The sequence below is a fragment of the Eublepharis macularius genome, chromosome 12 (genome assembly GCF_028583425.1).
Source record: "Eublepharis macularius isolate TG4126 chromosome 12, MPM_Emac_v1.0, whole genome shotgun sequence".
Lineage (NCBI taxonomy): Eukaryota > Metazoa > Chordata > Lepidosauria > Squamata > Eublepharidae > Eublepharis > Eublepharis macularius.
The window spans coordinates 45,592,039-45,648,840 of NC_072801.1; the positions used below are offsets into that span (position 1 = coordinate 45,592,039).

The 56,802-nt window shown below is 44.2% G+C and overlaps 2 protein-coding genes across 3 annotated transcripts; both read left to right on the plus strand.

The window, feature by feature from the left end:
* The first annotated feature begins 28,557 nt into the window (after positions 1 to 28,557).
* SGCA (sarcoglycan alpha) lies at positions 28,558 to 50,380 on the plus strand. 2 transcript variants are annotated; one of them, XM_054993124.1, is made up of 10 exons: positions 28,558 to 28,619; positions 32,880 to 33,005; positions 33,974 to 34,128; positions 35,628 to 35,700; positions 37,297 to 37,495; positions 39,758 to 39,920; positions 40,037 to 40,245; positions 43,601 to 43,627; positions 48,904 to 49,108; positions 49,858 to 50,380. In XM_054993124.1, exons 1-9 carry the CDS (start codon positions 28,580 to 28,582, stop codon positions 49,094 to 49,096), a joined length of 1,185 nt encoding a protein of 394 aa, XP_054849099.1. In that variant the 5' UTR covers positions 28,558 to 28,579; the 3' UTR covers positions 49,097 to 49,108; positions 49,858 to 50,380. The 2 variants fall into 2 exon arrangements, with proteins under 2 accessions (XP_054849099.1, XP_054849100.1); XM_054993125.1 differs by lacking the exon at positions 48,904 to 49,108.
* Positions 46,473 to 47,320, plus strand: LOC129338700 (spermatid-specific linker histone H1-like protein). Its single transcript, XM_054993126.1, has one exon. It carries the CDS (start codon positions 46,541 to 46,543, stop codon positions 47,165 to 47,167), a length of 627 nt encoding a protein of 208 aa, XP_054849101.1. The 5' UTR covers positions 46,473 to 46,540; the 3' UTR covers positions 47,168 to 47,320.
* Positions 50,381 to 56,802: the final 6,422 nt, after the last annotated feature.

A 56,802-nucleotide genomic window follows, 5' to 3' on the forward strand; every position in this document is an offset into this window, starting at 1 on the left:
GGTGTGCGTAAAGCGGTTCTGTCTCATCTCCCCCATTTCCTCCTCCGTCTTGTCAGCTTAGCAGCTGCTGCAGCTTCTCTGGCAGGAAGAACGGATGATTTTGATATCCAAAGGGGCTTGAGTAGGAGATCGACGTCCAGGCCTATTATGGAGGGTGGAGGATCAGCGTACCTTTCCTTCAGATGCAAAGAGCTGGCTGGGAACAATCTGCGACAAAGGCTCTCTGCACATGTGCAGAGGCACTCGCTGTATCCATAAATTCTAGGACTGAATCCTAAAATTCAGAGCAGGTACCCAATCCTTATTTATATGATAACTGGGAAGACAGTGCCTGCAGTTTTGGTAATTTCTTTCTCTGCTACGTGCAGTGTAAATCTAGTTGGTCTTTAAGGTGCTATTGGACCCGCATCTTGCCTTTCGACTGCAGACCAACTCGGCTAATCACCTGTCATTATGCAAAGTTAATCCTATTCTTTGTAGGATTGCATTGCTATACTCAGGTTACTTTTCACCTACAGATGCGCCCCCCGCCCCTTCCCCTCCTGAGAGTCCCCCCACAACTCTTGCTGTTACATTTCAATTCTTACACAAACTCTGTGTACAAAAATCATCACACAACTCTTCGCCGCCCCCGCCCCCCCCCCCCACACACACAACGGGTGAGTGAAGCTGATGCATTTTTTTCCACTAGTCCTTGCGTTGCACATTACTCAGGAAGCGCGGGGGGGGGGGACGGTGGGGACGGGAAGGAAATGCAAATCATCCGTATATTCTCTGGCACCACTTGTTTGAACGCCCGAAATTACAGGAGGTACACTAGAGAAATTTTGTTGTGATGAAGAAATAAATTCGACTACATTTGAGGTTGTGGGGGGAGGGATGCAAGGTTGGGGTGCGTATGCTGCCTGGCCTTTGATTGCTCCTGAGCCAAGGAGGTTTGATCTTAGAACAGCTAGTCTTCATTTGAGGACCATTTTTAATGATATGTGTTTGTTATAGCTGAACAATTATATGTGTGTGAGTATCATGACAGTTCCACATACGTACTGGATCTAACCCTTGCTTAACTTCTGAACATACCCACCCCCAAAAAACAAGAGTGGCAGAGGGCGGTAGAGAAAGCCTGACTTACTGGCAGGATCCCCATTTTGAATGGATTTTTTAAAAAAAAGTTCTGGATTCTGCAGTCAGTTACCAGCCATCTAAATAAAAAATACATGTGTATTGTATAAAAATGTGTAATTGTATACATGTGTAATGTATAAAAACACCTTCCTCCCTTTCAAAGTGCCATCTAAATCTGTGGTCTTCAGCTGTGGGCTGGGATATTTGAGTGGGTCACAGAACTCCTGCGTTGCAAGCCCCTGTAGAGCCACCATTTTTGTTTTGGGTTTTTTTGCTGTTTTTGAGAAGAATGTGCTGCTTGCTGAGGAGCAGATGCTCCTCAGTGAGTTCTATGCTGCCACCTGTGACATGAAGGTTTTCTGTCCAGAGTACACATCTCTGTCATGGGTCAGAGTGAATACCCACCTTAGTGGGTATTTTGACTACCTATCATATGCTTTCCCTGCCTGCTAGAATGGAGAATCTTACTTGGTTTGTTTTCATAGGACACTGAAATGATTCAGCCTAGTGACGGGGGTAATAGTGTTAGACTTCTGGCATAGTAGGTGGGGTGTCACGTGTCAGACCAGTATCTGGAAGACCCAGCTTTGAATCCCCACCACTATCATGGCAGCTTTCTAGGTGACCTTGAGCCAGACATTCTCTTACCCAAAATGCCTCACATGCTACCTGTTGTGAAGATAAAATGGAAGAATAGAGAATAATGTACTAAGTTGTTTTGGATCAGTGCTGGGGAGAAAAGCAGCATATAAATATCAAAACAAATGAATATATAAACTTGGTTCCAAAGAAAGTGGCCAGAGCTGCCATCTTTCTGTATAAAGATGATAATGCAGACATTTTCCTTCGTTCTGGTATGATGGGCAGACTGCTTTTCAGCCACACTTTCCCTTTGGCACATTTGGAGACATCATGCCATTCACATTTGCCTAGAGACCTGGTGGGGCCCCTGCTTTACTTGATAAATGGGGGGGGGGGTTGTCATCTGTTGAAATTAATTGTGGACCCTTCTGGAGACTCAGTTTACCCGCCCTTGACTGTATGTTTGAAAGAGAAAGAAATTTCCAGGCACACAAACCTTGTAACATGACTTCGGTACGGGCTTTAAAACGTTGCTTTGAAAATCCCATACCAATAAGAAGCATATTGAACAAGTATGCATGCACTTTTTAGCTGTTTCTGAATTGGGGTGGTTGTGGGTTGACCGACAGCATTATCAGGTCAAGATTGGCTTTTAGGTCAAGAGTGAAATGCCCTGGGCATAGGTTCCTAGAATAGCAGGTGTTTCATGCTTGGATTTAGGTACGTTAATCCCGGCCTGGAATAGAATGATGTTACAGTACCTAGTGCTACCTGTTGTACACCTCCCTTGCAGCCAAGACCGCTTTAGGCAGTAGGATTTGGGTCAGTCACTGTTAGGAAGAAAGACCCTTAAGAACAGGACCGGAAGACTGGAGTCAAATCAAAGCACTGACTCAGCGCTGAATCATATTCTTGTGCCCACACACCCCACCTGATATTTTGCAATAGAAAAGGAGGATGAAGTTTCATGCCAAATTCAAGGCTAATACAGTTTAATAATAACTAGTTTCCACCACAGTTTGATAAAAGCGGCATTTTCATTTTGGGTTGTCATAGGCAGCCCTTGAAATTCTTCCTTGGATTTGTATACTTCTGTTTATATGATTAAACAAGAGGTGCAAAATAAAAAAGAGTCCAGTAGCACCTTTAAGACTAACCAATTTTATTGTAGCATAAGCTTTCGAGAATCACGTTCTTTTCGTCAGATGCATGGAGGGCAGAAGGAAACTGGTCAAATATAGAGGAGGAGAGGGGAGGGGAGGGGGGGAGGAGGAGAGGGGGGATGTAAACAACTCCTTTGATATGGAGATGCAGACAGCTCCTTCTGGTGTGGGGATCAGTTTGCTTGTGTAAAGGTTCAAAGGAGTTTGCCGTGTTAGTCTCTAGTAGCAAAATCAAAAAGAGTTCAGCAGCACCCCTAGACTATCCAATTCCACTGCAGCACAAGCCTTCGATAACCAGTCCTCCCCGCCAGATGCATCTGACAAAGAGAACTGTGGTCCTCGAAAGCCCACGCCAGGTGCCACTGGACTCCCCCTGACCCCGCCTCTGTAAAGGAAATCAGTTACCTGTGATAATGAGATAACCATTCATAGTCCCTATTCAGTCCCAGCTTGACAGAGTCAAATTTGCATATGAATTCCAATTCAGCAGCTTCCCGTTGGATTTTGTTTTTGAAAGGTTTCTGTTGAACTACAGCGACCTTTAAGTCTTTGATGGAATGTCCTGGTAGATTGAAGTGTTCTCCCACTGGTTTTTGGAAGTTTCCATTTCTAATGTCAGATTTGTGTCCATTTATTCTTTTGCGTAGAGGTTGGCTGGTTTGTCCAATGTACAGAGCAGAAGGACATTGTTGGCACATGAGGGCATATATCAGATTGGAGGATGAGCAGCTGTAAGAGCCAGAGACAGTGTAGTTGATGCCATTGGGTCCTGTAATTGTATTCCCTGGGTAGATATAGGGGCAGAGCTGGCATCTGGGTCTGTTGCAGGGCCTGGTACCTGTGCTGGTGACTCTGCTGGCTGATTCATGGTTGTGAGTGAGAAGTCGTTTAAGGTTGGGGGGCTGTCTGTAGGCAAGGAAAGGTCTTCCACCCAGGGCTTCTGAGAGAAAGGTATCATTTTCCAGGATGGGTTGTAGCTCACTGATGATACGTTGGATGGGTTTGAGCTGGGAGCTATATCACAGGTAACTGATTTCCTTTACAGAGGCGGGGTCAGGGGGAGTCCAATGGCACCTGGCGTGGGCTTTCAAGGACCACAGTTCTCTTTGTCAGATGCATCTGGCGGGGAGGACTGTGGTTATCGAAGGCTTGTGCTGCAGTGGAATTGGATAGTCTAGGGGTGCTGCTGAACTCTTTTTGATTTTGCTACTACAGACTAACATGGCAAACTCCTTTGAACCTTTACACAAGCAAACTGATCCCCACACCAAAAGGAGCTGTCTGCATCTCCATATCCTTTGGATATGGACATCCCCCCTCTCCTCCTCCCCCCCCTCCCCTCCCCTCTCCTCCTCTATATTTGACCAGTTTCCTTCTGCCCTCCATGCATCTGACGAAGAGAACTGTGATTCTCGAAAGCTTATGCTACAATAAAATTGGTTAGTCTTAAAGGTGCTACTGGACTCTTTTTTATTTTGCCACTACAGACTAACACGGCTAACTCCTCTGGATCTATAAACAAGAGATGGAATCTGGAAGAAGAAAGGACCAAAGAACCCGGTGAATTTTAAAAAATGACATTTAGATCTCAAAATTCACTATCAAACTAGACAGCCTTCATATCATCATCACTATATCTAATTTTCAGTGTAGCCAAATCTGTGGATACGTAAATCCAGATACTGGAACATTGAACACGCAAGATATGTTTCTACAAACCAGGAAAAGCCCCAGGTTTGCTGAAAAATCTGAAATCTAAAAAAGAAATACATGGTGAGAGAGTTTTAATTAAAATGAATAGGAACAGCACTGCCACTTTAAGAAATGTATGCCCTCAGTGCTAGGCAACCACAACATCACTGCAAGGCTTCAGACCATGGCTTCTGTAAGTAAAAAGGAAGAGGAGGAGCCAGTACCATTTTCAGGACTGTTTGGGCCTAGCAGGAACCACCAGGCAACTTACTACCACCTGGCTTGCATGACTCTCCCAGGCCTAATTGCTTGCTACTCTTCAACAGCAGATAGATACCCCGTGAAATCCAGTGTGATGTAGTGGTTAGAGTTTCAGAAGAGGATCTGGGAAAACCCAGTTTGATTCTCCACTCTGCCATAGAAACTCACTGGCTTTTGGCCAGTCACAGTTTGAAGATAAAATGGAGGACAGGAGAATGATGGGTACCTATTACCTCGATGGCATGAAAAGCTACAACTGCCCATTGCCACATAGTCACCTGTTGGCAAACTTAATGTCATCCAGCTTCCAACAGCTACAGAGAGGTTTTCTCAGCTGCTTGATAATTATGTTTTGTGTTGAATTATGCTCTGAGATTTTTATCTCGCTGGCTGTAATTCTGTACCCTTATTCAGAAAGTTTTGGCACCTGAATGTTTTTAAATGCATAATTTGTCTTGCTGTTTTTGAGTCCACTGCTCATCATTTTATAAGTTTTTGTCATTTTATGAGCTTGTTTTTATGTTTGTATTCTACTTTTGCTGACTGTAAACCTCTTTTGCGGGGCAGGGGGGAGGATGCATGTAATTGTCTCCTAAATTTAAAAAAAATTCATGACTTTTAAGGGACAACTTTTTGTCAGCATCAATTCCTTTGTATTGCAGTAGTCTTTAAGGCTGCAATCCTGTGCATGCTTACCTGGGAGTAAGTCCCATTTATGGGGCTTAATGTTGAGTAAACATCTACAGAATTTCATTGTTTGTCACAAACTATCACTTTGCATTCCTCAGATGAATGTTTTCTTTTCATAACGTTGCAGAAAAAGAGAATAGCCTTGGAAGAGGGGAAGCAGTAAGCTGAAATACTTCATTGGAAAAGGAGCTTCCACGTCTTTTTTCAGAGGTCTGTTGGCATTTCCACAGCAATGGGGAAGAGGAACATGCCCTCCCAGAATCACCCACCATCCAGGTTCTCTGTACAAGAGTACGCACTGTTCACATTCTTGCCCAAGCCATCTGTGCTGGGGACAGACATTTGAAACAAAAAATCTCCATGGAGTTTTCTGTACAAGCTGTGCCAGGCAAAGTAAAGATTATTCTTATTTTAAGAAGCAGAGAAGTCTACGGGGAAGAGGGTGCTCCCAGCTCAGTCTTGTTAACCAGGATCATTATGTTACATAGAGGGGTAGGCATTAAGGTTGCAAATCTCCAGGTGGGGCCTGAAGAATCTCTCAGAATTACAACTGATCTCCAGACTACAGAGATCAGTTCCCACAGAGAAAATGGCAGCTTTTTGAGGATGGACTGCATGGCATTATATCCCACAGAGGTCCCTCCTCAAACCTTACTCTCCCTAGGCTCTGCCCCCCACCCCCAAATCTTCATGAATTTCCCAACCCAGAGTTGGCAACACTAGTGGACATACCAGATGCACCTGGTTCAAAGGGTGGAGTTGCTTCTGGCAGTTCTGAAAACTTAGAATGTGGGTGATGTTGCATGGATGCTCTGGAAAAGCTGCTGCAGTTTGGTAGTCAAGGCAGAAGAAAAATCTGTGTGGATGCAGACTTTGTCTGTTGTTAGAGGCTCTTTGTGAGGCTTCACAGCAAAGGACATGCTCAAAATGGTTTTTAAAAATCCCTGTGCGAATGGGTGCCTTACACTGCCCTGGACAGAACAGTTTTGTCACATATTGTTCCAGCTAAGGTTGCTAGCTGCATAAAGAAAAAAGTCCCTTGTATGCAGGCTTAATGGAATGCTATTTACCAATTGACATTATTTTCCTCCATACCATGAAAAGCTTCAGCTGCTTGTTTCCACACATTTAGCATCTATTAAACAGGGATAGGACATTTTTCTCCAGGCCAGTAGGCAACCCTAGCTGGAGCATTACCCAGATATAATGTCCTTTTCAGTGAATTCTTAGTGATCTGCTATAAATTGTTGCACAACATTCTTCTCCAGGCTTCCTTTAAGGATTAAAACAAGTGCTCTGACCCACTGAATAGAACCCAAGTGCAGAAAACTGCTCTATATTTGGAGCTGACGTTCCAGATGCACAAAATTCTGATACATTTGATGGAGGAGGGCACATCACATTCTGCAGTGAGGCTGTTCAAGAAGATCCCCTTCCCGTGCTACACGGGGATCAAAGTGCCATATGCTGGCTGGCCTCTATGAAAATGAGAGCAGAGGCAAGACATAGATTTCTGCCCATCCCTGGACTGGGCCAGAATTCGTCTCTGTTCAGCTAGCATTGGAAAGGTTGACTTAATATTCTCAAACAGTGCAGAAGTGCAAAGAAAGAAAGTGTGGTATATTGAAGCTAGTAACTGAGGAGGTAGTGATGATAACACCTGGGAGTAAGCCCCCATTTGAATAAAAGGGGTGTACTTCTTAGTAAGCATGATAGGATTGCAATATCTGCTTCTGCATCACAATCAAGTTATTCACCTGTACATGTGCACCAGCACATCACAGAGTATACAAGGGGGTGGACATCTCAGACTCAGTAACTTGTGAATCAGCTGCGTGCATATGTACCAGTGAAAAATGTGATCTTAGTTCCCAAAACTGTGTCACAATTAAACACAAGTTGGGGAGTTCTCAGTTCCTCCATGCAAGGTGCCCAATTAGAATCAGAACCGTGGCTCACATGAAGAAGGAACTTAACTATTCCCCCTGTGCTATTTTTCCAACATAAAATAGTCCCACAGGGGCAATATGGTCTGCTAGAGAAATGCAATTATTCACTGGAATTCTTTGTAGCATTGATTGACTGGAATTGTTTCAATTGCAGTGTAAAGCGCAACTGCTGTGATGTTATCACACAGTTTCAAGTTCCAATCCAGGAATCTCTAAAGGCTGCTGTGTGAACAGAGAAACAGATCCAAACACACAAGCTGCTATTGGGAAACCTTAAGGAATGATGAGGCCAGGGCAATGCAGATTTGGTGCTAAATGATAAGAAAAGTCCAAGTTGTGCATCGAAAGAAAAAATATTGTGCAGCAAGCCTGTTAAAGCAAATCCCTATTCAGATCTGTTGATTGCCTGAATAGAAGCTGCCTGAGAATGGATACCATGGCAAAAAATGCCATGGGACAGACCTGCAATTATCTTGTAGTCCATTTCTCTACTCTCAGCAAAAGCAAGGAGGTAGATAGTGTACTGAATGTTGACCCTTGGGCTGAAAAGTTATCGTAGCCCAGCTCTGGCTTTTTAAAAAGCACATATTAACCTCCCCCACCCCCAATTCATCTTCATAAGGATTAGAAACTTGCTTCTTTTTTCGTGAATGAAACTTGCCATCCTTCAGTGCCCAATAGAAATTATGTCATCCCACTGATCTTCTAAGGAGCTCAGGTGACATTCTATCCTCATAACATCCCCACCCCATGAGACAGGTTAAGCGGAGAGAGTGACTGGCCCAAGAACACCCCGTGAGCATCACAGATGAACAAATATATGAATGTCATCCTACTTGGAAACTCTACTCCATTAGTGGTCTTCAGTCCATGGGATGGAACCCTCAGGTGGGTAGTGGAGCTAGGTCACATGAGCCCCGGAAGCCTCCCAGCAATCCCTTTGATGCCTGATGATGCCTCAGGAGGAATTGGGGGGACAAAAAGCCTGGTGTGCTGATGTCATTTCTGGTAAAACCATAGAGTTTTTGAAAAATGCTAGTATGTCTCCAGTGATACACTGATGTCACTTCCAGGCTCGCAGAGAGTGACATCAGCATGTTGCCACTGACATCAGCATGTAACCAATGAAGGGTCCCCCCCCACCAATAAGTCTCCCGCATGTTGCCAGGTTGTGCCTGGCAACCCTATGCAAAGCAGCCATGTTTTTGCTGTTTTGAGGAATGACCTGCATGCAGAGAGAGTGTGAGGGGGCTGCACGTCTTGCCCCTTGGAGCCCAAGTTGCACGGAATAGTCAGAGGGAAAGATGAGGTCACACAGCAATTGAGAGCGTTCCTTTTTAGCACAGGCAGCTTCAGAGACAACCTCTCCCCACCCCCAAAAAACTCTCTCTCCCTCCATGCCAGCACAGCGAGGTTTGACCACCTCCATTAGTTGGTCTTCCAATGCTCTATGCATTTTTGTAGCATGGAGCCCTGGTTAGGTAGTAACTCTGGGTCTTCTGTCATGTGACTATGATGTCATCCAAATTCCTGTCATGTGCTTGCAGCTCATTGTGTCTCATGGTGCTGCCTGGAGGTAGGGCCCAGGTTTGGACCATTTGAAGACCCCTGCATGTACTCCGCACCAGCATTCATGGTGTCATCAAACAATGCACACAGGCCTAGTAAGGTGAGGAGGTGGTATTTTCTTTCACAGAGCAAAACTGAACATTTAAGGTGTGTTTAATTATTCCTTACCACTTGTTGAGTGTGTATGTGAAAAAATAATATAATCCCCAGCCCTAGATTCTCCCCACTCCTCCACCCTGAGACTGCAGGGCCTTCACCCAGAAACCACACCAGTCATTAGGGCCCTCTGGAGGATATGAGACACACACAGGAGGAAAAGGGAAAGGCATATTAAACATCCCTTGGATGCAGAACAGTTTGTTGAGACAGCTTGCAGGAGGGGTGGGGAGTTGAGATGAAAAAGGGCTGAGAAAAATGGTGATGGACCACAATTAATTATTAATCTGGTTGTTAATCGTTGCAACATTTTCTCCATAACAATCTCCCCCCCACACACACACACCGGGGAGATAACAATGCTCCTATTCAAAAAAGTGATCCTTCTCCCAAGCCAAAGTCATGTCACTTCTAATCCTGGAGGGTTAAGAATCCCCTGATTTTGATGTTCAGATGAGAAGAAAAAAAATTTCTAACACATTCCATCTTCTGAAATGGAGCAAATAAATGGTGCCTCTGGCCAGTGCCTCAATTAGAAGATCCAGAACAGAGGAAAGAGTTGATTTAGTTCTGGGTGACTCAATCCAACAGTCCTGTTTCAGCCCAATTGAACAATAGATGTCTATAGATTCAGCAGTTGGTCAGTTGTTATTGGCCAGAGGTGTAAAGCCTTCTGTGCTGAGGTGGGGTTTGGAGGGTAAGAAACAGATGAGACCTTGACTACAGTAGTATGTCATTGCCTTTCTGCAACTTTAGACATCAGGATTTAGTAGTAATCCTACATTACTGAACATCAGTATTGAAGGTGTTAAGGGACAATGTCTCTAATTTTTAAGTCCTGGTTTATATATAAGAATTTCCCAATCCAGAGTTGGCAACCGTACACAAGTCAGTTTGTGTACAGTCCTGTAGAGAGTTTGGCAACAGGAGACTAATATGGCTTTTCCTCTGGAGTCTATTCAGGTAAACTCAGCGGACAGCTTTTGCTCCCAATCTAGAATATAGTTGACTCTTTTTTTCAGGCAACGCTTCATTAGCCCCCCCTCACCAGGTAGGAATCCAACAATGTCCAGTCCATGTGAAAAGCTCTACCTGCTGGATTTCTGTCCTGCCTCTAGCAATTTGTTAATTTTGCAAAATTTCAGTTGAGGAAAAGAAGGGGCAACTCTAATTTGGAGCCAAGAAAGAATTCCCATCCAGAGCAGCTAAGTTAACAGCCCAATAGAGTTTTGCCTTCCCAGTTACAATGTTTCTTTCCAAGCCATAAAAACCTTTACCTGCTGATTTTTGCATAGCAGGTGTTTTTATTAAAAGACATAAGCAAGCCAGGTCCATTCCCACCTCCCTATTTCAGCTGACGGCCCTCCTCCAACTGCTGCCCCCTAATCCTGTGATTGTTTCATTCCCTGCCCTTCTCCATATTTTTATATCTGTTTGTGTGATCTTATTCTTCCAGATGCCTGCCTCCCATATAAAAAACAGAATATTTGAAGAGCAAATAAATTCACTGCAGGTGCAGACCATTATAACTCTAAGAAGCATAGAAAGGAATCGATAGCCCTGGGTTCCATGTGCACAAAACATATTGTTCTTTTATACACCAATTCTATGAACAAGCTGGAGGGCTCTCCTGTCTATTGCTTTCTTCCCATCCCCACCCACCCTTTCAGCAATTTTCCTGATGGAAATCAGGAAATGAAGAATTCCAAAGACAATTTAAATTACACAAGGAATTCAAGCAAGATGCAGATGGAAGGAGACCTACTTTCCATCAACAGCAGTTGAAGGAGGGAAATATCCTCTACAGATAAAAGTTGGGAAATTCTGTGACTTGATGCTCCTGTATACAAATACAATTCCCTGTGTATTAGGTGTTAGGGGGTAAGCTTCAGGCCTGGCTTTTTCATGACATGCCAGAAGAGAATACAAAAAATATGAACCCTCCACATACATTCCGACATGATACAGTCGAGAAACTCGTTTACTGTGTCTACTGAAAGACACATCAAGTTTCACTCATATACACTTTGGGTCTGAGTAATCCACACACACTTGCAAGTTCCCTGCGGGGAACTCAATTCCCAAGGCATGTGGGACCCAATTTTGTTTGAGACCATGGTATGTGAGGAGAAAGGGCTTCAGCACCCCCTCACCATGGTGTTTCCTCAAAGTGAAATGGCCCTACATTTGTTCCATTGAGGTATGATTGCCAGCTTTTAAGCTGGCCCTTTAATATCAGTTGATCTGCAAACCATTATCTGATGACTTGACTTCATGCCAAGAAACTCTTCAGCTGCTGTCTATTAATAGTTGGGAAAGGACATTTTTTTACCCAGTTGGCAACTTTCACTTGGGGGTGTGGAGTTACATGAAGGTTCTCCCAGTGAGTTTGACAGTATCCCTTGGGGCTGTTTTGGAACCAGAAAACGGTACCAGGAGAGGAAGGCATAATCACCTTTTCTCGCTATATGCTGGACCCAGATGTGACCCAAGACTATGTAGGCCCAAACTGAGGAGCAGTCTATAGATGGCAGGAAACTTATATGGGGTGTGTGTGTGGGGGGGTGCTTTTTAGAGATAATGTTGTTGTGTTTTCCCCTACAATGTTATACCTATAAAAATCTTCAATATCTAATTGACTTACTATCTAATCTATTTTTACTTAATTTTCCCCCCAAGTTTAGTTGTGTGGTTTTAATTAGCATCCATGTTTCTCTTTTAACTAACCAGTCTCAGAATTGTAAAGATATTTTAAATAAATTGCATAGGTGTTTGCATTGCCTACTGTGCTGACTGCATTCCCACCCCCGACCCCCCGCTTACTCTGAGGAAACAACAGCAAGAACTAAATGGAATTTGAAAACCTGAACTTCTTTTTCCAACCCTGAGAAGAAAAGAAGTATCAGCCTAGAGAAAGTTGTTTAAAAATAATATTGTTTCAGTGGTTAGACTGGGAGTTTTTTGAATAAAAAGCTTCTTTGTACATCTGAGGGAATGGTGTGGAGGTGTAATATGGAAAGCAAAAAGATTGCAAGAAAATGTCTTTGCTCTTGGGGGCAAGGACAGAGCAGACAGAGAGAGAATGTACTGTAGCTACTCGAAAGGAAAATGACCCTGAATGTAAGACAATTACCTTAAAAAAAAGTGTATACACAAAAGGTTTTTTATTACTGTACATATCTGTAACTTTTATGCAAATTTAAGACTGCCCCCTCCTTTTCCTGATGGTACATGTGAAAAAAGTCCAGTCTTCCTTTCAGGTAAATAAGGTACCTCTGCCTTGTTTCCTGCATGGGGATGGGAGGAGAATGCATGCAGTGAAATCCAGCCAGCTCTATATTCAATAAAATAGATACAGTGCAATTTTCTTTCTTGATGGTGTACACGGAGGTGCTCTTTTTTCCTGCTTGATGGTATACAAAAATGTGCACTTTATTTAATGACTTTAATGGCTGTAATTATTTTATATTTGTTTTTTAAACTTTGCCTTTGGACCTTTAATTCAGTTCTTTACATTACCTTAAACTTTTACTTCAGGAGGACCCTGGTTACAACCAACACTCCTTTTATTTCCACACATACACAGTCTTAGGTGTTCTCTACTGTACTCAGGTTTATACCTGTGTTTGTGAGACCTATATATTGCTGCTGCCTAACTCCCTCAAAACGTTAACCCTGCCACCAAAGGCATTTGCATTAGACGTGCTCAGTTTAACTGGTATTATAAGAAGGCTTTGTTATAGACGGTAGTTATATAGATGACAGAACAGTCAGTATGTGTGGGAGATTGTGAGGTAAAAAGTAATCTTTTTTTTACTTAAACAAAAGTAGAATTTATAAGTACATAATTGTGATGGTTGCAGAGTATTAATAGATTAACAGATTTTCCACACAGATCTTCACTAATAGACTAAACTCTCTTCTCATCCACACAGACGTAGATTCACTCAGGGTTTTCCACACAGCTTACCTTTCCTAAATCGAATGAGACCCTTTAATGCGCCCACACAGTTTGCTTGAATTAGACAGAATAAATACTTTCTCTAAGATATACAGATGGCTCAGGCTACACAAAGATTACCTGATTTAACCAAAATAAATGCTTTCTTTCAGAAACACACATAGACTCTCTCAAGCTCCACGCAGTTTGCCTGATTTGGTCAGAATGAATACTTTCCCTCTGCATTCACACTAAAACTCTACTTCACTCCTCCCCCTCAGGTCCAGCTACCGTCCACTCAGAGCAGACTCCATTCACCCATCCAGCCTCCCTCCTTCTTTCAATAGAGGCCTACATTTTTCAAAGATCCACTTTAACCAGTAAACATAAAATTCTCAAACTTAATTACATGCAAATGATATACATATTACATTACAATGATATACATAGATGTGCACTTTATTTACCTACTAGAGGGTCTACAACATAGATGTGCACTTATTTTCCTGCATGACAGTATATGCATATGTGTGCCTTATTTTCCTTCTTGACAGCATACACAGAAGTGCACTTTATTTTTCTATTTGACAATACACACATATGTGCACTTTATTTTCCTGTTCAGTGGTATACACAGAAGTGCACTTTATTTTCCTACACCCATGTAGGAAAAGATGTTATGTGTGAAGCAGCTCTTGAGGGATGATGCAACATATATCCCTGTCTGCTCAGTGCACTCACTGTGTAGCCTAAAGGGGAAACCACTTAGGTAGTATGCTTCCAAAATGGTTATTAGAATTACAGTAGTGAAGGAGTTTGTGTGAGCAGCAAGGCAGAGATTTCATTGATGAGTAGGCATGAAACACTGGCAGCCGCCGGCAAAATGGGCAGAGAAAGAGTGAAAAGGGGGTCTCCTTCCTGTCTCCTGTGCCTCTGTAAGCACAAATATAAGCTAACATACAGAGGAAGGACTGGAACGGGCTTTGCATCAAATCAGAAAGTGGCCTTATAAAAGTGTTTTCCCTCTCATCCCTTGGACCACTACACGTTCTCTGCCCTCCACCTTCTTCTCTTTCAGGTTATCCAGACAACATTCAAGTCTCTCAAAATCTGTTGTACACCAATCTGACCATTGCCTTCAAGCTTCAGCCACCAGAGTTAAAAAAAATTAATGTTTCTTCTGGCTTCTGAAAAGTCACAGAAATCTATCTACTCCGACTAACAATAAAATGTCCACTGTGTGACAGGAAACACCACATTCTCTAAGCTGACTTCGCTGTATAAATCAAGCCAGTCTTCTTATGTGCCTCTTTTGCTAGACATGGGTGAGGAACCAGATTCAACACCCAGTTCTGACAACAGGGCTACCAACAAGTATCACAAGTCCCCAAATGTGGTTTTGTGATTGAGTGTGCATGCAGGAAAAGTAGCTAAATTACTGTCAATTCTATCCTATTCCCAACTGAAATCCTTATAATTTACTATAGAATGTGAATGAAGGATGCTGAATGCTGGTGGGTAGGTGCTAGGAATCTAGCTTTTGAAGGGTTTATTAAGGTGGGTGTGAGGACTCTAGTTTTTGAAGGGTTAATACTTCACCCTTCACTGAACTTTTTGTCTATTCAGAGAACCATCTCTGGTCAGATGTAGGCTTAGAAAGGTGGTCTCTACCCAGAAAAGCATGTTGGTAGTGAAATGTTTCTGTGTGGCATTTGATTTTTTGAATACACCCCATTTCATGCTTGCTTTCTGGACACCCCTATAATCTCCATGAACAAAAGGAGACACTCTGCAAAATATAGAGGGGGTGGTAGGTTCTGTAGAGCAATCTTGTCGTATGTTAATAATAGGCTTAAGGGAAGAACAGTTCCAAATGGCTTGCTTACGCATTGCTGTTCTCAGGGAAAATGAATAATCTAGATCAAGGAGGGGGGAATACCAGCACTCAGAAAATAGGTGACTTGATAGATACATTCTATATGGGTATATTTACCAATATCACAGCCATGTATGGTAGGTTAGGCTGACAAAGTGATGTGCCCAACTGTATAAAATGAGGTTCAGGAATCTGAACCCAGGCTTCTTATAGATAAATATTGCATTACATTATGAGAACCTGTGTGATCCAGTGGTTAGCATGTCATTCTAGGATCTGGGAGACCCAGGTTCAAATGCCAGCAATGCCGCGGAAGCTTGTCAGTTGCACACTCTCAGCCTAAGTTATTTCAAAGGGTTGTCGTGAGGATAAAAAGGAAGAGAACAATGTAAGCTGTGCTGGATCTCCATTGGTGACAAAGATGAGGTATAAAGAAAAGAAATGAATGGGATTTTGGGCACATAGGGTGGCCAGATGTCTTTTTTCTTCAAAGAACGGTTTTGCTTTTGTTCAGCAAAATCGGCTAAAATGGGCTTTATTTTATTTTATTGTTTCATTTTTTTTGGCTGAAGAAGCTTTTTATAAAGATTTGAGTGATATGCTGTCAAGGAGCTGAGCTCTGCTGCTCTAGACAGACTATGGTGAGTTGTATTTTTATCTAAATTATAGTAATTATTTGTAAATTTCCATCTCCGAAAGCAAATTAGCACATACAAATGTCATAGGCATTTTATTCTCTTTCTCTCTTTAATGCACTTGTCCTCTGTTTTGGTCACCTTTTTCAAATTCCACCTCAGTCATGGCCCGTGGAGAGCACAGTCAAATCCTTTTCAGTTATTCCCTTTCCTGGATCATACTAAAAGCTAGCCAGCCAGCCAGCCAGCCAATAATGCTAGACACACATCTACTGTTGCTTTGTCTACACAGACGGTATGGTTTTACAGCTGCTATAGTGGGTAGGTGTTGAACTTTTCAAATTGCTGTATGTTTTAAATTTGTACTTATTATTTGTGGTACTGTTATTTTAAGGCCAACTGTCAGAGATGCTCTAGAAAGGAGAAATTCAGGTCTTGTGAGGAGAGTTGCCAGACTCCAGATGGAGAGTTTTCCTGGTTAGCTGCCTTGAAAAAGTATCTGGTGGGATATAAATGTTCTAAATAGTTATTTTTATAAAATCCTAAGCTTGTCAAGTATACTGCTCCTGAACATGGAAGTGTTTTTTGGTGAGAGGTCAAAAATAGCCTCCACCACCATGAATTTGTTTAATCCATGCTAATTGCTGTATTTCTCTCATCAGTCTGTGAAATGAACATAATTTGGTTAATTCCTTAAAAAGAGCCGCCAAGGCTCAGGTATGCCTTTACCTGATTTTAGTTAAATAATTAATTTTAAAGCTTTGGAGACTTCACCTTTTGATCAACTGATACCCAGTGTGGCTTGCAATGACAACGGATCTATGATATTTGTAATGATAACCAATAGAAGAAAATTGGTTTGATTTGGAGTGTAGGTACTTCTTCAATGGTACAAAGGGGACATGATGTTAATCTCTCTGCTCTCTAGGGTAATCAGCCTCAAGATGGGGCCTGCCTGGAATGCTACCAGAATTACAACTGATCTCTAGACTTCAGAGATCATATCCCCAGCAGGAAATGCAGGGCAAATAGAAGTCTCACAGCTACAGGGGATGGATGCTTTAGGTAGGATCACCAGCTTGGGTGGGGGAGGTATTGCACAGCATTTTGCAATGTCACTTCCATTCATGTAACTGGAGTAAATGTCATGCATCACCACAATGCTCTAGCGGTCTTCCAAATCTCTCTTGTCTGCCTAGCTCTACGTCTTCTGCTTCTATGGTATACCATAGAGACTAGAACCTTACTGTTCTTTGGTCTTCCTGCTGCTGTTTTGTGTGTGGGTAGGTAGTTGGTTTGTGCTGGAGCTCAAGCCCTGTTGTCTCATCTCCAGGGTTAGGTGCAGTGCAATTGTACTTGTTCTATTGTACATGATCTGTTTCCCTCTTCCCTAGTGACTCGTCCAGAGCAAGTGGGGAGAAAACCCAGATGATCAAGACGAGCATACAAATTCAGGTAGGGGGATCTTGTGATCAGCCTTACACAATACTGACCTTTTCCCAGAGCTATTTGGAGGCTAGATTACAAATACTACTGCAGAACATTTAATTATTAATCCTCATTATCATTAATGTAATGCTCTTTTAATTTGCAAAAGTGCTTTTGAATGTTTTTTTGCACCACCTGTTATTTATTTTTTTCAATATTTCTATACCACTATGCTTTCTGTTTAATTCGAAGCCAACATTTGCATAATTTCCACAATAAGACCATACTAAAATTAAGCTGTTTAAACTGGTTATATCCTCGTGGGGAAGAAAATGAATTAGAAATCTGGAAGGCCCTGGTTTGAATCTCTCTTCTGCCATGAACTCATTCAGTAGCCATAGGGTTGCCAGTCTTCTTCAGAAACTCCTTCCAGTCTTGTGCTGGAGGTGGCTGACATGCATCACAGGGCTGTTGTGAGGCTTACATCAAAATAAAAAAAAATCCAGTGCAGTAGCCATGTGTTAATCAGTTGTAGGAAAAATAAATAGGAATTTTGTGGAATCAGTCTATGGCCATAAGCACAGATAGCTTTAAAAGGGAATTATACACATTCATGGAGGATACATCCTTCTCATTGTTAAAAAAGATAGATATGTAGAGACTTTACCTTTGATGATAGGGATGAGAAGTAAAATTAGAGTTAATGATAAGAAATAGAATGGTTCTAGTGCTGTTGGAAGTCGATATAAGAAAGGGGAGGGGGTGGGGACATATAACAAATATTTAAGGGAACGAAAAAATTGGAATGTATTAATGTATATATATGTTGACCTACCCAATAAAAATTGTTATACACGAGGATACATCCTTCAATGGCTACTGGCCATGGAGACCAAAGGGAGCTTCCATATTTAGAGGCAGCCTCAGGGCTGCCAGCTTCCAGCCAGGGTGGAGGATCCCCTGCCCCCAGCTCCTGTTTTCTGCCACCGCTCCTGTTGGCCAATGGAAGAAAAATAATGGTGATGGTATGATGTAACTTCAGGGAAAACTGGGACGTGACTTCAGTCCTCTTTAGGAATCATGGGAAACACTATGATTTTTCCATACAGCTTCTAACAATTCCCAGAGAGCTATGATGTCACATTTGGGTTTCCCCCAAAATTTACGTGTCATTGCTGCTGGGGATCCCCATATTCATTCTCCCCCCCCCCCAATTCCTGCTGGTTGCTAGCCAGCTGCTGGTTACCCTAGGCAGCAAGCCTCAAAATAAGACGTAACGTCAGGGGAAGGTCTTGGCCTCTATGCCCTCTTCGTTGGCAGTTGGTTGGCCTATTTGTGAAACGGTGCTGAACAGATGGATCGTTGGTCTGATCTATCAGGGCACCTCTTACGGTCTTATGGATTCTAATGGTGCCACTAGACTCCTTGTTCATCATCAAGATTAAGTATATGAAGCACTTAGAACACTCTAAAATTCTATAGAAATGATTAAGATCATTACAATTCACAAAACTTGAACTCGCCACTACTAAAAGAAAAGGTTTTTCTTACCCACTCCTAAATATAAAATATTTATAAGCTGTAAAGACTGCAATGAAGAAATCAGAAGAAGATTGAGACTTGGAAGAGCAGCTGTGAGGGAGCTAGATAAGATCCTTAAAGATAAAGATGTCTCTATGGGAACCAAGTCCATGCTATGTATGGATGTGAAAGTTGGACTGTGAGGAAAGCTGACAGGAAGAAAATGGATTCATCTGAAATGTGGTGCTGGAGGAGGGTTTTGCGGATACCATGGACAGCCAAAAAGACAAATAAGTGGGTACTAGATCAAATCAAGCCTGAATTCTCCCTAGAAGCTAAAACGACAAAACTACAGCTAACGTACTTTGGTCACATCATGAAAAGAGAGAATTCTCTGGAAAAGTAAAAAATGTTAGGAAAAGTGGAAGGCAGCAGGAAAAGAGGAAGACCTAAAACGAGATGGCTTGAGTCAATAAAAGAAGCCACGTCCTCCAGTTTGCAGGATCTGAGCAAGTCTGTTAATGATAGGACGTTTTGGAAGTCTTTCCTTCATAGGGTCACCAAAGGTCAGAGGCGACTTGACAGCACATAGCGCACACACACATTCTTTTCAGGACACCTGTGGCAAGTCATAATATAATTTTTATATTATATTTAAAACATATACCAATAAAACAATGGCCAGCGCAGAAGGATCAGTTAACAGCAGCAGATAACATTGTTTCCTATTAAAATAGAAGCAGACAATAAAACAGCATCTTGAGGAATAAATGCCTAGTGGAAAATTGAACAGCATTAAAATAACTGGCCGAAGAATAAATAATACAACAGTCACTGAAAATATGAATTGTGCAGAGGTCTCCTAGACATCGTTTTGTAGGTAGTTCCATGGAGTGAGAGTACCTATGGGGATAGGCCTGCTCCTAGTCAAGAGACCCTTACTCTAAATCAATTATCCCAGTGTGGGATCCTGGGCTGCCATGATGCCCACCAATGTGTTTCTTAGAACATACTTTCTTCTTCCTCCTAAACCGCTTCCCTAGAGCAAAGAACCAATCCCAGCCCTTCTCTCCTGCACTGGAGGAAGATGTGCTTCAGACCTTAGTCTGCAGGAAGCATTCGTTCAGATTTGCCTGCCCCATCACAAGAGGATGCTTGGCTTGGAACATTCCCAACATTTTTGTAATTGTTCCCTTGTTGGTTGCTATTTTTTGATCTCCCATGGCAGCCATTTTGTGATGGTGCCTACTATCCTCTCTCAAAATTCCAAATAGGGTTGTCAGCCCCTTGCTGAGGTCAGGAGATCCCCCACCCCCACCTGTGACCCCCCCCCACTGCTCTCCTGGGTGGTGAAGGGAAAGGTGCCTGAAAAGGGGGGAGGCAGGCACATGGATGAAATGGGCATATCTGCGCCTGCGTACCCCCGCAGCAATTACATCATTTCCAGTGCTACGTGGAAATGATGGGTTGTACCAGGGCTGATTTTAAAAGAATGGCTCCTGACACAACTTGTTGCTTCTAGGTCACACCAGAAATGATGTAATTGCTGGGGGATACAGGCGTGTTTGCATGCTTGGCATGCATGTACAGGGAAGCAAATGTTTTCCCTCACTTCCCCCAGTTTTGACTTGATGGAACCTGGCAACCCTGATTCCAAAAGAACCCACAGTCAAAATGAGGTTGAGAACTCTCCTTTACATTTTTGAGAAATGGAAACCTGACTAGAGCCCTCAATGGCGTATCTGATTGGGATGGGAGGGGGGAACATACTAGGACTCGGAAAGATACACTAGATTCATCTTGGTCACTGCACTGTTTTAAAACCAGAATTTGAAGCTTCAAATTTACGTGTTCTTCCATGCTTGTATCGGTGAGATCCCCTCTCCAGAGAATGCATTCTATGAATAAGATGGAATCAAAGAAAATATCCCTAGCTATAGTAAGTACCTGTTTCTCTGGGTCAGAGTAGACCAGGAAGAAGAAGCTTGTTCTGTTTGCAGGCTACTAACACCTTTTTTCTTTATTCTTTTTAAAAATTCTTATTTACTTCATTTAGACCCCAGTTTTCTCCCCGATCAGGAGGACCCAAAGTGGATTACAACATTCCATTTCTCCATTTTATCCTCACAACAACCCTGTGAAGTAGAGAGGGTATGACTGGCCAAAATCACCCAGTAAGCTTCAATGGCACAGTTGGGATCTGAACCTGGGTCTTCTGGACTCTAGCCACCACACCATGTTGGCTCTCATCACTCTCACATCACTCAGTGTGGTAGGTTATTATTACCTCTTGGGCATGTCCTGTCCATTTGCTTGTTGACTGGTTTATTTATATGGTGTTTTCTTCTGTTGTAAGATGGCTTGGGTCCCATCAGGGAGAAAAACAGGATCAAAATACCTAAATAAATATGAAGTAAATAAGAGAGTGGTTGGCCTGAGGTCTTCCCATGAGCTGAGTGACAGATGGGGAATGCAGGCCTCTCCTTTCTTCTAGTATGACAATCTAACCATTATGTGACACTGAGTCTCGACGATTCCCTTTAAAAACTAGCATCTGGCTTTCCTAAATGATTGTGTTTATCATCATTTATAGTGTTTACAAGGAAGCTGGGGGGAAAATTCAGAGCACATGTGACTGGGTGCATCGAGTCCATACAAATCCAGGCAGCTGTGATAGAAGGCTGTTAATAACACCATCAGTGAAAGAAAGCAGTCTTGCTAATGGCAGGATCTGTTTATTTCTTTTTTATTGGTTCCATTTATTTTTCATTCTAGATGTGAGGTTCTCAGGTATTGGATTACTTGTAGGGTTGCCACCTCTGGGTGGGGAAATTCCTGGAGATTTGTGGGCAGAGCCTGGGGAGAGTGGGATTAGGGGAGGGGGCTCAGAGGGATGTAATGCCATAGAGTCCACCCTCCAAAGCAGCCATTTTCTCAAAGGCATTCAGTGCCCTCTGGGCTGAAATGGATAGCATTGGGCAAATTATTTATTCATTTATTTATAGTCTGCCTCTCTCATTTAGACTCAAGGCGGATTACATAAATCAATACAATAAACAGCTGGGACATTCAACAAACAATACAGAAATCTGAAAACAAGATGAGATCCTATACAGAACTGAAGTAATGCTGAAACAGAGCATAAGCAGTTCTAAACCTGACCTATTAAACAATGCAGAAACTACTCAGTAGGCTGATACATGCAGCTACAGACCGTACATAGTAGTATAGTCTATAATCCCTATCCCTTTACCAATACATTTCTTTGAAACCACTTCCTTCCAGTACAGCCCTCCTATATAAGTAAAAAAAGCCCTCTTGAATAATTCTTTATCTGCTGTTTGTAATAACACTGCGGTGTGTGTGTGTGTCTTTGTATTTTGTGCATTTGTCTACAGCATGGTAGCAACTTTGTGCAGTAAGGTATGGGCAGGCCTGTAAAGTTTAGGCAAATCTGATTTTATTTCTTTAACAATTCAAGAAACCTTTGGTATGTCAAGGCAAGTGCGTGGGTGCACACATACATACACAGTGTGATTTTTCTAGCAGTGTTCTCTGATGTCCAAAGGACAGAGGCTTGAGGGTTGGCATTTGCTGTTGTGTTGGGTGGGGGGGGGGGAGTTGCTGGCAGATATACTGGCTTGCTCACAGTCAGCAAGCAGGAGGAATCTTGCATACCCTCTCCCTTGCTCTCGTCCTGTAAAGGTAGATTGGCATTTCTGACCTTGGTCTGGCTACAGTCAAGGCATGCCTGATAGTGGCATTCCTCCTTAAGAAATGGGAGGAAATTTGCTGACCTAAATATAGATGTCTTGCGGTAAAGGAAGGTGCAAGAGTGTGGGGTGGGAGGGTACTGTGGTTTCCATTGGGAGAGGTGCGAAAGAAGAGATCAGTTATTTGTGCTGTAAATTTGATCAACCCAACTGCAAATCCTTCTCCTCATACTCCCCACTTAAAATTCCATCCCTTCCTAAGTGATATCTTTGTATTTTCTCACTCCTTAGAATTGTTATAGAAGTGAAATAACCCTCCTTCCCAGTGTGCAGGATGACCTCCTCCCATGTCAGATGTTGGGGACAAGGTGCTGTGGCAGCGCTGAAGGAAAAGTGTGTTGCGCTTGTTCAGATGTCAATGCATGGTATTAGAATTGCCAGCCTCCAGATGGGTCCCGGAGATCTCCCAGAGTTACAGCTGATGTCCAGGTTGCTGGAGGAAAAGGCAGTTTTGGAGGGTGGACTCTATGCCATCACATCCCTGCTGGGGTCCCTTCCCAGGTCCTATTCCCGTATCTCCAGGAATTTCCCTGCCCGGAGTTGACAATCCTAGTGGAGGCAGCAGGAGTTAGAGGTGGGAAAAGAGACAGAATTAGACCTCTGAGCACAGAGCTGCATTTGCACCCAAACCCATTCAGTCTTAGTCCCAGAATGTTTTCACTACCACTATTCCAGTCTGGAACATCAGACATTATGACAAGAATGCCTCTGAACACAGGCAGAGTTCCTTCCCTCACCCTGCAGGAACTGCAGTCTGAGAGGTGAACTGTAAAAAGTTCACATGGCTACAACCTTTTTTAAAAAAGAAGAAATAAATTAACCAGAGCTCTTTTAATATTTAGGGCAAGCTCTAATGCTTTTTTGCAAGTAGCTGCAAGAGTAACTCTCACGGGGGGTGGGGAATATGCCATTCTGAGCCTTAATATGTGTATCAGGAGAAGTAACACAAAACACGTTCCTCACAGGTATACCTCTCAGATGTCCTTGCTTGACAAGGGTGTCCTAGTTTTGAGCCAGATTTTCCTAACTCCCCCCTCTCATTATACTTGGAATGCCCTTGATTTTTACCATGGTCTTTTTGATCAGCTAGGTTTACCTGTAACCCTGTCTGTTTTTCCCAGAAACTCTGCCTGAAATCTCTTGAGCAGAGTCTAGAACCTCCTGAGCACTTGTAGTAATAAAGTACAAGAATACAATGCCCTACGGAGACCTCAGAAAAGCCACAACAAAGTCGCACTGCAGCTCCTTTCTCTGGGATATGTGCTTGATATCAAAGTGTCTTGCTTTGTCATCCATTTCCATAGAGTCTTAAAAGTCTGTTTTACCTGTAAGGGCATTCCTAGAACAGCAGGTGCCACCCTGCACATGGGCAAAATCAACAGCTTCTCACACACATTCATTCTCTCTGGTGGCCCTCGCCTTATGGAATGGCCTACCTGAAGGTCAGGAAAGTTCCCACTCTCCTGGCTTTCTGCAGACTATGCAAAACCAAATTATTCAAGAGGGCTTTTTATTCAAATAGGATAGAGTATAGTACTATGTACTGTCTGGTGCTGTAAATATGAACCTACTGAGTAGTTTCTGCATTCTTTAAAAGTTTAGAATTGCTTATGCTCTATTTCAGCATTGCTTCAGGTCTGCACTGGAGTTCTGCTTGTTTTTAAATCTCTGTAAATTTGCATTTGCATGCCCTCTTGCATTGTTTATTAAATATCCCCATGTGTAATCTGCCTGGAGTCTCAGTGAGAAAAACGGACTATAAGTAATTTAAATCAAAGTATGGGACCACCATCAGGCTTATACCACTTTGTGTGGAGGCACAGTTGATAACTGTATTTTCTACATGGCTGCCATCGTATGTAAAGACCGCTTCTTCTGCTGTCATCCTACAAATGGCTGTGGTTATACGGAAAGACCACATAAGAATTCCCTCATTCTCTATATGTGTAAGCTATCACAGCGGACTTCAACCCTTCTAGACATTTAACCCCTGGGGGCAGCATGGGACCCACTGAGCTGCCAGCACGTGACATTACAGTCATGTGACAGGAACATGGGGTGACAGAGAGTCAGAACACACGAGACAAAATACCTAGATTCAACTCGTGTTCTCTTACCTAAAGGTTTGCCGAGAAGTGTAGGCGTCCTTGCAGCTTAAAGTTTAGCATTTACAGTGCAGGCGTCCTTGCAGCTTAAAGTTTAGCACTTACAGTGCAGGCGTCCTTGCAGCTTAAAGTTTAGCATTTACAGAGCAGCGAGGAGGGAAGTGCAGGCATGGGGTGCCTTTCCTCCCACTCGCAAGGTGCATCACGGCATTTTCCCTTCCCCGGCCTGGCCCTGCTGAGTGACACCTGGCTGCACCGGGAGACTTTAAGCTGCAAGGATCCCCACACATCCCTCTCTGCTGCTCTGTAAATGCTAAAATTTAAGCTGCAAGGACACCTGCACTTCTCCCTGCTGCTCTGTAAATGCTAAACTTTAAGCTGCAAGGACGCCTACACTTCCCGACAAACCTTTAGGTAAGAGAACACGAGTTGAACCTAGGTATTTAATCTCGTGTGTTTCGACTGAGAGACAGACCTCATCAGTGTCAAGGCCAGGCCAAGCCAGTGGGAAAGCAATAAAGAGATCCTGGGACAGAAAAGGCAAAGAAGCACCAACTTGCACCATAGTGAGGAGAAGCCAAGTGTGGAGCCAGGGAAGAATCTTCACGACTGCTGATTGGCTTCCCTTTGCTATCCTGTTGCTCATCTCAACTTGCATACAAAGGGAGGCTGGTGCCCTTGCTTTGTACGAATGCATGCAAATAACAGGGCGGGGGAAAATAAGAGTTATATAAGAGCTTGTAACCCAGCCAAAGGTGTGTGTGTTTATGATCCATGTGAGGATCCTCACCTATACATTGAAGGCTGCTGCACTATAGGGTTATGAGCCCAGAGACAATCTTGGCTCCTCCTAAGACCCAAGGATGGTCTCTACACATCTATGCTGTTTGTGTAATGGATGATTACCATTCATCTGAACTAATCCTTATTGTCTCCCCATACTTTACATAGTCAACAGATGAACATGGAAAACAGATGCATAGAGGAGAAGGATCTTTTTATACAATCGGGGGTCTCAATTGTCCATGCTCTTTGTACACTGCATTTAGGAGAATATATGGGAGAGCATGCAACAGGAAACCTCCTAGTTGCACCCCCTTGTTCCTGATCACCACCACTTAACTGGGATGGGGGGAGATAATTAAATATCCTTGACAATCCTCATGTTGGGGCAATATCCCTTCAGTCATCAAGTGCAGGATATACCACCGTATAGCAGAGTCAACAGAAGAACCCAGTGTGAAGTAAAAAGATGTCAGAAGATAGAAACTTCATTTAATAACTATTTATAGTAAAATAACAAACTGTGAGAGACGCATATTCATGACGTACACAGGAGAGAGAAGCAGTTATAGCAGCCGATATCTTAACTGACACAGAAGGAGTCTTCACTCTGCAGGGAGGGGCCAGTCCCATAGCAACAGATTAAACAGATACTATACAGAAACTATACAAAGTATCAAGCCCCTTCTCCACCTGCAAGCACTCTTTACTCTTTCAATTCAAATTAGGCCACAGTGTCTTATTCCAACAATAACAGGCTGGCAGGGAAAAATAAGGAGGTTGCATGGAATTGCATTGACATGCAATGTCACTTCTGGCAAAAAAACAGAAATGTCATCTTTGTGCTGGGTGATGTTCTAGGATTTATCCCAAACTCAATGGTTTATCCATAGAGTTTGGGATGAATCCTAGCATGTCACCCTCTGCTGATATTCAAGGAGGTTCGTCTAGGCTGTCAATCAAGTCTTTCTAAGGCAAGATGGCAGGACAGTGTCTGATTGGGAGCTGTTTCTTTGCTGGCAAATTTGTTCCTCAATTTTAAATGGACTTTTAGATCTTTTGGCTTTTAGAAAAGTCATCCCTAATTAATTGGGCAACACATTTTTTTTTGTTAATCATTTTTAAATATTAAAGCAATAGATGATAGGTACCATCTTAGGAAAGGCATTTTCTTTTCCCTATTATGCAGTAAAGATCTTCCTTTCTGTCTAAAACATCATCTAAAACAATCATCTTTGAAACTACTGTTTTTATTCACAGGCAACTGTGCTAATTTAATTAGTTCATTTATCAACTCCTAAGTTTACAAATTGTATCATCAGGTGGCAGGCCAACTATTTTAATTTTGTTCTAAAAGTTCTGTTTAGAAAGTTTGAGGAATGAAACTTGGAGACTCGGCGTTTTCAGTTTTAAAAGAAACCAGCTAAGGAGGCCATGATAGAGCTTTATAAAATTATTGGAGGCGGGGAATGGATAGAGGGAAATTTTTTGCCTCTCTTATAATAATAGAACTTGGGGGTGCTTGGGGTAGAAGATTCAAGACAGACAAAATAAACTACTTCTTTACTCAATGAAGAAGGAAATGATGGGATTTTACATTGAGGGACATGAACACAGAAGTCTTAAAAAGGGGGTTAGGCAGATTCATGGGGGAGAATCAATGACTGTTAATCATGATGACTAAATGAAACCCCCAGGCTCAGAGGTAGTAATCCTCTAAGTTCAGTGCTTGGAGGCAACATTGGGGGAAGGCTTCTTTGCCCTGTTCTGTGGTTCTCCGAAGCAGCTGGATGGCCACCATATGAAACTGGATGCTGGACTCGATGGACCACTGGGCTGATCTAGCAAGGCGCCTCTTAAATTCTTACAAAAGGGATTAAGAAAGTCTGGAAATTAATGGCTAGCTTCTTTTCACCCTAACCTGATGATAAAATAAAGGAGAGGAGAGAGAGAAAACCACATGTCCCTGAGCTCCTTGGAAGAATCTAAGGCAGGTAAAAATGTACTTAATAAATACTAAATAAAAAGCCTAAGCAGCTGCTTTGTAGAGTAAACATCTGGCTTATTAAAGCATGGGTGAATATTATCAGTAGTAATCTGAATATTTAAATCATAATTATGTTCTATAGTAAATGCTGATTATGTTCTCGACTGGGCTTGATTTTTAAGAAGTGTAAATAATAAAGACAAAACCTGATTTTCCCATTTTTCGCTTGTCTTCTAGCTCTTGAGACACATCTTGGTTTGTGTAATGCTTCATTGCCTCACGCATGCTCATATAAAATTGCTGATTCAAGCAACTGCCAAGGTTGTGTGTGCAACTGGGCTGACCTCCCCCTCACCTCCATCACAACAAAGGAGTTTAAAGCATAGTGGCTAAGTGGTTGGGTTGCAAATCAGCACTCTGCTGCTGTTCAAATGCCACTGCTGCCGTGAGCCCAGTAGGTGGCCTTGGGTCAGCCACTTCTCTCAGCCCCAGCTCCCCAGCTGTATTGTAGGGATAATAACAACACTGACTATGTTTACTGCTCTGAGTGGGGCACTGTCTACAAGAGTGGTATATAAGCACAGTTATTATTAAACATATTTGTTGTGGCTCAAAAGCCTTCACGGTTCAGAATCTTCAGATACACAGAATCCATTGCCTCAGAGGAGCAGACTAATCCTGAAAAGCTTCTGCCACCACACATGCATTAGTCTTTACGGTGGCACAAAACTCTTGGTCGCCTTTATTGCAAGGGGCTTTGCTTGTGGATTTTCCCCCTCCTAAATTGCCATGTCATATGGGTAAACTAGTAGTTGCTATTTGGTTTATTTTGCCTCATCAAGGAATACAGTCCCTGATATTAAATCTAAGCAGGCCTGCTTAAAGGTTCAGAGAGGCCCACCACCATAATAAAAACATTTAAAATGAGAACGCATAAAAACATAATGAGTTATGAATTTGAACAAGTGTCTAAATTTAAGGGGGGAAGGTCAGGGAGGGTCCCTGAGCTGGAAATCCAGGCCCAATGGCCCTACTTACTTGATCCTCACCCCAATTGGTCCTGAATCCTAGCTATTTTGAGGAACTGTGGGTTTAGGGTCCCAAAACTTTTCTCACATTGGTTCTACCACTCTTTTCGCCAGAGTGTCTCATGATCTGTTCTTTTAGCATACTTACAGTGCCCCCTTGAGGCTGTTGCTGTGCTTGTGAATTTGGATTCAACTGCCATATTCAAACTTCAGTATATATATGTGTGTGTGTGCGTGTGTTCACCCTCCCCTCCCCTGCTTCCCACAGTCTTTCATATCAGCCTGCCTCTGTCAATCAAGTCTTTCCTATGGCAAGATGGCAGGGCAGGGTCTGACTGTGAGCTGTTTCCTTGCAGGCAAGTTTGTTCCTCAGTTTTAAATAGGAGTATGGGATTGTTAGCTGACAGGAGTGTGTGTGAGTTTTAATGTATGGCCCAGTTGTAAGAACTGGGGAGGGGGGTGCAGAGAGGTGATTTCAAGACCCCAAGAAGCAAGGGAGAAGGGTGTCGAAAGCTGATGGGTGGAAAGTTATGTTTAACTTGTTTTTTAAAAACTGCCCACTTAGGAGAGGAGTGACACCCCCCCATGCTCATCCTCCTTATCGACGTTGGCGTCATTTTTAGCAAGACAAGGGTGAAATTCTTGGGAATCAAACAGGCAATCTCCTCCCTGTCTCTCTCTGATGCATTCTAATTTTAGCACCAGAGTGTCCTTTCTTTTGTTTGTTGTTTGAAGTTGAGTCAGCTGTTGCTGTGTTTGTTCTGAAGAACTAGAGATTACAGCAATGGGTATGACAGTGAGCCAGAAGTCCATCAGTAATGGGTATGCAGGCTTTGGAACTACACAGAAGAGAGAGCACTTATCACAGGGACCATGATGTAGAGCGGGCACTCTAGGCTGTCAGCTGATTAAAAAGAATCTTCTTTCTACCAGTTTGAGCAAGCTAATTCAATCTGCCTACATTTCCATATGAATCAAACAGCAGTACTGAAGAAATAAAGCATGTTTTCTTTGATTTTAGAAGATGCAAACATATTCACAGCAGGCACGATTCCTAAAGATGCATTCCCTCATGTATTTCTGTGACAGAAAGGGGAATGAGTGACTTCTGGTAGGGTGTCTTCCACCTACCATTTTTGTAAGCTTGTGTAGAGCAGAACCACAAGTGACAAAAGGCACAGATTGGACACTTGTCTGCTTCCCTCAAGTTTTGATGGGAAATGTAGGCATCCTGGTCTCGCAGCTTCGCTCTCTGACTGCTGTCCAATGGACTTTTCAACTGTCACTTGTCCAACATTCCGCCAAGCTGCCTACATTTCCCATCAAAACTTGAGGGAAGCAGACAAGTGTCCAGTCTGTGCCTTTTGTCACTTGTGGTTCTGCTCTAATTAACTGTTTAAACAAACAAAAATGCTGCCCCATTAATCAGGATCGTCCCTGTAATCAATCAAATGGTTTGTTTAACTATTCTAACTGGTATGGATACATTTCTCTAACCAGATGACCCCAGGCTAGGCCAGCCCTATCAGATCTTGGAATCTAAGTAGTGTCAGTCCTAGTTAGTACTTGGATGGGAGATCACCAAGGAAGCCCAAGGTTGCTGTGCAGAGGCTGGCAATGGCAAACCACCTCTGTTGGTCTCTTGCCTTGAAAGCCCTATGGGGTTATCATAAATTGGCTCTGGCTTGACAGAACTTTACACATACATATTTCACCTGCAGTAGTTTATCGGTAAAATTCAAAGTGCTGGTTTGAACCTATAAAGGCCTAAATTAAATGGTCTAGAATCCAAGTATAAAAACGAACTGTCGTATAAAGTTTCCCATCAAGAGAAATCTTCATTACAGGCTCTGCTGTGCTACTACCTTTAGAGGTGAAATGAGTGGATATTCGCAACAGGGACTTCTTTGTAGTGGCATCCCCAACTATGGAATTCCTTCTCTAAGAATAATTGCAACCCATCATGATTATCTTTCAGACATCAGCCTGGGTTTTCCTAGTTCCCCAAGGCTTTTAACAACAATCAGTAGTGATTTTTTTTTAGCTACCTATTTTTATTTTGGGCCAATGGTCAACCCCATGGGTCAAGTGTGTTGTAAATTTCTGTAGAGGTGCCATGTTTTTCTGGCTGCTTCTCAGAAGAACCTGTTATGTAGACAGCAAGTGTGCCATGGTTCCTGTCTTTCTTTACATGCATGCTGAGAGGAAATGATGGAGAGGATTTAACCCTTAGCTTGAGTGGTGCAGTATCTGATATTTGTCTTGCATTTCCTGTCCCCAGTTCTTGCTGCCCATAGTCCTGGCCTTGACACCAGTGAAGTCATCATAACGCAGACTCCTCTCCTTCCTATCACATGACTCTGATGTCCCATGACTTCCTGTCTTATGTTTGCAGCTCAGTGGCCTCCATGCTTAGTGGGTCTATGGTTTGATAAGATTGAAGAGCACTCTTTTAGGTTGTAAGATTCAGGTCCAGTAGCACCTTAAAGACCAACTAGATTTCCAGGATATGAGCTTTTGAGAGAGCTTTGACTTTTGAAAGTTAATACCTTGAAAATCGAGTTCTTTAAAGTGCTATTGGACCTGGATCTTGCTCTTCTATTACACCTGAAACTATTTTTTAGGTTGTGTTATGTAACTTGTTAGGTTGTTCATGTAATTACTGGGACTAATTAATGCTGTAAGGCAGATTTTAAGTAACAGAGAAGTCTTCATTCCCCCCCCCCCCTCATATTTGCTGCATTTCCCACAAATATGGAATATTGACATAACCAGGCTGTGTACAGTAGCTCTTTGTCTTTATGAAGACAGCTGCCTATTTGATGAGCCAGGCTAGACGTTAAGAGGTTGCATTGTTTGGCTGGTAGGTGTTGAGCTTTGTGGACAGCCTTTTAAAGGCAAAGCAGCAGGAAGAGACGTTTCTTAATTAAATTACAAACAGGCCTTGATGGTGCCAGGCAAGTGTGACAAATTCCCTCTAGGGAGAAGGCAGTAAAAGCAAAGGGGGGGGGGGGAGCTGCTACCTTTTGAAATGAAACCAGGAAGGGTGAAAAACGGCTGTTCCACTGGGACCATTTGGGATCCTTTTGAAAGCAGAGAAATAGATAAGGCAAAACAGGGCAGTAGCTGTTTTGGCAAGTCTGGAGCTTAAAAGGTGGAGAAGGAAGACAAATTGGGTTGAACTTCAGCTTCCTGCACTTCACAAATAGGTTGTCACAATGTGTTACTTTTTAAAGCCCCATTTCCATTATTGTGAGATTTTGTTTATTTAGATATCTATATCCACCTCCCCAATGGGGTCCCGGAATAGTTTACAACACAGTATTATCCTCCTTCATTGTATCCTCCCAACAACCCTGTGATGTAGATCAGGCTGAGAGTGTCTTGCCCAAGGTCACCCACTGAGCAGAGTAAGGATTCTAGTTTGAAACTCCCATAAAATAGCACACTCTTGATTGGGAAATTCCTGGAGATTTGGGGTGGGGTGGGGGTGGAGCCTAGGGAGGGTGGGGTTTGGGGAGGGGAGGGACTTCAGCAGGGTATAATGCCATAGAGTCCACCTTCCAAATCCGCCATTTTCTGCAGGGTAACTGATCTTTGTAGTCTTGAGATCAGTTGTAATTTCCAGGCCCTACCTGGAGGCTGGCAACTGTAGTCTCCCAGATCTTAGTTCAGCCCTCTAACCATTATATCATACAGTAGTTTAAACTACTGAACGCACTGTAATTTCCACTTGGTGTACAGATTTATGGATGAATGCACAGCTGAGAAGGAGTTCCAGAATCTAAATGAAATCAGTGGGTTCTCATTCAGATCTAGGACATTTCATGGGTGGGATTTTATCTATCTAATACATTTTTATCTCTTCCTTCCTCTAAGGAAGGCAGCACACCAACAGTCTCTCCTCCTTTTTATCCTCATAACAACCCTGTGAGGAAGTTTAGGCTAAGAGGGTGTGACTGGCCCAAGGTCACTCAGCAATCTTCATGGCCCAGTGAGAATTTGAACCTGGGACTTCCAGGTCTTAAACCAACACTATACTATTTGGTTGTAGGTAGGTTTTGGGGAGAGGTCTCTTTAGCTGTTACCTTATTATTCTAACTGTAAATGGTATTGTGTCTTGAATTGATGCAGTTAATACTTACGTTCTTAACTGATTTTAGGAATAAAGTTCTTTCTGTTCACTGCCCATTTGGGCATGGCTGCTTCTCTAGAACAGGGGTCACCAACCTTTTTTTTAATGAGACCTGATAAATAAAAAATACCCTGAGCTAGTCCACCACCATCCACATTGTTATCAACTTTTGTTCTGTCCTAGAAACAGAACCTGACCTGGGTAGCCCAGGCTAGCCCAAACTCATCAGATTGCAAAAGCTAAGCAAGGTAAACTACCCTAGTTAGTACTTAGAGGCTACATGAACTACACTGCAGCAGCTGGCAAGTTAGTGGTAGCTCATAATCCATTGGAGAGCCCTGTTCTTGACTCTTTGTTAGGCTATATAGAAATGGAGATTGCAGGATGCCAGAGACAATGGGTAGAAGAGAGAGTTTCTTTCAGCACGGTGGGATCAGGACTCAGATGTCTAATTCCAGGTCCTTTTTATACATCCTACCAGTGGTTTTATTCAGTGGGATCCTGACTGCTAGTCTGCCTGTCCTGCAGCTAAGTGCTGTGGTTGGGAAAATCTTCATCCATGAATTGGAAAGAGAGGGCTTTGAGTACTCCTTCACAGAGCATCCAGGTAAGGGATTTGCAGTGCCCCCCCCCATTTGTATCATGTGTTTGTTTATTAATTTAAAAAGTTTATATACCCACCTTTCTCCCAGGCATTCTGGGACTCAAGGGAAGTAACAACAGTGTAAAAATAATAAAATAATTTAATAAAACAAAACATTAAAAACAACACATTAAAACACAAACTAAAATGAACCAGCCTTGTGTTCTCCCTTTGTCCAAGCTCAGGCCCCCATACTCTGCAACAGTTCTTACCCATCCATCCATCCCAAAATCCTAAGACAATAACCTGGTCTCTGTCCATGTACCCATCCAGTCATCGCTCTGCACAATTAATTTCTTAGTTGTCTTTTCCTTGGCACGAATACATTTGTTTCAGTTTGACTATCTCTCTGTCTCTTCATCCAACCCTGTATAATTCTTGTTTCCCTCTGTGGGGCAGTTAACAATTTGGGAAGAGGGCAGATTTAAATCAGGTAAACAGCAAAGGAAGAAAACGTTAACACCCGGGCCATCACCCAGATCTCTTCTTTCCCCTACCAAGAGATGCAATCATGGATCCCCTACAGTCACAGCTAATTTGTTGGTCAGAAAGAGAGGAGCAGAAGTGCCTGTCTAATCCAGGCAGCTCCTAATAGCCATGATGCAAAGATTCCATTCCATTCTTGCCATTGGTTCTACAGCCCATATGCCTCCTAGCCTTTAAGGATCAGATTCTGCGGAGCGGAGCTCATGAAACTTGCTTACATTTTTATCCCGCCCTTCCTCCAAGGGCACCATATGTAGTTATCTTCACCACACTCCTGTGAGATAGGTTAAGTTGAGAGAGAATGACTAGCCAAAGGTCAAGTTTCATGACAAACGGAGGTTCAAACCCAGGCTTCTCCAGTCCTGGTCAACACTCTAGCTACAACATGCAGTCTTGTCTCCTGCTTCCAAAAACCTAGTTTTAGTTCTGGATCTGAAATCTTTCAGAACCCCCATCTGATTCTCCCATCACCTTCCATGCCAACCTGCTGGATCACCCAGACTTGCCCTGGTGGCTACGCTACATCCAACGGACCCCTTTCCAGACAGGCTATCTCTATGGGTCTGCCACAGACAAAGAAGTTGGCACGCAGACAATTGAGGTGTGTGTGTTTTTTTAATTTCGTTCTGGGTAGAAAGACTTTATATCAGGGATCCCCAACCTGGTTCAGTCTGTGAGAACTTCTGAAATTTTGAGAAACCACAAAATAGTTGCCATGGAGTTAGGACCAGTTACAAAATGGCTGTCAAGATGGGGGGGGGGCATGCGGGGAGAATTACAAAAAGTGGGGAGGTTTATAGACCAGCATCCTCCTAGCATGGGGGCAACGATTTCTGAACAGATATGTCCTACAGACCCAAAGGTGATGTGTTCTGGGGTCCTCTAAAGTACCTCCTACTCCAGTGAGGAGGTGGAAAGCAAGGGCTGTCTCTTTGCTATGAGGAAGAAGCTAGAAGGCACCAGGAAACACACGGATGGGTTCTGTGGTGTCCATGGGAAGCTTTTTGGGAATCACTGCCTCCTTGGCAATGAAGAATTTTAATCAGTGCTAGTTGTGGATCATGTCAAAATTTTTGGAGTTCTAAACAATAACACTAAACTTTGTCTAAATATTCCTATATAAATTCATCTTCGGACCTAGCAGAGATGTCTCTGTGTTGTAGCAACAATTACAGCAATGTATAATTTTTTGTAGTCTCAGTGACTTGTCTGGACAGGCACATTTTGGAACCCACATTTGAGTCCTTTGTGAGCTCGCTCACAATCCAGTCTGGCTGACACCAAATATCTTAGTACCAGGTTTGAGGAACCATGGTCGTCGTCACACGGGCATCTCTTCCGTTAAATTTACAGCATATAGCGTCCTACCTGTTATCGGCACAGTAACGTTTCTTTGGGTCACCTAACGGCTCTTCGCGCCACCAGCTGTCCACACCGAAGCACTCTGTTCTGTTCTCGCTAACCACGCAGAAGCAGCTCCTCCCCCCCTTTTTAAAATTATTCTGGCGTTTAATTCCGCTATAACGGATTAACAGCATATAAACATTACGACCCTTTTGTTTTTCCAACTTTGAAATTATATAAATAGCCCTTTGCCCGCAGAAAACTCCCTATCTGACGTGATCCCCATCGCTGAAGACTCTGCCATGGTGATTGAGTCATTTTTACTTCAGCAGAAAGTTTGCATTGTGTTATGTCGTTATGGCGTTATAAGGACATAATAAAATAAAAAAAAGGGGAGTCGCAGGAAGAAATGGATTCTGGGATTGAAGGGAGGGCATAGGACGTTGCGAGGCGAAATACATCGATGTGAGGCATTCACACTGAGGCGCAAAATATCGCAACTATCAAGCAAAAAACAACAATGAGGAAATCGCATCAGTGTTGGAATAAGGTGGGTGTTTGCCGGGAAATAGCGCCATTTTAGCGCTAAAAAAAAAGCCCGTGTGACGACGGCCCATGTTCTAATGGATAGAGGTTAGTCTCCTGGAATCTGGATACCTGTGCTCCCAGTGCTTTTTGTTATCTTGACTAACAGCCATTTTGTTTCTCCTTGAGATGAGAAAAGAGCAATAAAATCTCTTTTCTTTTCTATGACAGGTGACGGCATATAACAGGTATACCTATGAGACTGTGAGACAAACCATGGTCATAAGTATTGACCCATCTCCAGGTAAACTTTTCATTGGTTGGTTTTAATTCCAGAAGTGTAGCCATCTCAGTACCCTGCAGCAAAACCAAATAGAGAGATGTGTGGCTCCTTAATAGGCCACCTGGTCTCCCATAGAGTTTTGAGTGAATCCTAAAGTGTTGCCCCAATGTGATAACGTCACTTCTGGGTTCATGCCAGAAATGAAATTGTGTGTTAGTACAATACCCTTCACTCACAATTCTTCTGCCAGAATGCTCCCAGTGGCTGCCATCCCTACTCCTTAAAGAGCAGCGTATTTTATTCCAGCTTTCATAAAAAAGAGCCCACTTCTTCAGATGCAGAGAGTGAATTATAATTATGCAGATTTTTTTTTGTAGGAGGCAAAACCTATGACTCCCCTCAACTCATGACATGTGAGGTAGATTAGTATCCCCAATTTTATCTTCAGCTGCAGGGATTTTAATAGTGCTCCTTTTTGAGCGTGGTCTTGACTAGAGATGGGCCTGATCTGAATTACGATTTCAACCCCCCCCCCCCCGATTTTGGCGTTTGCACCATCGTGACTCAGCTAATCAGTTCTGTCCACGGCAACCGATCCAGCAGTCGGGAGTTTGCTTGTTCGGGGCTTGATCAGATGGGTCAGTTTCTGTTTGGAATTGCAGACACTCTGGCTCCAGTAATTTATTCCCAGGGCAACGGAGTCAGGGGAATGAGCTGTGTTTGCCCTCCTTCTGTCGCCCTCGAAACACGAATGGAAGCCCAGCTTTCCTTGATTAGCAGGCTTCCTTCCAACCATGGAGCAGCAACCCAGAGGAGGGAGGGGGAAGGGGGTGTTCTGAAGCCATGGGCACAAAGGAAAGGCAAAAGGCAGCGCGGGAGGCTGGGAGGCTGCCTGCGCTGTTCGCCTTTCCCCAGGACAAGGGGCGCATGGGCAAGCCGGCCGCCCCTTGTCTTGCGGGGCAGGTGAATGGGTGGGCAGCCTCTGAGCCACTCGCGCTGCGCCAGCTCCACAGCGCACCGGGACAGCCGGCTTGCTGCGTGGGCGGGGGCGACGCAGGAGCGTGTGCGCATGTGCGCAAGAGCCTGACTACAATTGCCCTGGGTGCTGGCTTCCCCGATTCCCGATTCCGGACCGGAAACGAGACTTGATTGGTTAGAATCGGTGACCTGCGTTTGGCGGCAGCCCAGATCCATGAATGGCTTAATCGGAATTTTTTTTTGGATCATGCCCACGTCTAGTCTTGACAGCCACTTCTCCTGAATAGACCAACCAATCTGCCTTAAGAAGATATTTGGGGAGACAGCATACCGAAATAAAATAAAATAAGCAAGGGCACAGCCTGGTACTATGAGCAAGCCCACCTAGGGGTGGGGCTTGGCATGTTGCTACTTCTATATTGACAAACAGTAGGTTTCTGAGGGGGCTGTGGGTTTCTGAGGGTCCCATTGTCAATTTGTCCAGCGTTCAAACTTTCTCTTTTCTGGGGTTAAAGCCATAACCTGGTTTTGAGATACAGTGGTCTCACTGAAGGTACGCAAACTGAACCCCGTGTCATCAGCCTTGAGACCCATCTTGGTCCCCACCATGTCCTCTTTCCTGCTACCCCCTCCTTGCAGATGGAGAGATACCGTATCAGGCTGACTTCTTTGTGAAGAACTGGAATGTAGAAGAAGTGTTAGCGACAGACGTTTACGAACTTTTTCAGCAAGCTGTTGACAGCATGTGGGAGCAAGAAGGCTTTGTGGTTATCAATATTTCCTCAGCCTTAGACCGGGGAGGCCGTGTACCTTTGCCAATTGAGAACAGGAAGGAAGGGTAAGGAAACCGAGGCGCTTGTGAAGCATGGAAGTCGTTCTAAAACTGTCAACATTCCTGTTTTTACAATGGCTCCTTCACGCATTAGCTCTGAGGTTCTGTTAGTTCAGTTCAGTCTACATTACACTATTTTGAAGGTGAAAATAGCATGTACAAGGTAACTTTGCCCAACAGCATTTACATGGTAGTGTGAAGGCCTATAACAGATTTGATGATGCAAATTTATTCTAAGTCAAACCCTTTGGTTAAGGTTGCCAGCCCAGCACCTGCAGATTTTTGAGGGTGGTCCTTGGGGATGTGTGATGAACAAAACTCAGGTCCAGTAGCACCTTAAAGACCCACTAGATGTCCAGAGTATGAGCTTTCAAGAGTTAGAGCTCCTTTCCAGGTGTCTGGGTTACGCTGTATGAATTTCCCCAACCTCCATGGTAAAGACCACAGAGACTGGGAAAATGCCTAGAGTGGCATGGAGAATGCAACATCCTAGAATGTCACCATTGATGCCATTCCTTCCCCTATTTTTGCTTCTGCTTCTCAGAGCAGAACCAAAAGTGACAAAAGGCACAGATTGGACACTTGTCAGCTTCCCTCAAGTTTTGATGGGAAATGTAGGCATCCTGGTCTTGCAGCTTCGCTCTCTGACTGCTGTCCAATGGACTTTTCAACTGTCACTTGTCCAACATTCCGCCAAGCTGCCTATATTTCCCATCAAAACTTGAGGGAAGCTGACAAGTGTCCAATCTACCTTTTGTCACTTGTGGTTCTTCTCTCAGATTACCAAGGGTGGGAGATTGAGGGTAGAGGAATCCCCACTCTCAGTAAGCAAATGGAAAGCCTACTTGTGATTCATTTAGGTCACTGCTATCTATTTTGTCTAACAGTGACTCTTTACAGCCTTGGGTAGAAAAAGTCCCCAAAATGATGCCAGGGAGGTGTGAACCTGGAATTGTCTGCGTGCAAAGCATTCACTCTACTTGTGCCTCTCCCCAAGCAGTTTTCACGACTTGAACAAACATTTCTGGACATTAAAATATAGAATTTAACTGACTGGCCAAGAGTCCAACTGGCAAGATTCAGTTGTCAAGTGCTTGCTATTGATATTTGTCTTGGCAAATCAGAAAGGATTTCATTGTGAGTGTATCTGTAGGGCTGATACTGAAAGTCCTTTACTAGCTCTGAAGACTGAAGTTAGGTCCATTATGATTGGCAGTTTTGCATGGCTAGACAAGCTAAGAGTGAAAGAACATGTGATGAACATGTTATCTGGGTTTTACAAGAAGTCATAGTATGGATTTGAGGCTGGGATGTTGGAGACGGGACAAAGTTAACGCTTCACTCCTGGGCCATTTCTCTGATTGAAAATCCCCTGGAGGGCTGGTTTAAACCCCAGTTGGGAAAAGGACAGGCACAGAGAGGCCAGGAGGGGGAATTTTGATCCAGCAAACAGAATGGGAGGAAGAGTTAACTGCCCCTTCCTAGTGCTTCATCCCCAATCTGTGAGTGAGATCCAGCCAGCTTTTTCATTCAATCTCTTCCATTTTTTCCTTTTTACTCCAGCCCTTGTTTCACTTGATTTTTGTCTATGCAGATCCCATGAACCACGGCATAGCCATATTCATTCATTCATTCATTCATTCGTTCCCTGCCTTTCCTTTCTGGCTCAAAGTGTCTTAGAAATCCAGGTTAAAATTATCGTACAATAACCGCTTCCCTCCTGCAGTCTACACTCCATTAAAAGCCTTGGCACGTAAAATAGCCTTGTAGCATCTCCTAAAAATGTGCAGAGATGACATCCCCTGTCTCCTCAGGGAGCCTGGTTCACAGGGCGGGGGCTATGGCAGAAAACGCAGATGCTCTGGCTAATGCCACGTAGATTACCTGAAGCAGGGGAGCAGCCAGTGTCTCCCTGAGGACTGTAGTTGGTGCACAGGAGCACATGGGAAGAGATGGCGCTTTCTGTGGACCTCTCCTCTCCTTTTTATCTGTGGAAAACCTGGTTGGATCCCACCCTATATTTCTCCAGTTGTTGCTTTTTAAGGAGCGAACTGCCTATTTGGAATACCAGTTATACAGTTCCATGTAACCTAATCCAAAATCAGAGAGCCTCGTTCTAGTACTCTGTTCTCTTACAAGTTGAGTGTGTGTTGGACTGGAAAACACTTTAAGTTTCCTTCTGTCTCCCCAATTCTTCATGATTATTCTTTTTTCCCTTCTTCCTTCCTCCTTTCTTTTGGTTTCCTTACCTCTTCCCCTTCCTCTCAGAGTTTATATCAAGGTGGGTTCCAAGGACCCATTCACTGAGTGCTTGACTGAGGCCAAGTCCCCTGAAAACCGTTATCGGTGTAAATTGGAGCAACACCCAGTCCTTACCTGTTACGACAGCTTCAGCCCGAGATTCAAAGTGGACTGGTGCAATCTGACCCTGGTGAGCGGTGGGGATACAGGGGAAATATAGGGGGTGGCAAGCAGGAACATTTGGGTACCCTTTCCTGAGATCAGGAAATCCTGAGATCCTGTTCTTCTCATTTTTATGTCCCTTAGATAGACCTCACAGATATAAACACTACAGAAACGGTGCCAGCCTACGGTGATGGGGTGCTTGATCCTGGCACAGAATTCAATCCTCCAGACGATGCCCCTGATAGGGCATTCTTCTATGACTTCTTGCTCACCTTCCTTCTCCCGCTCCTTTTGGGCCTTCTTCTCTGTCTCATCCTAGCGTACATCATGTGCGGTCGACGGGAAGGCGTGTAAGTTGGGCGTATACTTCAGTTGGGGGCAGGCAACACGTTACATGAGACATGTGACCTAGTGTGAGCAAGTGAACAATCCACAAAGAATTCTCATGTGAACCCTGCATTAAAAACAAAAATTCAAGCAAATTATATGGTCTTTATGCAAACAATGATCATAAGGGTCATTATGTAGGGTTTTCTTAGGACAGCTGTTCTATTCACACTTTATTTTACAGGAGTGTCTCCTCCTCACTTTTCTCCATAATTTAGGTCATGTTCAGTGATGTCTTGTGAGGATATCTCAGAGTTCCCTGCTTTGCTTTCAAGAGAAGTTTGCCTTTGCTTTGTAGAAAGCAGAACTCTGTAGGGAGGGGAAGAGGCACCCTTATTCTACTGGTAATGACCACTTAACGCAAACTTTTTAACAGATGGTGTGCACACCTTTCTGAAGATGAGTCCATATATCCTGCTTCCCCATCCCATTAAATCTTTTCTCGGGGCTACTTTATCTATTATGCTTTGGATTTGGAAATCAATGTCCATACTTTCAAAATCCCCCAAGGATTTTCCATGTCTCATCTTTCTATCATTTCCTGATATGTCCCTTCCTGTGACCTTTGCTCTTCGCATTCCCAGCATCCTGAAGACGTCCTGCTTGTTAAATCCAAAAACAGAAGCCATGTTAATAATGTTTATTTAGACCAACCAAAATAACACAAAACTGTGTGTACTTAGGATGTAATTGGGCCAGTTCACACATTACACAGTCCTCCTACCCCCCAATTGTCCTGTCAACAGATGTGTTCTGGGAGTTCCATACTCAGAACTTAATTCCCAGGCATTTGTGGGTCCATTTTGGATCTGGCCTGTAATGTGCAAAGAGAAGGTATTCCCCTATTTTCTGGAACTGAAATGGCCCTAGGGAGCTGCTAATTGCCCTGCTGGGGAATTTTACATATATTGTGGCTACACACAAGTTTCCCCATTGGGGCAAATGGTGGCTCCTTGGGGATAGTTCAGATTGGGAAAATGATAGGGAAGGCCATAAGCCCCCTAACCTTACACTCCATGTTCTGGACCTAAATTGTGCCTTCCCTACCTCTGAAACTAAATTCTGATAAGAGAATTCCCAAACCATGCCTGATTGACAGGATCTGTGGCAGACCCTGACTTTGTTACATGTGAATTGGACCTTTTATAGTCTTAATGACTCTGCTCATTCCCTTTGTTGCCCCTTCTGCCTGTCTCCTTAGATATGTACATGCCCCCCCTCCTGCCCTCCTCCTTTACAACCTTCCTCAAAGCTCACCTTTTCTGTGTCATTTTTCTTAATTTTCACCATACCCACCCAACTGTGACTGTGATCAATCTCAAGTGCCTAAAACTGCTCATATTTTCCCCTGGCTGTTCTGGTCTCTCCTGCCCCTCTCCCTTCCTTTGTTGGCTTATCCATTATCAAAATCAACACTGCAAATTCCTGGGGTTGGGGAGGATTTTTTTGGTTGTTGCTTAGAAAAATTCTGTAAAGCATCATGTGTGGCACATTGATAGAACTTTATTATTCATAAATCACCATAACACAAAATGCATGAAGATGGTATTATTTTGGAATATTACATATGTATATAGATTGCTGTGGTGTGGAAGTGCACAGTATTGACAAACTGGTAAGGCCTGAGCCCTTGTTGAGGATTATTTTTGCAGGAGGAACTGCAATTTGTGCATTAGTATTTTGCACAAAGTTAGACTTGCCTGTGCAAAATGAAATTTGAAAAAGATCTGACTGAGAATAGGAGTTAAAGGTCATTAATAGGGTTGCAAACAATCTGGAGGAAAAAACTGCCTTGGCTGCTTAATAGCAGCTTAATGGGATGTGATTTATCAAGTGATATTATCTACCACCATGCCATGAAAAGCTCCACCTGCCCATTTCTACACTTTAAGAGCCTCCGTTAAAGGGGGAGGACAATTTTTTCTCCAGATTTTTGGCAACCCTTGGCATTAATGATCTGCTATAAAATGTTTACATCCCAGGAAATCCAGATCACAGGATAGGAATCAACTATGCAGATTGTGTACATTTGCATAATTTATTCTAGTAAAATTAGATTTTTAAAAGTTCATTTCAAAACATACATTCCACCTCATCAGTATATGCTGCCTACAGATTTTGGAAAACATCATGATTAAAATGCAATAAACCACTTCTAGCACAGCCACAGGAAACAAGACCAGCCGATTAAAAGATGTTTAAAAGAATCGTTTCCAGCCCATGCCAGCCAGGAAGGGTCGATGAAACCACAGGGGAGCAATAAAATCATTGAGAGCAGTAAACCAAAACAAAACATATCACATTTAGGAAAAAGGCAATAAACCAGAAAACTAATAAAACCCATCAATCTAGGAGGGGGAGGGAAGGGTAAGACACAATTCAATGGCAACCGAATGACCTTGCATTGCACAGTAATGAGAATGCAAAAGATACCCACTTTGGTTTTACGCGGGCACACATATAGACTCCCCCCAATTGCCAGAAAGGGTGTCTCCAATGATTGTTCTCTGAGATGCTCTTGCCACTATTCATTTACAATAGAGTCAGGGCCAGCGTCAGCACATGGCATGGTGGGGCATACGAGTTGCCATTCCCCTAGTGGGGGAGGGGCATCTCCCTCTCCCACCCCCTGCCAACAATCCTCTGGCTGGCAGGGGGGAAAGGTGGAGGAACAAGCCTCCGGGGCATGCTCCCGGGGCAGAGTGATGATGGTGACGTCATCGCACTGAGTGCGCCCGTGCTTCACATGGGCCCATATCAGCCCGATGCAAAGTGTGTGTACACTCCTGGGCCTGTGCAATGACATCACGTCTGGGAGCATGTGTGTGAAGTAGAAGAACGTGAGTGCCAGGTCCCCCCTCCCACTGGGAGGGGAAGGGGACCTGGCAACCCTAGTAGGGCAGCTGTCGGGGCCTGTGGCTTCTGGTAGGGCCCGGTGCCACTGACTCCATCCTCATGCTTCTCCTCTGATGCCTGCACTTACACCTTTCCATTGCCTGCTTGCGAGTGCTGTGTCAGATGTGCTTTGTCACATCTGCTCCCAGCTGCATATGCTGCCTAGAGCTGATGGAGAAGGGCATGTGGGAGGTGCACAAGGCATCAGTGCTCCTTCGCAGTGGCACTCCTTGCTGCACCCAACACACAGCACTAACAGGGAAAGGGAGTGCAAGCAGTGTGAGCAGTTGTGACTGCAGGTGGTGGGAAAGGAGGCAAAGAAAGGACACACAGCAGGTGGGGCAAATGCATGGGAGGGCACGGAGAGCCTAGGAGTGGGTATGGGGGTCCCTGAACTTAAACTCTGCTCTTTTCTAATTCCAGGCACCAAAGAGACATGAAGACTTCCGAGTAAGTGGTAATGTTGATCTTGTTTTGTGAGCAGTCCATGGGATGGTTTGGTAGAAATGTGTAACCGTCATTTTTATTTCCGAAGTCTTTCCTACCACTTCAGCCCCTACCCATCCCCGGTCCCCTACTTCTTTGCATCTTCTGTTGAATCTTTTTAAGATATAGTGACTGAAAGGCCACACACTGTTTCCTGGTTGGTTCCACACTGGGGTTGTTTTCCACAGCCTGCTCAGTGCTGTTCCGCCACTAGCCACGTGCAGAATTGCAGTGTAGGATCCTCATTGTGCTGGATATTGGCTGTATAGTTTGATGGGTTGATTGGGATACACTGTGCCCCTGAAATCAGTCGCCTCCTGGATTTTCCTGTCCATACAAAGGGTGGGTCCGTTCTGATTATGACTCTGGTCTCTTCCACTGATCGCCAGCATCATTGGATGTGTTCTTCTGTAGGTTTTTTTAAAAATTTGAGCCACGTGGTGTTACACATGACAGCAGCCAGTGTGGTATAGTAGTTAGGGTGTTGGACTAGAAGGTGGAAAACCCAGGTTCAAATTCCCGTTCAGCCCTGAAGTTCACTGGGTGATCTTGGGCTGGTCATTCCCTCTTTGCCAAACCTACCTCACAGGGCTCTTTTGAGAATGAAATGGGGAGCGGACAATCATGTGGCTTTCTCTGAGCTCCTTCAGGGAAGGACAAGAGAAAAACGTACCAGAGAGATACCATATCACCTCCCCCCACCCCGCCCATTGCCACACTGCTATTACACAGCAAATCAGCTCACCCTGTATCCAAGGAGTAATTTGCACAACCCTTTCCTTACAAGGCTGAACCTCTTTCAGCTAACGCTAGCTATGAACTATGATTTCTGCATCTTAAATTGAAAATTTCCTCTTGGAAACTGCACCATGAGAAATTATGCCAATTTTTAATGGCATTCTAATGAATGCCATTCTAGTTTAATGGCCAGTGATTTTTTAAAAAATTGCACATGTAGAAGCTGATGCTGCACTCCTTGGAAATTCCAGGTAAGGAAACAAATAATGGCATTTCTTATGACAGGGGAAGGCAATGGCAAACCACCCTGTAACAAAAGTCTGCCAAGAAAACGTCGGGATGCGACGTCCCCACATGGGTTGGTAATGACTCGGTGCTTGCACAGGGGACTACCTTTACCTTATTAGCTGTACTGTGTCAACAAATCTTTTTAAAGCAGCTCTTGCTGCATTACAGGGCAGGAAAATAAGACAGTCCAACTGTAACATGAGGGGACTTCCTTAACGGCACCTCTCCAAGTGGCTTACCCTGAGCTGTGTCAAAGGACACATCATTCCGAGGGTTTAGTGGAACAATAGTGCAAAGATGTCCACACAAAAGAATCTTCACTTCTGCTCCATAACAAGAGAAATGATTTCCAACAAATTAGCTTCCAGGGAAACTGCAGGTATAAAGAATGAGAGTACTGGGGATGGTTACTTATTGTCAACTGGAGCCAATGTTAGAACTGCATGCATAATTGACTGGTGATTGGTGCAAAGATTGGTAAAAGTGGATGAATCATCAGAGATGCAGTGGTTTGAGTGAGGGCCAGTTCATATGCTACAAAGTCCTTGTGTCCACCAAGTTGACTTTCCACCAGATGTATGCTAAGACTTACATGCTTAGGCCCAATTTGGATCACAGCCTGCTGGGAGAAGGGCTCCAGCCATCGCCTTGTTTTCCCAACTTGAAATGACCCCAAGAAGCTGTTGTCTGTCCTGTTGCAGAAACTGATGTGTAGCCCATCAGTACATATAAACTCCTCCATAGGCAAATAGCGGCTTCCTGGGGCCGTTTCAGGGCAGGAAAATAGGGAAGAATACCCCTTTCCTCACACACCATATTCCAGATCTGAATCAGGCTCCCACACACCTGGGAATTGAGTTCCCGGTGGGAAACTACCAAAATGTGTCTGTCAAAAGTCCACATGAGGGACATGGAGACTTTGGGCCAAACTAGATGTGATGGTGACTTCATGGCCCCCATGAGGATGCCACTGCCATTTTAAAGTTATTTTCACAGTGTGGTGGAGACTTTTGTGTCCCTCCCCGCACCTTATAGCATGCCAAACAGCTGCACCCCCAGGGCTATTTTGGCATTTGACAAGGTCTGGGGGGGGCACCATGCTGTGGGCCCAGTTAGGATCATCATGTCTCTGGTTACCAATTCTGGGTGGGGAAACTCCTGGAAACTTTGCAGGTGGGGCCTTGGGAGAGCAGGGTTTGGGGAGGGGAGGGACCTCAGTAGGGTATAATGCCAAAAATTCCTATACACCCTGTTATGTCCCAGGCAATCAAACAAGGGCACTGACACACACACAGACATCATAGGATCCTTTGTGATCCCATAATCCCTCAAGCTGTTCCCATGGCAACAGTTAGTTCAAGCCCCTCCCCTTGAGCCCTCAAACCCTGTGGCCAAGTGACAAGCCTGATCATAACTGCTTTGAAGAGGAATCCCACCCAACATCTTCCTTGCTGCAAGACAGGCAGCCTGGGAGCTGTCAGAAGAACCATCAGACCAAAACCTCTGAAGCTCAGGAGAGTACAGCAACTAAAATAAGAGCAGCCAAGACAAGCAAGGATCATAAGGAGCCACGCAGCAAGAGGTCAGAATTAAAATACAGTGGCTCTCTTTCAAACTTGGTGTGTATTCTTGAGAACTGTGGAGCTGTTTCAGCTTGTATGAATAAGGGGAAGATATTGGTCTCGTGTGGAGCTCAGTTGACATCAAGAAGCCCACACTTAGTTGCTGTAATTAAGCACCCATCCAACTTGCCTTTGATTTCAAGGCTGACCCCAGTTTTGGAAACTCGGTTTTGAAACTCAGGGCAGGGAGAGGAAGTCGGAAGCTTTGAGGAAGCTTTGCTGTCGGAAAATGGCTGTGAGTAATGAAACTCCCATAGTTCTTTCACTTGATAATGCAGAGTATCCCGATGAAGAGAATTTGGATTCCATCTCTGCAGAATCGTTTGTCCCACAAGTGCAAGAAAAGGAGAAGTCTAATGTTCCTCAGGCATCATGCTCAGGCTTGCACCTTAACTCCAAGAAAAAGCCCACACCCAAGTCGAAGGGTAAACCAGCCATAAACTCTTTCCTCCCCTGGAAACTGCTACTACCAAAACGTGGTATCTCCAAGATAATTTTCATGGTGGTGGCTTCCACTGAAAAACAAACTGGCATATCCTTGCAAGCTCTTAAGAAGAGTGTTGCAGCCACTGGCTATGACCTTGAGAAGAGGAAGAATAACTTCAAGAGGGTCTTGAGAGCCTTGCTTGCCAAAGGTTTGTTGAGAAAGCTTACCGGGCGGGGACTTACAGGCTCCTATGCGATCAGCAGGCTAATGTTGAGGGTCCTGAGGAGAAGGAAGAAGAAGAGAAGGAGGAGAAGGATGAGGAAGAGCATGGCCTTAAGTGTGAAGAAAAAGAGGGTCTCCAAGAGGAGGAAGAGAAGAACAAAGACCCAGCCTGTCACAGATTGCAGCCAGAAAGCTCAGGAAATCTAAAACTTGCATAGAGTCACAAGCTGATGGTGTAAGATTTCCAAAGCTGAAGCTGTGTCAGAAAAGTAATAATAAAGTGATTGTCTTAATTCAAATGTCTGGTTTATGGTGCTAATTATTGGGGGCTGAGACGGCAAGCTTAAGTCTGCAAATATGGAAAAACCCTAGGGATAGCTGTCACCTTTCTGCGCCTTTTGAAACCCTGAGGACCAGGGTTAATGGTGTGTGTGCTATCTATCTAATCTATCCAGGACCAGACTGAAAAAGAGCAGAGAAGAGTAGGAGATGGTAGAGATCACCTACTGTTATATTCGCATAAAGGAGTGGAATGGAATAAACTTCCCTCCACAAATCCCAGAAATTGTAACAAGTGTAGGTAGCACTTTTAAGATGTTACATCCGCACATTTCTACAATACTCTGGATACATACAGCCACCATGCTTCAGAACTGGAGAATATGTACATGTTGCATGTGTGTACATTTTCAATAGGTGTGAACTAGAACTCTGAAGCATCCAATGGTTGGTTCATGTATACCAAAGTTGTATGCTCATGCAAAACAAGCACATTGCCCCTAGTTCAACCAGGAGCAGAGTGGGAAGTGAAAACAGCCCTGGAGCAAGTCAAGGGGAGTGGTGTTTGTGGTGCTACAAGCCAGCACTGCAGGGCCACTCAGTTCTGTGGGTCTGACAGTGGGCATTAGCTCACCCACTGCATCAGCACCCAAACTGGAAATAGTGCAGGGGGATACACAACTGTATGGCAGACAAGGGGCCTGGACCAAGTAGCACCTCAGGCTTGGGCAGAATTGCTGGGGCTTGGCTCTGCTTCCTCTTGGCCAGCATTGAACACATAAAGCTGCCTTATACTGCATCGGACCATCAGTCCGTAAAGGTCAGTATTGTTTACTCAAACTGGCAGGGACGTTTCAGCATCTCAGGCAGAGGTCTTTCAAATCACCTATTGCCTGATCCTTTAAGTCAGAGATGTCAGGGCTTGAACTTGGGACCTTCTGCATGCCAAGCAGAGGCTGTTCCACTGAGCCACATCCCTTCCCTGAGGGGCCTTCAAGGAAAGTGAGCCACTGGGAAATTTTGCTTTAAGTTAAAGGGCCAAACCATCCTTGGTTCGACTGTTGGAATATTGTGACCACATGCAGGGCGAACGCAGTTCTGGCAGTTCCCCAAAGAGGTCACATGTCAGGTGACTCCACCCATCTGACTCTCGGCCATTTTGGACCTGTTTCAGCCTGGATTGGGGCCGAAATGGCCCAGATTGGGCCTCTGGCGGGTGGTGGATCACTCTCCCACTCAGCAGCGGCCTGATCCTGACCATTTTGGGCCCCTTTTTGGCCATTTTCAGCCCCCTTTTGCCATTTTGTGCCCAATTTCAGCCCTGAATAGCCAGGATTGGGTCCAAAACAGCCAGGATAGGTGATGTCGGGGTGGGTGTGGGTGGGTGGCATATTGAAATCAGTTATGCTAATGACACACTTCTGGTGATGGCAAGGGCGTGGCATATACTAATGAGTTGTACTAATGAGTTCCTTCAGCTCTTTTTCTACGAAATGACCCCTGACCACATGTATCAGGAAGATCTCTATGCAGTGGAGGAGTGCAAAGGGTCCTCTACCTTATGGCTAAATAAATTATTGGTTCCTTCCTAGGCTAAGAAAGCTGCAGTTTTTTCTCCATTTCTCTGAGCAGTTTTTTTCTCTGCTTTCCTTTGGGGGTTTCAGTATCCAGATGGTGCATCACCACACAATCCACAACAACACAGAGGAACTGAGGGACATGGCTGCCACCCGGGATGTACCCCGCCCCCTCTCCACTTTGCCCATGTTCAATGTCCGCACGGGTGAGCGGATCAACCCCATGCAAAACAGCCGCTATGACAGTGCCCAGGTGCCTCTCATCCTGGCTCAACAGTGAACTTTTGCTCAGGTTTGTCTGGCAACTGCTGCAGCATAATGTTGATTTCGTACTAACAGCATGCAAGGCGCGGTACAAAAGTGAGATGGCCCCTACTGTGCTTACACAGAGCAATGGATGAACAAGATGGGAACTGAAAGGATGGCTGAGCCCACTAATTCAGAGTATGGGTAAGCGGTCAAGCGGAAGTAGGAAAGAGAAGTTTTTCGCATTTCAGACCTGCCTAGGATAACTCCTTCTGACCTTCCATTGCCCTTATTATACAGGACTGTGGCTAATAAGGCTGAAGTTGGTTCCTAATTCTCTATTTGCAGTTCCTGGCTCTTTGGTTTTCCATTCCAACCACAACTATTGGTGGTTTAAACAGCTCGACACACTAAAACAAGCTTTGGACCATCCCAGCTTATCCTGAAACGCAGTGTCCTGCAAGGTTGCATAAACTGGTGCCTGGTCCAAAACTTGTTTTTTGTGCAAAGCAATCCGAAGAAGAGTGCCGCCCCCCATCCTATTGGATTGCCTTTCTTAAGTAGCTGAAGAGTAAGAGGATACTGCACCCTCAAATCACCCCAATTCAACCATTCCTGGAATCAGGAAATGATGCCTTGCGAGGTACTGTATAGAGATGCATTGCCCTGTTCAGAACCTGTGTCCTGTATGCTGTCTGACATTGTGTGCCAGGCAACCCTATTGTTTCCCCTTTTTAATTAAAAGAACTTTGGAACTATTAATCTTCATTTTGTCTTCTCTCCCTTTTCCAATAGGCCAATCTGAGCTTGACTGAGGAGCATTTTCCTGCCATGGACATCTTTCAGTATTGTGGCAACTTTTGCTGGCTCAGACAAGAAACTCAAGATGGTGGATTTTGCTTTGTTCCTTGTTTCCTTGATAATTGTACTGATTGGGGTGAAGAATGGATTGGATTAATGTGGTCATTCTTTGTATATATTTGTTAGGATGGCTTGGAATATTTAGGCTCCCTGGAATATTTTGGTTGAGGTTGCTCCTAGGCATCCAAACAATAGGGATTTGGGGGCTACTAATGCAATATCACTATATGCCAGAGATTCCGAACCAACATTTGCAGAATTACAAATTCCAGAATTCTTTAGGTGCAGGTAAAACCATGGCTGTTAAACCTTCTAGTTGTTTTTAAAGTGTATATGCCGTTTTGGAGTTGTTGTTTTTTCTTCAAAAGTTAAACATTCTCTTCTGTATTGTTTTCTCTCTTCTAATGAGTAGCATTCAGATGACCTGCTTCCTTGATAAAAAATGAAATTCCTGATACATCTCTGATGGTTTTATATTAGCCATGCATCCAACTGTCCACCTGTTTATCCATCCATTCTGGGGCTTAATTGGGGGAGGGGGATTAAAAAGCATTCTGTATAATATAGACTGAAACTTCAGTCCTCACTGTAGCCAAAACGATCACCAATACCAGCCCAAATCTAATGGTTTTGCAATTTCTGATACATCCTTACTAAATGGAAAAAGCAGTTGGGAGGGAGGAATACTATATGTTTACATCCCCATGACATGCGGATTTCTAGAAAATTGGGATGGAAAAATAGCCCTGAAAAAGGGCCCTGACCCCAAGCCTACCTTGGCCTCACCCCACCCCAAAGGAGGGAGGAATAGGTGGCCTGCCCACCCAGCCAGTCACCTCTTTCTGAGCAACACAGACTCAGATGGGCTGGGAACCTCTCCGGTATAGTTCTTGGGGGTGCCAAGCACTGCCTCCCTAGCACATGTGGCCTCAGGCTGGGGCCACCTCCCTGGGCCTTGGGTGAACTTGTTGTAGCCTCTCTTGGTCTAAGTGAGTTGAGTGCTGCCTTTGCTAGCTACACACTGCTTCTAGTGGACCAGGTGCCTACTCATGTAGGTGGGCTGCTGCTATCTCCCCCATGTAGGCCCTTTTTGCCACTGGGCTAGGCCAGGTTGGGGCGGGGGGGTGGGGGGACTGGCCCACCAGGAGAAATCCTGGTGGCCCATTCACCTCTCCCTGCATCACTCTACAATCCTTCTGCACATAAAGCTTACTGCTTTTATATGAGTGGAGGTCTGCAGCAAAGTCTTACAACACACATACTTTTAAAATGAGTTGCCCAGAGCCTGCAAAAGCGGGGAGGGTGGAATATAAATATAATCAATTAAATTAAAATTAAATTAAATTAAAAATCCAGTGAATCCAATGCTTGTGCAGAAACAGGTTCCTTCCCATACTTAGCTGTACTCCATCAGCATACAAAACCTTGATGTACAATTAGAGAAAGACAATGAGAGTGATGCCTGTAGAGAATCTGGTTTGTTTTTATATGGGGACCCTCATCTTGCTAACAGGCACCATTTATTTGTTGTTGCAACAGTAATCATGTATCCTTTTACCAGTCTCGTGTTTCTCAGACAGGCGTAGCTATTAATACACGCATCTCAAAAAACTCCTTTCCTACACATCTAGCTCATGCACAGAGCTTCAACATATACATACACTATTTCTACAAATTAAAACAAATATATACTCAGAGTCAGAAAGCACGCATTTTCAACATGGGCGTGCTATTGCGCCTCAGAAATCATCCACAAACCATTAGCACATGCCATACATCTTTTCTTTCATACAGACATGAAATGGCTGCTCTGAATCTATTTGCCTTTCCCAGAGCAGAAAGAAATCCTTAGCACCTTTGGTCAACACATAGGGTTGGCTTTTTTATTCAGTCTTTCCCAAGTCCCTTCCATACTGCAGCCATCTCATATGGTTTTTGTACATGTGGGTTCTGTGATTCCCAGAAAAGCCATTTTTGGGTGGTCGAAGAAGATGTCTACTTACTTTTTCACCAGCAGAAAAATTGGTTGGATCCAACTCATATCCATGAACATACCAAACTCACATGCATCTGTGCCTTGATACGTAGGTGTGCAAATCCATGTCTTCCTTCTGTATGTTCAGTGCTCTTGCTTACTATCAAGTATCACAGCTGAACATCAAGGAATATAATGATACACACACACACAAAATTCTGTTGTATATTATTACATAAGGATACAAGGGAAACCCCCTTTGCATCAAACATCCCAGCACCACATTCCCTATTATTTACTGTGAAAAGATAGAATACACAAAAAGATAGTATATACTAAAATATACAAAATAGGCAAAGCAATGTTTTTATTTCAGTTATCCAAACAATACAGATATGTGTGGGTAAGCCTTCCTGTTTCACAGAACTCCTCTTCAGCATGGCACTAATAGAAGGTGCAATTTTACATATTGTGGGTCTTGATTTTGACATGCTGGGCAATCTCCTAATACACAAATTATTATCCTCTCTCTCTCACACACACACACATCACACTCCTTACATCATCATCAACACTGAAGGAAAAGACCAATCCTGAAACTCTGGCTAAGTGAACTTCCAAATGCTGATTAAATGAATCAAAAACTATATTCATATTTCACACATTTGTAGCGTTGGAAAGAATCCCAAACCGTCTAATGTATACCCCACAATTTTAATGTGTTGATAGTTGGTAGTGAGCAAAACATCTTCTGATCCTGGGATCCTTCTCCTTTCATGAGAACGGACTCCCCTTTCTTTAACCTCGTCTAAAAAGACTCAAGCCAGGCAAGCAGTTTTTCCCACCTCTTCTTTGCTGGCCAAACCAAAGAGCACAACATCTCCCAAGAATGCCATGGCCATTCAGCTATAAAGCTCACAGTCCAAACAAATGCAGCATGTTCCTTTGATCCCCTTCCATTCCAGTAGATGCACAGCCATGTGCAGATGTTGGGGACACCACAGTAAAGCCATCACATCCACAATGCAGGCTCCAGCTTTCTGTCTTCTCCTTTCTGGTTAAAGCAGATGGGGTTTGCAGTTTTTCAGCACACTTCGAACTGCACCTGGAAAAACCTGATTCCTCCTCCTCCCTGAAGGGGAACAAAGGCTGATTTCATAGAAGTGCCTGCAGCTGTTGTGCATGCTCATTGGCTGGGGCCTGTGACATCAGAGTCATAGTCCCCGCCTTCAAATCTCTGGAGCAGTTGTGCAGCTGATTTTCAAGCAGTGCTGAATAAGATGAATGCATTACATGTTATATCTTACTTTTGAAATTCTGGGTGCTGTTTAAGAACCATGTCCCTAAAACACATATCTGGTCCTTTATGAGAAAACAAGACAACTGATTTCATTACCCTTCACAGTGATGCTCCATGATTTCAAGAGCATTTTCTTATTTCTTTCCCACGGAACAAAGTGCGCATTCTTCCTTTCAAGCATGAAAGCAAACATCTCCTAAGCTTTTATATTTGTCAACAAGCTTTAGCCTCTATTGCAAGTTTATCCTCAATCCTGACTCCTCTTTCTTTCTGTTTACATGGTTATCTACTTTCAAGAGAAGGATTGGGATTAGAGCCGCCTTAATAGAAAGGGAGAAATTTTGCTTCTACTATTTCCCAAAGACTGTATACAGCCATAGTGATGCTTGCTCAGCGAGCTCATTCAGGAAAACGCTTGTTGATGTCCAAGGAATACCAGATTGAGAGCCGAGAGTGCTAGCCAGCTAGGCATAAAAGGCTTATTGTAGGGGGATATCCACAGCACCAAGAGGGCTCTGTTACAATTCTTCCTGTGAACAAGATCATAACTGCTCCAAAGGAATCAAAGATGAAGTAGGCTGGTACAGGGTTTGGCATGACAGAGATCTGAAAGGAGTATTAGCAGTCATTGCCTTTAAAATAATATATAGGCCCTCCAACTAAACAAACAGAAAAGAAAGGAAACCGCTTGGTCCTTGCCTGTACTCCCATAATTTAATTTTAATGATAGAACAAGGAACAGCTAGATCAGCAGCAGGCATCCTTTTTGCCCCAAATGCCTCCAAACCAACAAAGTCTCACTGTGAAAGTGTTGGCATTCAGGCAAACAAAAGAGGAGGGGGAAAGATACGGTACTCAGCCAGACACACTACAGTAAGTTGAATCCCCATGGCACTGACAGAATGTGGACTCCCATAGAGAAATGGATCACAATATCATACACAAGGGTGATCTGTGCTGAAGGACCATCTGCACTCAAAGGGAGACTTTCCATGAAGGGCTAAGCAGCTACAGACAGCAGAGGCAGGAGCAGGAGGGGAGGGGGGAACAACAGTGGCTGGTAGGTTTGCTGGGCTAGACAATGACTGACAGTTCAATGGGGAGACAGTGGATCCCAAAAGCAGGCTTGGATTGCCCAGGGAGCGCAAATGATAATTGCTGGACCTGCTAAAAGCTCATCCCAAATGGGAGAAGGGTGTCAAATTATGGGGTTAAGGCACTCCCTGGGCCAAGAGCCAGTCATGAGGTAAGTGATAAGGGGATGCCATCAGAGAGGGTGAGAAACCCGCTTAAGCACCCCATTTGGAGGGAAAGCATGACATCATGCCCTGTCTACTGAGGCCCAAATACCTCTTACACAGGACCTCAGGGGCTCGCCTTGACCCCTTGAGCAGGGAACTGGTTCTGCGTATTAAGAAGAATGGTTTGGGATGTCTCTGTCACATATACCAGAATACAATGGGCTCTAGCAGCAGGGACTGGCCTGGGCCACCCCGCATTGCAGCAGGCTGGGCCACCATGGGCCGCATCAGGCCAGGTTGCAGCAGGTGGAGCCACCACAGGCCGCTGGGCTGGGCTGCCAGGGGCCACTGCTGAGGACAGGGAAGGGGGTTGCACCACCTGGGCCAATTCCAGATGGGCACTAATAAAGCAAGTGCTTTCGCTGTTTCTCCGATCCAACCCGAAAACACCCGTCATTTCCCGTTCCATCTTACCTGCACTTCATGGCGCTCTGTTGCGCTCTATAAGCTGCCGGTGTGAACATCCGAGTATGGGTTTGCACTGTTCTCGACGCCCTGTCGCTGCGGAGAGGCCTGCCCCTTACCCTCCGCCGGCTGACGACGGGGCGCCTTTTTAAAAAAAAAAAGCGGGCGCAATTTGCGCAAGAACGGAAATGCGGCAGTCAAAGTTCCTTCTCCTGCCCTGGGAGTAGCAGCACACTCCAGCTGTCTCTCCCTGCAAAATCCTCCTTGGCCTTCACAGGAACCTGAGTTTAAAGGTCTCCCCTTGCCCCGTCTCCCTGACTAGCCCTGCTCCCGAGGGCTGGGTAGACTCTGCAGTCTCCCGGCCCCACCTACTCCATCCTCTCCTAAGGTGGGGCATTTGGTTTGCTCTCTGCCTGGCTGGCTCCTGCTGCTTCTGAATCCTCCCTAGTGGCTCCCTTGGCATCTTGGGGCCTGTGCCTGCCTGACTTGTGCTGATGGCACTCTCCTGTAAGCCTGGATGAAGTGGAGCCATCTTGGCAACTGCAGGAGACAGGTGAGTCCGCTGAGTGGCTGCAGGCTGTTCCCCAGAGTTGTGCCTGGCCGTCAGCTGCAACTGGCCTAAGGGTGGGAGAGGCCTGGAGGCCTGTAGGGGCTCCTGCAACTGAGGTACTTCCAGAGGCTGTGCTGCAGGGCCTAAAGGGGGTGTCTGGTGCTGCAGGGCTGGTGGTGAGGGTGGACAAAAAGCCAGCATCGCTGGTCAGGGCCTTTCTGCACCTCTGGAAGTGGCAGAGAGACAAACCATTTTGCCCCCACTCACTTTTTATCCCCGTATAGTGCGCATGTGTGGGGATAAGAAGTGAGTCATCAGCAACATAGTTTGCCTTTTATGTCTTATGATTCCATTGGTGGCAATGTTCGGGGATGATTAAGGAGTATCGGGCGAGGTTAGGCTGGGTTAGCTGACTCTTGTGGTTGTAGGGTTGCCAATCTCCAAGTGGGGTCTGGAGATCTTCTGGAATTACAACTGATATCCAGATAACAGAGATCAGTTCCCTTGGGGAAAATGGCTGTTTTTGAGGGTGGACACCATGGTATTATACTCTGTTGAGGTCCCTCCCCTTCCCCAAACTCCAGGCTCCCCCAAACCTGCCTTACAATGTGGAGTTGGCATTGGCAACTCTATGTAGTCAGACCGGAAGGAGAACGATCTTCTGGAACCAAGGCTTGCAGGTAAAGGCAGACCACAGACAGAAATCGTGAAGACTGTTTTTCTTCCCCTTACTCCACTTGAGCCTTGGGCTTTCCCAGGCAGCTGTTGGCTGTGTTGATAATGCAAAAGAATCTGCATTTATTATTTTCAAAAACTAACTTATTCATGAGAAGCAGCAGGCGCAACAGCTGTGTTTTGCTCCCTTCGCCGGTCCTCTTTGGAAGGGGCAAATTTTCACTGTGTATGATGTCTCCAGCATATATTTCCCATTTACAAAGCACCCTTTGAGGCAAAGAGGCCTTCTTGCTAACTCCTGAATGAGGGCTATTGAACACCATCCGACTTTCTTGGCACGGTGACAGGAAGGATGACATCTCTCACTTTTGATGGGGAAGTATTTCTCTCCCCCCATAAAACATCAGGTAAGAAAGCAAAGAGGAGCAGAAAGTTCAGCCCATTTTCTGCTAAGAAGAGCTGAGAGAGACAGAAGCAGTGAAAGAGGTATGAGAGACTGAAGTTAGTATGACACACATTGGAAAAGGAGATGAAAGACATGGAGAAGTGGAAAAGAGGAGAAATAAATCCAAGGAAGAAAGAATATTGGAGGTTGGAGTGAACTGAAGATCTTTGTGGACAATATCTCAGGCTACTAAAGAAGAAAAAGAGCTCCATAGAATCTTAGAGACTA

Coding starts and splice junctions, on each gene's coding strand:
- LOC129338700 (XM_054993126.1), top strand. CDS start 46,541: ATGGCTGTGAGTAATGAAACTCCCATAGTTCTTTCACTTGATAATGCA.
- SGCA (XM_054993124.1), top strand. CDS start 28,580: ATGGCAGGGCAGGGTCTGACTGTGAGCTGTTTCCTTGCAG. Junction 28,620..32,879: donor TGTGAGCTGTTTCCTTGCAG/GCAAGTTTGTTC, acceptor ACATCCTACCAG/TGGTTTTATTCAGTGGGATC. Junction 39,921..40,036: donor ACTGGTGCAATCTGACCCTG/GTGAGCGGTGGG, acceptor TATGTCCCTTAG/ATAGACCTCACAGATATAAA.